The sequence below is a fragment of the Gallinula chloropus genome (genome assembly GCF_964237585.1).
Source record: "Gallinula chloropus genome assembly, chromosome: 1".
Lineage (NCBI taxonomy): Eukaryota > Metazoa > Chordata > Aves > Gruiformes > Rallidae > Gallinula > Gallinula chloropus.
The window spans coordinates 188,640,794-188,694,191 of NC_140085.1; the positions used below are offsets into that span (position 1 = coordinate 188,640,794).

At 56.5% G+C, this 53,398-nt stretch overlaps 2 protein-coding genes across 2 annotated transcripts; both read left to right on the forward strand.

The window, feature by feature from the left end:
• Nucleotides 1-19,941: 19,941 nt before the first annotated feature.
• On the forward strand, nucleotides 19,942-33,176 carry LOC311199181 (proteasomal ATPase-associated factor 1-like; the record flags this gene model as incomplete). Its single annotated transcript, XM_084273240.1, has 12 exons — nucleotides 19,942-19,988; nucleotides 20,079-20,119; nucleotides 21,298-21,401; nucleotides 22,280-22,369; nucleotides 23,402-23,500; nucleotides 24,738-24,888; nucleotides 26,600-26,794; nucleotides 28,380-28,471; nucleotides 29,958-30,073; nucleotides 30,713-30,795; nucleotides 31,629-31,711; nucleotides 32,730-33,176. 12 exons carry the CDS (start codon nucleotides 19,942-19,944, stop codon nucleotides 32,805-32,807), a joined length of 1,179 nt encoding a protein of 392 aa, XP_084129366.1. The 3' UTR covers nucleotides 32,808-33,176.
• A 636-nt stretch (nucleotides 33,177-33,812) lies between these two features.
• Nucleotides 33,813-38,133, forward strand: LOC311192685 (dnaJ homolog subfamily B member 13-like; the record flags this gene model as incomplete). Its single annotated transcript, XM_084265233.1, has 8 exons — nucleotides 33,813-33,880; nucleotides 34,168-34,271; nucleotides 34,555-34,716; nucleotides 35,221-35,378; nucleotides 36,606-36,719; nucleotides 36,903-37,016; nucleotides 37,114-37,190; nucleotides 37,923-38,133. The coding sequence occupies 8 exons, from the start codon at nucleotides 33,813-33,815 to the stop codon at nucleotides 38,074-38,076; spliced, it is 951 nt and encodes a 316-aa protein (XP_084121359.1). The 3' UTR covers nucleotides 38,077-38,133.
• Between the last annotated feature and the right edge of the window lie 15,265 nt (nucleotides 38,134-53,398).

Below are 53,398 nucleotides of genomic sequence, written 5' to 3' on the forward strand. Positions count from 1 at the left end.
TCCCAAGCCTGGGGAGTTTTGATTCCTGCTTCTCAAGGCATCACCATCAGGACGAGCCGACAATCGGGGTAACAAAAGCAAGGGTGGAAATCAAAGCACCTTCATTCCTTCATGGCAAATGTAAGACCGTTGCTCCAGCAGGATTTTCCCACCTAGCGACCTGTCCTCAGAGATCAGTGGAGGATGGGTGAGAAGAAAAATGCAAACACGTACGGCAACGCCTGACAGATACTCTCCCAGCTTTGATAGCCTGCAGGCTCAGGCGCCTGCTGACCAAGAGGCCTTTAACAGCCTCCGGTGTCTTTTCATCTACTAAATGGTCTAACAATCTTTAAAATCCACAAGAGCTTTCTACACCTTCAAGTTCTTGCCATTAGGACTTCCCAAGGCATTTCTTGTGGACATGTCACCTGAAAATGTATTAGATGACACATTCTACCTGAAAGGAACAGCAAATCTTTTCCTCTTCACCTTCTGCAGATCACTCAGGAGTTTAAAAACCTAACACAGGCCCTCACCTCTTCACCAGCTACAAACTCGGTTAAGGGAAACGTTCTCAAGACCTCTCATCGTGTTTTCACACTTCTCTATCTTTTCCAGCTTTCCTAAACCCTGAGACCAGCACTGAAGAGTGCTGAAAAGAGAGATCTACAGAGACTACCATCTACGGTCCCTTCCCTTCCCAGTAAATTCTACAGTGCAGTTTGCACGTTGGTAACTCCTGAGCATCACATTTCTAACTCTAAGGTCTTGCTCCTCAACAACAGACAGTTACAGCTTGGGTCCTCCTCTTTCTCTCCCTTGCACATCTCACCATCAGGCCAAGGGGGATGGAGTGAAGCTGAAGAAGGGAAGGGTTAGGTTGGATATTAGGGGGAAGTTTTTTACAGAGAAAGTGGTGAGGAGCAGGAACAGGCAGCCCAGAGAGGTGGTGGGTGCCCCATCCCTGGAAGTGTTCAAGGCCAGGTTGGGTGGGGCCTTGTAGAGCCAGTCCTGGAGGTTGGTGGGCCTGCCTGTGGCAGGGGGTTGGAACTTCATGATCCGTGGTGAAGTGCTTCCCACTCTTGGTCCCTTCCAACCCAGACCATTCTATCATTTGATGAGTCTATGATTCTACTTTAAGAGGACTTGAACCTTAGGAGGTCAACCTGCTTCCACCAAACAGCTAAGACATCCCTGAAATCAGCTATGTATTCTACTAGCAATAATTGAGAGACTGGCATAACCAGTGTGCATGTCTTGTAAGCAGAACCACCTGAGCTGCTGCCAGCCTCTCTACGTGTGCTTCACAAGGCCTGGGGGTGACACTGCGAAGAACAAGGCGAAGAACACGTTTCCCAGCTCCTGATCTGCCGCTGGCTTTGTGGCTGGGAATCCCCTGGGTCACCCCCCATCTGCAATGTTGGAGCAATAAATATTTTTCTGTTCCTAATGCTGTGGTCCATCCATCCATCCATCCATCCATCCATCCATCCATCCATCCATCCATCCATCCATCCATCCATCCCCCAACCTTTCCCTCTATCCCTTCCTCCCTCCCTCCCCTGGTTGGGGTGCGAGCACCTTAGTGCCCGACCCCTGCGAGCACAAGCTGGCCTCAGGCACCGCTGGCACCCCCAGAAGTGGGGTGGAGGTGGCTGGTATCCCAGTGGGTGTGCTGGTGCCTGGGGATGTGGGTGGGCTCGGACCGGGGCCAGCAGCACCCACAGGGGACCCTCACCCAGGCCGCCGAATGCTGAGCAGCGTCTCAGGGGCTGCAGTGGAGATAGGCCCTGAAGCCCTGAGGCTCGACCCAGAGGCCCTGAAGCAAGGCTGACCTCTAGATGAGTCTCACACCCCAGCACCGTGTTCCCTCCACAGCGGTTGGGATGCCGCTGTCTCTCTCTTCACATCTCTCTCAGATGGGCTTTCACCAAGGCCCGCTACTCCTTCCCCGAGCCCTGGCCCGGTGCCATGGAGGAGCTGGAAGCTCTCAAGCCATCGCCAGCCCTCCAGACCCATCAAGATCCTGAGGGACTGGGGACAGAGCCAGGGCCAGCCCTTCACCAAGACTTCCCACTGGATCTGCCACTGGAGACTGACCAAGAGCAGGGCCATGGACAGGTCTGGGACAGGCCATGAGCAGCACGGACATGGAGCCTTCTCCTAGCAGACACCCAGCCATGGACATGGACAAGGAGTAGCTGGTCCTCGAGGTCATCCACACTCTGTGCAGCGTGGAGCGAGAGTGCTACAAGGAGCTACAGGTGTCTCTGGTCCTGTGGCAAGGGGCTGCAAGGGGAGCCTGCAGTGTGATCCCACTTGGGGATCCCTCCCTCCAACCAATAGGAAGAAGGTGCTTGGCCAGATGAGTCTGCTGAAGCCCAGGCTGTGTCCCCGGTGTCTTGGAGAGGAGCAGCCAAGGCTGGACAAGGCTGCAGGGGAGGACTCAGTGAAGCAGGAAAACACATGTGATCCCCTGTGTGCCCAGCACCGCCATAAAGAATACCTGCTGAACAGCCACCAAGGCTGGGGAGTTTTGATTCCTGCTTTTCAAGGCATCACCCTCAACTTGGAGTCCTGTGCCTGTTGTGATTTTTGGCTGGCAGCCCCTGTACCCAGCTCCCAAGGAGATGCCCTCAAAGTTTCTGCCCCCGGGGAGATGCCGTGGGCAGCCTGTCCTTTCCAGCCCCCCCAAATGCCTTTTTCTTTTCTTTTTCATAGCTTTGTTCCATGGAGGCAGCATCAGAGCAGCCTCTCACTCCTGAAGAGCACCTTCCCCACCCCCACGCGGCTTCTCACGAGAGAAATTCTGCCTTCCCCATTCCCCCCTCCCACCCCAATCCTCTCCTGTGGAACATGAGGTTATCACGCTGGAAGGACGGGATGCCATGCGGAGGGACCTGGAGAAGTGGGCCCAGGGGAACCTCATGAAGTTCCACAAGGACAAGTGCAGGGTCCTGCCTTTGGGTCAGGGAAATCCTCACTGTCAATCCAGGCTGGGAGAGGACGTGGTAGAGAGCTGGTGAGAGGTGTCCCTGCCCATGGCAGGGGGTGGGACTCAATGATCTTTGAGGTCCCTCGCAGCCCTGAGCAGTCTGTGACCATTGCTGGAAAAGCTTTGGGACAGCACAGGGAAGGACACAGAGTAGAAATCCGTGGTAGGGCTGTTGCAGAGCCGAGCCTCAGCTTGGGTACCCCAAGCGCTCCCAGTTTGGGCTATTTTGGACCAGAAACACCCATCTGTGCCCAGAAGCATCCCCTCCCCCTGGTGGCACAGACAGAAACGAGCCCTTTGGCCACCAACAGATTTAATTCCCCAGTGCTGCTGCCAGAAAATCGGGGTCAGGGGGGTGTGGCTGCCCCCCACACCTGGGCCACTGGGGGTGGGCTGGGTGACAGCACCAGCACCAAAGGTCCCCAGTGATTTCAGTTCCCAGGTGGTGAAACAGGGTGGGCTTGGTGTGAGCCAGGTGCTGCTCCACGGGGCTGGGTGTCACGCTGCCGGCGTGCCATGCACTCGCCGAAAGCACGGACCTGGGGCTGGCAATGGCGCCAGTCCTGCCGCGCCGCCATGCAGTCCTGCAGCTCCCGGTGCTGCGCGGCGCAGCCCGTGCGTGAGATCAGGGCGTCCACTGGGTCCTCCTCCTCAGCCTTCTCCAACAATGGAGGGTTCCTGGCCTTCGCTGAGCCAGGCTGGAGCAAGGAAGCAGGGTTTGGGGTGCTACCTTCCCCTTCTTTGTGGGCACCAACCCGCCCTGCCCCTGTGGGTGTCCTCATGCAACCCCAGGAGGAGCTCAGCACCCCTCACACCCCATGCAGCCTACCGCCCACTCATGGGGGCCCAGAACCTTCCCAAACCCACGGGTGCCTATCTCTCCTACTCCCACCCATGGGTGCTCAGTGCCTCCCCCATGAATCCCATCCCTTAGTATTGGCTTTAGAAAACAGAGAAAAACAGAGAGAAAGAGAAACAACGGAAGAGGTGCTGCTCTGCTTGGAAAATCTGGGAGTGTGGTACACGGAAAGGGGCTTCTAGAAGAAAAGGGGGGATGAAATACCAGAATCTTGATGGGTCTGGAGGGCTCATGATGGGTTGAGAGCTTCCAGCTCCGCCATCGCACCAGCCAGGGCTCCAGGAAAGAGTAGAGAGACACAGATCTGGTGTCCAAGAGGGAGCCCAGGGAGCTCACGGAGGTTGATGATTGGCATCTCGATAATGATATCGAGTGTTGTTCTGGTTTGGATTTATCATCCAAAGAACTTGTGCAGGTGGGACTGAGACGTTCAAGTAAGCACCAAGTGAGTGTGGAGTGCTGCTGTGTCTGTCTGTAACCGCATCCTGCTCTGTGGGTCAGCAGGAGAACTCCTGCCTGTCATGCAGGAGTTTGATTCCCAACGGAGTGGCTGCTCTGCTGGCACTGATTGGTTGGTCTTGATTTTGGAGCTGAGTATTGAAAATTGATTTAGATTTGATGAACTGTTGGTGTGAGTGAAATGAGTCAACTCTGGTGGGAGTGGTGAGCAACTGAGTGGCAGCAAATCTGGGAGAGAGAGAAATACTGACCACTAGAAACTCCAGGTTTGTTGTTTTGGGTTTGTATATTTGATGTAAGCAATGGGGAACTGAGAATGGGTTAGAGAGATGGGAGTTGGGTTATAAACAAGAACAGGGATCAAGAGAAACTCTAACAATAGCGGGGCGGGGTGGGGGGGGTGGGGGAACAAAAGGAGTGAAATCTCCAAGAAAAAACCAGAAATGCCATATAAGGGGTGAAGGGATGAACTGGCTCTGTCACCGGTCCTCAAAAGCTTGATGGGTCTGGAAGGCTCACAGTCAGTTGAGAGCTTCCAGCTCCACCAGGGCTGGACTCGGGGAAGGAATCCAGGCAGACGGATCCTCTGTCCAAGCATGAGCCCAGGTTGTTCAGTGAGGCATGCGGGGACAGGCCCTTCATGCTCAATGTCTCCTCGTTCTCCTGGCTGAGGAGGAGAGAGAAGAGACCCAGTTGCAGCCTGGGCCCTCCTCTGGGACCCCCGGGCAGCAGCCCCTGCTCGGGCAGCATGCAGGGCTGCCCACTCTGGGCAAAGACAGGGCACAGGCAGAGAGTCTGGGACAGGAGCTGGGCATCTCCCCAGCACTCACCACATGCCCTGGGGTGACAGAGGCTTCTCTGCACCTCCGGTTGCTTGGGAAGAACCTGTCGAGGGACGAGACAGGAGTAAGAGGCTGGCAGCCCCCAGCACAGCCCGGTGGCAGGGCTGCATTGGGGTGTCAGCCCTGACACAGGTGCTCGGTGCCGGGGCCACTCACTGCTTGGCTGCTCCTGATGCACTCTGGCCTTGCTCTTCCCAAACATCATCTTCCACCACTTCTGCAAAAAACCCCAGAACATGGGTGAGTGTGGAGCAGCTCCCAGCACTATGCTACAGACCTCCATGCTCCCCCCACACCACTCCATATGAAGACATGGTGTGGCCCGGTGTTCTGCAGAGTAACAGTCACCTACCTTGGGTCTTCTGCGGGAAGGCTCCACATCCATGGGGCTCTGCGCCCTGTCTCTGAGCAGTCCAGGTGACTGCTCTTGGTCCGTCTCCAATGGCCGCTCTAGAGGGAGAACTTGGTCAAGGGCTGGCCCTGGCTCTGTCACTGGACCCTCAACAGTTTCAAGGTTCTGGAGGGCTGGGGATCGTCTCGGAGCTTCCAGCTCCGCCATCGTACCAGCACTGGACTCGGGGAAGGAGTTGGGAGATGAGGATGTACTGCTCAAATCCCAGTGCAGAGAGCCCGGGGAGGGCAGCTGAACACATGGGGACGGGCTGTTCAGGGTCATTGTGTCCTTGTTCTCCCTGCAGAGGAGGAGTAAAAAGAGACCCAGTTTCAGCTTAGACCCTCTGGTGGGACCCCTGGGCAGCAGCCCCTCCTTGGCCGGCAGGCAGAGATACCCGCACCGGCCAGGGCACAGGTGGAAAGTATGGGGCAGGATCTGGGCATCTCCCCAGCACTCACCACATGTCCTGGGCTGATGCAGGCTCCTCTGCACCTCCAGTTGCTTGGGAAGAACCTGATGAGGGAGGACACATGAGTAAGAGGCTGGCAGCCCCCAGCACAGCCGCTTGTCAGGGCTGCCGTGGGGTGTCAGCTCTTTGAAGGGCGCTCGGTGCCGGGGCCACTCACTGCTCGGCTGCTCTGGATAGACTCTCGCCTGGCGCTTCCCATACATCATCTTCCACCACTTCTGCAAGACCCCCAGAATGTGGGTGAGTGTGGAGCAGCTCCCAGCACTATGCTACAGACCTCCATGGTCCACAGCACTCCATGTCATGACATGGTGCAGCGCAGTGTGGTGCAGAGTCACGGTCACCTACCTTGAGTCTGCTGGGGGAAGGCTCCACATCCCTGGGCCACCGTGCCCTGCCCCTGACCTGTCCAGGGAACTGCTCTTGGTCGGTGTCCATCAGCAGCTCCAGAGGAGGGCAAAGGTCAAGGACTGGCCCTGGCTCTGTCACCAGCTCCTCAACGGTTTCCGGGATCTGCAGGGCTGGGGATCGTCTCGGAGCTTCCAGCTCCGCCATCGTACCAGCACTGGACTCGGGGAAGGAGTTGGGAGATGAGGATGTACTGCTCATGTCCCAGTGCAGGGAGCCCGGGGAGGGCAGCTGAACATTCGGGGACGGGCTGTTCAGACTCATTGTGTCCTTGTTCTCCCTGCAGAGGAGGAGAGAAAAGAGACCCAGTTTCAGGTTAGACCCTCTGGTGGGACCCCTGGGCAGCAGCCCCTCCTTGGCCGGCAGGCAGAGATACCCGCACCGGCCAGGGCACAGGTGGAAAGTATGGGGCAGGATCTGGGCATCTCCCCAGCACTCACCACATGTCCTGGGCTGATGCAGGCTCCTCTGCACCTCCAGTTGCTTGGGAAGAACCTGATGAGGGAGGACACATGAGTAAGAGGCTGGCACCCCCCAGCACAGCCACTTGTCAGGGCTGCCGTGGGGTGTCAGCTCTTTGAAGGGGGCTCGGTGCCGGGGCCACTCACTGCTCGGCTTCTTTGAATAGACTCTCGCCTGGCGCTTCCCATACATCATCTTCCACCACTTCTGCAAGACCCCCAGAATGTGGGTGAGTGTGGAGCAGCTCCCAGCACTATGCTACAGACCTCCATGGTCCACAGCACTCCATGTCATGACATGGTGCAGGGCGGTGTGGTGCTGAGTAACGGTCACCTACCTTGAGTCTGCTGGGGGAAGGCTCCACATCCCTGGGCCACCGTGCCCTGCCCCTGACCTGTCCAGGGAACTGCTCTTGGTCGGTGTCCATCAGCAGCTCCAGAGGGGGGCAAAGGTCAAGGACTGGCCCTGGCTCTCTCACCGGCTCCTCAACGGTTTCCGGGATCTGGGGGGCTGGGGATCGGCTCAGAGCTTCCAGCTCCGCCATCGCACCAGCGCTGGACACGGGGAAAGACAAGAGATGCGGATGTGCTGCTCGAGACAGAGCCCAGGGAGCCCAGCCGAGCACACAGGGACAGGCTGTACAGGCTCATTGTCTCCTCGTTCTCCCGGGTTAGGAGGAGAGAGAAGAGACCTGGTTTCAGCTCGGCCATTCTGGTGGGACCCCCGGGCGGCAGCCCCTCCTTCGCCGGCAGGCAGGTGGGGATACCCGAAACAGGCAGGGCACAGGGCACCGGCAGAGAGTCTGAGGCAGGAGCTGGGAGTCTCCCCAGCACTCACCACGTGTCCTGGGGTGACAGAGGCTTGTTTGCATCTCCAGTTGATTGGGAAGAACCTGATGAGGAATGAGACATCAGTCAGAGGCTGGCAGCCACCAGCACAGACGTGTGCCTGCGCTGCAGTGGGGTATCACCCCTTTACAGGGTGCTCGGTGCCGGGGCCACTCACTGCTTGGCCGCTCCTCATGGACTCTGGCCTTGCTCTTCCCAAATATCTTCGTCCACCACTTCTGCAAAAACCCCCAGAACGTGGGTGAGTGTGGAGCAGCTCCCAGCCCTATCTACAGACACCCATGCTCCCCCCACACCACTCCATGTCATGAATGGTGCGGCGCAGTATGGTGCAGAGTAACGGTCACCTACCTGGGAACTGCTAGGGGAAGGCTGCACTTCCATGGGGCTCTGCGCCCTGTCTCTGAGCAGTGCAGGTGACTGCCCTTGGTCTGTCTCCAATGGCCGCTCTAGAGGGAGATCTTGGTCAAGGGCTGGCCCTGGCTCTCTCACCAGCCCCTCAACAGTTTCAGGGGTCTGGAGGGCTGGGGATCGGCTCGGAGCTTCCAGCTCCACCATCGTACCAGCACTGGACTCGGGGAAGGAGTTGGGAGATGAGGATGTACTGCTCACGTCCCAGTGCAGGGAGCCCGGGGAGGGCAGCTGAACACTCGGGGACGGGCTGTTCAGACTCATTGTGTCCTCCTCCTCCCTGCAGAGGAGGAGAGAGAATAGACCCAGTTTCAGGTTAGACCCTCTGGTGGGACCCCTGGGCAGCAGCCCCTCCTTGGCCGGCAGGCAGAGATACCCGCACCGGCCAGGGCACAGGTGGAAAGTATGGGGCAGGATCTGGGCATCTCCCCAGCACTCACCACATGTCCTGGGCTGATGCAGGCTCCTCTGCACTTCCAGTTGCTTGGGAAGAACCTGATGAGGGAGGACACATGAGTAAGAGGCTGGCAGCCCCCAGCACAGCCACTTCTCAGGGCTGCCGTGGGGTGTCAGCAATTTGAAGGGCGCTCGGTGCCAGGGCCACTCACTGCTCGGCTGCTCTGGATAGACTCTCGCCTGGCGCTTCCCATACATCATCTTCCACCACTTCTGCAAGACCCCCAGAATGTGGGTGAGTGTGGAGCAGCTCCCAGCACTATGCTACAGACCTCCATGGTCCACAGCACTCCATGTCATGACATGGTGCAGCGCAGTGTGGTGCTGAGTAACGGTCACCTACCTTGAGTCTGCTGGGGGAAGGCTCCACATCCCTGGGCCACCGTGCCCTGCCCCTGACCTGTCCAGGGAACTGCTCTTGGTCGGTGTCCATCAGCAGCTCCAGAGGGGGGCAAAGGTCAAGGACTGGCCCTGGCTCTGTCACCGGCTCCTCAACGGTTTCAGGTGTCTGGAGGGCTGGGGATTGGTTCAGAGCTTCCAGCTCCGCCATCGCACCAGCGCTGGACACGGGGAGAGAGTCAAGAGATGCCGATAGGCGTCCCGAGAGAGAGCCCGGGGAGCCCACAGATCCCAGCCGAGCACGCGGTGACAGGCTGTTCCGGCTCTTTGTGTCCTCGTTCTCCCTGCAGACGAGGAGAGAGAAGAGACTCAGTTTCAGCTTAGACCCTCTGGTGGGACCCATGGGCAGCAGCCCCTCCTTGGCCAGCAGGTAGGCAGGGATATCTGAAATGGGCAGGGCACAGGTGGAGAGTCTGGGGCAGGAGCTGGGAGTCTCCCCAGCACTCACCACATGTCCTGGGGTGAGAGAGGCTTCTCTGCACCTCCGTTTGCTTGGGAAGAACCTGATGAGGGACGAGACATGAGTCAGAGGCTGGCAGCCCCCAGCACAGACGCGTGTCTGCGCTGCCATGGGGTATCGCCCCTTTACGGCTTGCTTGGTGCTGGGGCCACTCACTGCTCGGCTGCTCCTCATGGACCCTGGCCTTGCTCTTCCCAAATATCTTCGTCCACCACTTCTGCAAAAACCCCCAGAACGTGGGTGAGTGTGGAGCAGCTGCCAGCGCTATGCTACAGACCCACATGCTCCCCCCACACCACTCTATGTCATGACATGTTGTGGCACAGTGTGGTGCAGAGCAAGGGTCACCTACCTTGGGTCTGGTGGGGGAAGGCTGCACTTCCTTGGGGCTCTGCGCCCTGTCTCTGAGCAGTCCAGGTGACTGCTCTTGGTACGTCTCCAATGGCCGCTCTAGAGGGAGGTCTTGGTTAAGGACTGGCCCTGGCTCTGTCACCAGCCCCTCAGCAGTTTCAGGGGTCTGGAGGGCTGGGGATCGGTTCAGAGCTTCCAGCTCCACCATCGTACCAGCACTGGACTCGGGGAAGGAGTGGAGAGATGCCGATAGGTGTCTCGAGAGAGATCCCGGGGAGCCCAGGCGAGCACGCGGGGACAGGCTGTTCACGCTCTTTGTGTCCTCGATCTCCCTGCAGAGGAGGAGAGAGAAGGGACCATTTGCAGCCTGGGCCCTCCTCTGGGACCCCCGGGCAGCAGCCCCTCCTTGGCCGGCAGGCAGGCGGGGATGCCCGAAACGCGCAGGGCACAGGTGGAGAGTCTGGGGCAGGAGCTGAGCACTCACATGGCCTGGGGTGACGCAGGCTTCTTTGGATTTCCAGTTGCTTGGGAAGAACCTGATGAGGGACGAGACCAAGTGAGCGGCTGGCAGCCCCCAGCACAGCCCCGTGTCAGGGCTGCTGTGGGGTGTCAGCCCTTTCCAGGGCGCTCGATGCTGGGGCCACTCACAGCTTGGCTTCTCTGAAGACACTCTCGACCTGGTCTTCCCAAACCTCCTCCTCCACCTCTTCTGCAAAAACCCCCAGAACGTGGGTGAGTGTGGAGCAGCCCCCAGCCCTATGCTACAGGACTCCCCCATGCTCCACACTACTCCATGTCATGACATGGTGTGGCACAGTGTTCTGCGGAGCAAGAACCTTTGCCCTAAGAAATGCATAGAATACGTGTGATGTCACCCAATAAATGGCTTCACCTAAAATTCATATCGAATTGCTTGTTGCTCATCGCCGGTCTCCACAGCAAGACCCCCAGAACGTTGGTGAAATGGGAGCAGCTCCCAGCCACCCACACCCCCCGACACCACCCCATGTCAGGACTCGGCACGGCTCAGTGCGCTGCAACGTTCTCCTACCCGGCGCTTCCTGTCCCGTTGAAAGGTGGAGATGAACCGGAGATACATCGCCAGCATAATGAATGGCATCAGATCACCCACAGCCAGGGCGCCGAAGCAACCCATGGCTTGGGCTGAGCTACAGCTGTGTCCCTCCGGTCACCAATGAGTTCCAAGATCTCCAGTTATCTGCCAACCAAGACACTGACAAGCAATGGCTGAGGCTGCAGTCTGCAGTGACGCTGACAGACGACAGTGTCCAGTGCCAACTGCCCTGCGCCCCCTGACACCTGCCCGGCAGCCACACCCCCCTTTTGTGGCATCAGGGGCATGCTGAGCCCTCATTGGTGCTGAGCCCTCATTGGTGCCCTCAGAGGCAAGCAGAACTCTGATTGGATAAATCTGGTGGCACTCCAAGGCTCTTCCTCATGCCACTCCTGTCAGCCATACTTGGAAATGTGTCCCACCTGCGTAAGGAGAAGAGCAAGCACATCACGCCTTGCAAGAAACGTTTCAGGAGAGGGAAACTTCAGATTGCTCCTGACACCCCACAACCAGAACAAAATCGTTACCTTGAACACCCAAGATCCCACCTCTGGGTGCTTATTCCTTGGACCAAGCACCCTGCTTCCGAGATACAGAGTCACAGAACTGTAGGGGTTGGAAGGGACCTCCAGAGCTCATGGGGTCCAAGCCCCCTGCCAAAGCAGCTCCCTAGGACAGGTCGCACAGGTCGGCGTCCAGACGGGGCTGGAATATCTCCAGAGAAGGAGACTCCACACCCCCCTGGGCAGCCTGTCCCAGGGCTCCCTCACCCTCACCAGGAAGAAGCTCTTCCCCAGATTGGTGCAGAACTTCCTGTGCTCCTACAGTCTCCAGTCTGCCTTCATAATTCATCTCTGCCAGTCGCTCAGGGCTTTTTATCAGGCAACGAGATGTCTCATCTGTAGGCCAGGCTCCATCTAAGGTAACTTCAGCTCACCTGCTAACGACAGACAAAAGCATACGAGATGACAGGGCTTTGAGGCAAAGCTGCTCCATGCAGGAGCTGGGAGCTGAACACGTGGCTCAAACCAGCGTCTAAACCCAGTTCCAGGCTCAGAAACCTGCAAGGTTAACTGTGTAACCCTCAGGTTTGGGTTTGGGTAGCTGTCCCCTCTCCCACCGCAGACAGCCAGGACTGTAAAGCCCATCCTCACTCGCCGCCGTCCCCACACAGCGCAGATTTAACCATGACCTATTGAAACCTTCACCAACAGGTGGTTTTCTTTCACCATCGGGGTAAACAATCACTTCTTTCCTACAGATATCTCCAATGTCCTCCAGATTTGAGTTAGATCTACTTCTTCTTCAAAGTAAATCGACCTGTAGCCTGCAAAACAAGCCAATGCATCACAACTTGTCCATGAAAAGGCCTGCGTTCCCGCTATAGTCCTCCTCCTCCTTTCCCCACCTTGCCACCTAGCTCTGTCACATCTCCAGAACAGCACACTAGTGATGACCTTACTGGTGCCAGAGTGCAGAAGGCGTGTTACCAGCTTTGTTATACCCAGTTCTTTGGCACAGACCGATGGTTTTTGTTCTTGCTTCACACTGCCAACACAAACGCCAAGTGTGCCCTCAGCTATATAGCAGGTTTAGAAAAGGCTCTTTAAACCCAGTGTGCACCAGATGATTTTTCTTTCCTAAATAAAAGCAGGGAATAAGTCAGTTTGTGCTGAAGGTCCTTTGCTAGAGCTCAGCCAGCTCCAGCAGAGGCAGCAGCCGAATCAGAAGCAGCGATGATGGGTCCTGTGCCCATGCCCCACCAAGTCTGCACATCCCAATTTTCACATTTAAGGACAGAAAGTGTCTTAAAAAGCTACAGGCACCGGTGTTCTTCTCAAGCTTCTCAAGTCATCCCATACCACAGGCTGTGCGAGCTACCAATCCCAAAGATGATGAGCCTCAGATGCAAGCTGTTGGTGATGCCAGGGCACTGTTTGCAATCCTACTGAGTTCTGCGTGCTCAGACTTGGGTTGCAAAGCTCTGAAATCCCTGCTTCAACTTGAAGGAAGTAAGAAGCTGCAGGTCCCCCTGTGTCCCACACTTCAGGACCTATTGTGAAGTCCATCACAACACATTAGTTTCTGCCATTGGTAAATGTCTCCTGCTCCTCCATGGATGGGATGGTGTAATAGGACAGTTCTCAGGACAATTCCTGCCACAGAATCACAGACTCACAGAACCGTAGGGGTTGGAAGAGACCTCCAGAGCCCATCGGGTCCAACCCCCCTGCCAAAGCAGCTCCCTAGGACAGGTCGCACAGGTCGGCGTCCAGACAGGGCTGGAATATCTCCAGAGAAGGAGACTCCACACCCCCCTGGGCAGCCTGTCCCGGGGCTCCCTCACCCTCACCGGGAAGAAGCTCTATCCCAGATTGGTGTAGAACTTCCTGTGCTCCAACTTGAGGCCATCGCCCCTTGTCCTGTCCCCACAGACACTGAGAAGAGGCTGGCCATGTCCCCCTGCATCCCACCCTTCAGATACTGATAACCATTGATCAGATCCCCTCTCAGGCTTCTTTTCTCCAGGCTGAACAGCCCCAGTTCATTCAGCACTGAGAACTGGGGTGGCTCCCAGTGGCCAGCTTCAGTGTTCCAGAAGATTCACTCCATTTCTTTTGCAAGCCCCACGGACCCAAACGAGCCGAGAATCGGGGTAACAAAAGCAAGGGTGGAAATCAAAACACCTTAATTCCTTCATGGCAAATGTAAGACCGTTGCTCCAGCAGGATTTTCCCACCTAGCGACCTGTCCTCAGAGATCAGTGGAGGATGGGTGAGAAGAAAAATGCAAACACGTACGGCAACGCCTGACAGATACTCTCCCAGCTTTGATAGCCTGCAGGCTCAGGCGCCTGCTGACCAAGAGGCCTTTAATAGCCTCCGGTGTCTTTTCATCTACTAAATGGTCTAACAATCTTTAAAATCCACAAGAGCTTTCTACACCTTCAAGTTCTTGCCATTCGGACTTCCCAAGGCATTTCTTGTGGACATGTCATAGAATCATAGAATCATAGAATGGTCTGGGTTGGAAGGGACCCCAAGGATCAGAGAGCTCCAACCCCCCTGCCACAGGCAGGGACACCAACCTCCAGGCCTGGAGCTACACAAGGCTGCCCAGGGCCCCATCCAACCTGGCCTTGAACACCTCCAGGGACCGGGAATCCACCCCCTCTCTGGGCAGCCTGTTCCAGCACCTCACCACTCTTTCTGTAAAAAACTTCCCCCTAATATCTAATCTAAACCTTCCCTCCTTAAGCTTTAGTCCATTCCCCCTTGTCCTGCCATTATCTGCTCTTTTAAAAAGTCGAATCCCCTCCTGCCTATAAGCTCCCTTCACGTACTGGAAGGCTGCAATGAGGTCCCCCCGCAGCCTTCTCTTCTCCAGGCTGAACAAGCCCAGTTCCCTCAGCCTCTCTTTGTAGGGCAGGTGCTCCAGCCCTCTAATCATCCTTGTGGCCCTCCTCTGAACCCTCTCCAACAGTTCCACATCCTTCTTGTATTGAGGGCCCCAGATCTGGACACAGGACTCCACGTGGGGCCTCACGAGGGCAGAGTAGAGAGGGACAATCACCTCCCTGTCCCTGCTGGCCACTCCTCTTCTGATGGAGCCCAGGATACCATTGGCCCTACGAGCTGCAAGAGCACACAGCTGGCTCATGTCAAGCTTCTCATCCACCACAATCCCCAAGTCCTTCTCAGCAGGGCTACTCTCAAGAAGCTCTTCTCCCAGTCTGTATCTGTGTCTGGGATTCTTCCGGCCCAAGTGCAACACCTGACACTTGGCAGTGTTGAACCTCATTAGGTTCCCTCGGGCCCATCTTTCCAGCCTGTCAAGATCCCTCTGCATGGCTTCCTTTCCTTCTGGGGTGTCGACCACACCACTCAGCTTGGTGTCATCCGCAAACTTGCTGAGGGTGCACTCAATTCCATCATCCATGTCATTGATAAAGATGTTAAAGATCACCGGTCCCAAGACAGACCCTTAGGGGACCCCGCTTGTCACCAGCCTCCACCTGGACATAGACCCATTGACCACCACCCTTTGGCTACGGTCTGTTAACCAGTTTCTTATCCAGTGGACGGTCCACCCATCAAATCCACTTCTCTCCAATTCAGAGACAAGGATGTGGTGGGGGACTGTGTCAAAGGCCTTGCACAAGTCCAAGTAGATGACATCGGTCGCCTTCCCTCTATCTACCGATGCTGTCACTCCATCATAGAAAGTCACCAGATTGGTGAGGCACGACCTTCCCTTGGTGAAGCCGTGCTGGCTGTCCCGGATCACATGCTCTTCCCTCATGTGCTCCAACATGTCGTCCAGGAGGATCTGTTCCATGATCTTCCCAGGCACAGAGGTGAGGCTCACCGGCCTGTAATTCCCTGGGTCTTCCTTGTTCCCTTTTTTATAAATGGGAGTGACATGACCTTTTTTCCAATCCCCAGGGACCTCTCCTGACAGCCACGACTTTTCAAATATGATGGAGAGCGGCTCGGCAACCACATCAGCCAGCTCCTTCAGGACCCTGGGATGCATGTCATCCGGCCCCAGAGACTTGTAGACATTCAGTCTCATGAGGCGGTCTCGGACTTGCTCTGCTCTTACAGTGGGGGGGGATTTACTCCCCCATTTCCCACCTTGAGTTTTAGGGATGCAAGGTTCTGGGATTTGAGAATTATGAGAATCCTGGCTGCCAGAGAAGACCGAGGCAAAGAACTCATTCAGTACTTCAGCCTTCTCCTCATCAGTCGCAGCCAATTCTCCTTTCTCATTTACCAAGGGGGGTACGTTCTCTTTGGCCTGTCTCTTCTGGCCAATGTACCTGTAAAATCCCTTCTTGTGATTTTTAACATCCCTTGCCAAGTTCAGTTCCATCTGCGCCTTGGCTTTCCTGATCCCATCTCTGCAAGTCCGAACAGCATCCCTGTATTCTTTCCAGGCTACACACCCTTGCTTCCAGAGCTTGTATTTGCCTTTCTTTTCCCTCAGTTTGACCAGCAGGTCCTTGCTTAGCCATGCTGGCCTCCTGCCCCTCTTGCCCGCTTTCTTATTCAGGGGGATAGAGAGTCTTTTAGCTCTCAGAAAGGCATCCTTAAAGAGTAGCCAGCTGTCCTCAACATTTCTGTCTCTAAGGACCACCTCCCAGGAGATCTTGGCCAACAAGTCCTTAAACAGCCTAAAGTTTGCTCTCTTAAAGTTCAGTGTCCTGGTCCCACTTTTCGCCAGGCCCACATTCCTTGAGATTACAAACTCAACTAGGGCATGGTCACTGCAGCCCAGGCTGTCTCCAACCTTAAGACCTTTAATGATCTCCCCCACATTGGTGAGCACCAGGTCCAGCAGTGCATCGCCTCTGGTCAGTCTATCCACTATTTGAACCAGAAAGTTATCATCTACACACTCCAGGAGTCTCCTGGACCTCTTGCAGCTCGCCATGTGGTTTTCCCAGCAGATATCCGGGTGGTTAAAGTCCCCCATCAGGATGAGTGCCTGTGACCGTGATGCCTCCTGCAGATGAAGGAAGAAAGCCTCATCGGTAGTCTCTCCTTGATCAGGTGGCCTGTAGTAGACCCCTATCACCAGCTGCTCTTTATTAGCCCCATCCCTAATCCTGACCCACAGGCTTTCAACCTGCTCCTGGCCACCTTCCAGAGAGAGCTCCTCACAGTCTATCCACTTTTTAACATAGAGGGCAACCCTACCACCCTTCCTTCCTAGCCTATCCCTTCTAAAAAGGCGATACCCTTCTACGGGGGTATTCCAACTGTGGGAATCATCCCACCATGTTTCCGTGATTGCAACTAGATCATAATTCTCCAGTGACACCTGTAAATGTATTAGATGACACATTCTACCTGAAAGGAACAGCAAATCTTTTCCTCTTCACCTTCTGCAGATCACTCAGGAGTTTAAAAACCTAACACAGGCCCTCACCTCTTCACCAGCTACAAACTCGGTTAAGGGAAAGGTTCTCAAGACCTCTCCTCATGCTTTCACACTTCTTTATCTCTTCCAGCTTTTCTAAACCCTGAGACCAGCACTGAAGAGTGCTGAAAAGAGAGATCTACAGAGACTACCATCTACGGTCCCTTCCCAGTAAATTCTACAGTGCAGTTTGCACGTTGGTAACTCCTGAGCATCACATTTCTAACTCTAAGGTCTTGCTCCTCAACAACAGACAGTTACAGCTTGGGTCCTCCTCTTTCTCTCCCTTGCACATCTCACCATCAGGCCAAGGGGGATGGAGTGAAGCTGAAGAAGGGAAGGGTTGGGTTGGATATTAGGGGGAAGTTTTTTACAGAGAAAGTGGTGAGGGGCTGGAACAGGCAGCCCAGAGAGGTGGTGGGTGCCCCATCCCTGGAAGTGTTCAAGGCCAGGTTGGGTGGGTCCTTGTAGATCCATGCCTGGAGGTTGGTGGGCCTGCCTGTGGCTTGCCTGTGGCCCCCAACCTTTCCCTCCCCTGGTTGGGTTGCGAGCCCCTTAGTGCCCGACTCCTGCGAGCACAAGCTGGCCCCAGGCACCGCTGGCACCCCCAAAAGTGGGGTGGAGGTGGCTGGTATCCCAGTGGGTTTGCTGGTGCCTGGGGGTGTGGGTGGGCTCGGAACGGGGCCAGCAGCACCCACAGGGGACCCTCACCCAGGCCCCCTCATGCTGAGCAGCGTCTCAGGGGCTGCAGTGGAGATAGGCCCTGAAGCCCTGAGGCTCGACCCAGAGGCCCTGAAGCAAGGCTGACCTCTAGATGAGTCTCACACCCCAGCACCGTGTTCCCTCCACAGCGGTCGGGATGCCGCTGTCTCTCTCTTCACATCTCTCTCAGATGGGCTTTCACCAAGGCCCGCTACTCCTTCCCCGAGCCCTGGCCCGGTGCCATGGAGGAGCTGGAAGCTCTCAAGCCATTGCCAGCCCTCCAGACCCATCAAGATCCTGAGGGACTGGGGACAGAGCCAGGGCCAGCCCTTCACCAAGACTTCCCACTGGATCTGCCACTGGAGACTGACCAAGAGCAGGGCCATGGACAGGTCTGGGACAGGCCATGAGCAGCACGGACATGGAGCCTTCTCCTAGCAGACACCCAGCCATGGACATGGACAAGGAGTAGCTGGTCCTCGAGGTCATCCACACTCTGTGCAGCGTGGAGCGAGAGTGCTACAAGGAGCTACAGGCGTCTCTGGTCCTGTGGCAAGGGGCTATAAGGGGAGCCTGCAGTGTGATCCCACTTGGGGATCCCTCCCTCCAACCAATAGGAAGAAGGTGCTTGGCCAGATGAGTCTGCTGAAGCCCAGGCTGTGTCCCCGGTGTCTTGGAGAGGAGCAGCCAAGGCTGGACAAGGCTGCAGGGGAGGACTCAGTGAAGCATGAAAACACATGTGATCCCCTGTGTGCCCAGCACCGCAATAAACAATACCTGCTGAACAGCCACCAAGGCTGGGGAGTTTAGATTCCTGCTTTTCAAGGTATCACCCTCAACTCGGAGTCCTGTGCCTGTTGTGATTTTTGGCTGGCAGCCCCTGTACCCAGCTCCCAAGGAGATGCCCTCAAAGTTTCCGCCCCCCGGGAGATGCCGTGGGCAGCCTGTCCTTTCCAGCTCCCCCAAATGCCTTTCTCTTTTCTTTTTCATAGCTTTGTTCCATGGAGGCAGCATCAGAGCAGCCTCTCACTCCTGAAGAGCACCTTCCCCACCCCCACGCGGCTTCCCACGAGAGAAATTCTGCCTTCCCCATTCCCCCCTCCCACCCCAATCCTCTCCTGTGGAACATGAGGTTATCACGCTGGAAGGACGGGATGCCATGCGGAGGGACCTGGAGAAGTGGGCCCAGGGGAACCTCATGAAGTTCCACAAGGACAAGTGCAGGGTCCTGGCCTTGGGTCGGGGAAATCCTCACTGTCAATCCAGGCTGGGAGAGGACGTGGTAGAGAGCTGGTGAGAGGTGTCCCTGCCCATGGCAGGGGGTGGGACTCAATGATCTTTGAGGTCCCTCGCAGCCCTGAGCAGTCTGTGACCGTTGCTGGAAAAGCTTTGGGACAGCACAGGGAAGGACACAGAATAGAAATCCGTGGTAGGGCTGTTGCAGAGCCGAGCCTCAGCTTGGGTACCCCAAGCGCTCCCAGTTTGGGCTATTTTGGACCGGAAACACCCATCTGTCCCCAGAAGCATCCCCTCCCCCTGGTGGCACAGACAGAAAGGAGCCCTTTGGCCACCAACAGATTTAATTCCCCAGTGCTGCTGCCAGAAAATCGGGGTCAGGGGGGTGTGGCTGTCCCCCACACCTGGGCCACTGGGGGTGGGCTGGGTGACAGCACCAGCACCAAAGGTCCCCAGTGATTTCAGTTCCCAGGTGGTGAAGCAGGGTGGGCTTGGTGTGAGCCAGGTGCTGCTCCACGGGGCTGGGTGTCACGCTGCCGGCGTGCCATGCACTCGCCGAAAGCACGGACCTGGGGCTGGCAATGGCGCCAGTCCTGCCGCGCCGCCATGCAGTCCTGCAGCTCCCGGTGCTGCGCGGTGCAGCCCGTGCGTGAGATCATGGCGTCCACTGGGTCCTCCTCCTCCTCAGTCTTCTCCAACGACGGAGAGTTCCTGGCGTGCCCGGGTCTCGCCATCGCTGAGCCAGGCTGGAGCAAGGAAGCAGGGTTTGGGGTGCTACCTTCCCCTTCTTTGGGGGCACAAATTTCCGGGTGCCCAACACCCCACCCGTGGGTGCTCAGCACCCTCCTCACCCCCCACCTGCCCTTTCGCCCCAGCACGAGCCGTGCACTTTCTATGCCACTCCCGCGGGGGTCCAGCACCGGCCCCCACGGCCCCCCTTTCCCTTTCCCTTCCCCTTTCATTGCCTGCCCCCTCCCCCTCCATTGCCTTGCCCGCGCCCGCGCCCGCCCCCGCCCCCGCCCCCGCCCCGCCCCCCCCATACCCCTCCCCGTGCCTACCCAGCGGCGCAGCGCGGCCCCTTTAAGCCCGGTGACGGGGCGGGGCGCGGCTGTGGAAGCGCCCGCTCACTGGCGGCGTCTTTCCCTTTGCGCTTGGCGGGGGGCGGCGGGCAGGCCGGAGGCGGCAGAGGCGGCGTTGGCCGCGCTGGGATGGCGGCGGCGCTGCGGGTGCAGAGCGACTGGAGCCGGGCGCTGAGGTGGGCGCGGCCCTCGCCGTCCCCTTCCCCCGCTCCCTTCTCTGCTCTCTTTCCTCCGGCTCCGCTCACAGCCGCTCTTCCTCTCCGCAGGAGGGACGAGGGTGAGGCCTGGCTGAGCTGCCGCAGCCCTGGTGAGTGCTGAGGCGGTGTGGGGGGGCTCAGGGGGTGGCGGGCTGGGGCGAGAGGAGGCACACGGGGACACAGCACGGGCAGTGCTGTCAGGGACCGCAGAGATGGTTGAGTCCCGCCCCCTGCCATGGGCAGGGACACCTCTCACCAGCCCCAGCTGCTCAAGGCCCCATCCAACCCAGCCTTGGACACCTCCAGGGAGGGGGCAGCCACCACTTCCCTGGGCACCCTGTGCCAGGGCCTCACCACCCTCAGAGGGAAGAATTTCTTCCCATTATCCAATCTAAATTTCCCCCCTTCCAGTTTAAACCCGTCCCCCCTCGTCCTGTGTCTCCCTGCCCTTCTGAAAAGTCCCTCCCCAGCTTTCCTGTAGCCCCTTCAGGGACTGGAAGGTGCTGTAAGATCTCCCCAGAGCCTTCTCTTCCCCAGGCTGACCCAGACCACCTCTCCCAGCCTGGCTTCACAGCAGAGGTGCTCCAGCCCTCTGATCATTTCCGTGGCCTCCTCTGGGCTTGTTCCACCAGTCCCATGTGCTGCTTACGTTGGGGACTCCAGAGCTGGATGCAGTATTCAAGAAATTAATTAGGTTTTTATCTAGTATAAACAGGGCAAGTGAATAGTTTTCAACTCTGTGCTCATGTTTTGTTCTAAAATCTGTCTCTAAGGGCTAAATTATATGAAATGCTCCAGGCTGGGTTGGTGTAAAGAATTGCAGCAAAATTCCTTTCAGGTCCAGCTGAATCCATAACTTTTCCTTGTGTTTGTCAGGTTAATCAAGATCTTACTCACTTTTACAGTGCTAAACCCGAGGTTGAAACTAATAGCATTTACAGGATCCTAGAATCCCCTGGGTTAGAAGAGACCCTTGAGTTCACCGAGTCCAATCAGGGCCTGGTCCACCTCTAGATCATGTCCTTAAGCTCTTCATCTACACCCCTTTTAAATACCTCAAGTCTGGGGCTTAAGGGGGTGGAGGGGTGCTGTGGGTTAGGAGAGATGAGGGCAGTTGGGGGGCTGTGTAAGAAGGAGTGAGGGCGGTTGGGAGTGTTTCCTGTGTCTCAGGGAGGGCTGAGGGTGGTTGGGAGGGGTGCCCTGTGGTTTGGGGCGGGCTGAGGGGAAGATAAGCTGGGGAGGGGGTGGGGTTGAGAGGTGGCTGAGCTGATGGCTGTTCTCCCCACAGGGAAGCCCACCCTGTACGGCAGCTTGACCCGCCGTGGGCTCAGCACTGAGGGCGTCCCTGACATCGCTGCTTCCGAGGGCTTCGTGGTTGGGGAAGTCACCGAGGTGCTGGGGTGGGCTGGGGGATCGGTAACTGCCTTCTGTGTGTGAAGGGGTGGTACTGTTATACCAGCCAAAATAAGAGCCTAAAACTGTTTCCCAGTTCCCTGCATGGATTATCCAGCTGTCCTTGGCACCTCGCCTGTGCTGGGTCCTGGAGCTGGTCCGTAGCATCCGCTCATGAGTCTCCCTCTCTGGAGGTATTCAAGACCCATCTTGAGTTCCCAAGGTGAACTCAACTACAAGCCCCAAGCTGCTGTTCCCAGACTGCCACTGGTCACACACAGCCAAACTGGTGAGGTGGAACAGGTCTGGAACGAGGTGTACAGGGAAGGCAACAGCTCCCAGCAAAACAAAGTATATGGAGCAGGAGATCACCAGTATCTTCTCATGGAAGAACTTTTCCTGGTGAGGGTGAGGGAGCCCTGGGACAGGCTGCCCAGGGGGGTGTGGAGTCTCCTTCTCTGGAGATATTCCAGCCCTGTCTGGATGCCGACCTGTGCGCCCTGTCCTAGGGAGCTGCTTTGGCAGGGGGTTGGACCTGATGATCTCCTGAGGTTCCTTCCAACCCCTGGGATTTTGTGATCATGCTGGGGTCGTGTGTCCCATAATCTTAGCATCTCCTGACTTAGAAGGGACCCACATGGATCATAGAGTTCAACTCCTGGCTCTACACAGGCCCAGCCAACTCCTGTGGCCATAATGGCCATCACTTCCCACCCCAGGCTTTGTGTCTTGCAGCAGTAGAACGAAGCAAGCCCAACACTCTGCTTCATCCCTCCTCAGGCTCTTGAGAGACCACAGCCAGGTCCAAACCACAGTTCCACCTCGACAGCCTGACGGCCCTTCTAACTCTTCTTCTTCCCTTTTCTTCCCTCCTCTAGAAAAGCATTCTCATTTCTTGTCCACATGAAAATGCATCCACAAAGTTTCTGGCTCCTTACACAACTTTTTCCAGGATTCATCAGAAAAGTGTAAGTAACCTTGTGAAATGAGGTGGGGGGGAAACACATGGGACTGACCCCGAGCTTTCGCAGCGTGTCTCAGGCGTGTTGCATGCTTGGTCTGAGGGTTGACCAGCAGTGTGACTTCATATTTGAACTGGGTCATTAAATGTTATAGGATCAGAGAAACTTGGGGAAGTTGCTTGTGATTGGGAAAGCTGGAGAGCTGGGCAGGGAGAAACCAGGTGAGGTTTGATAAAAGCAAGTGGAGAGTCTTGCACTTGGGAAAGAATTGTACAGGCTGGGGGTGAGCTGCTGGAGAGGAGCTCTTCAGAGAAGGACTTGGAGGTCCTGGTGGGTGACAGGGTGGCCATGAGCCAGCAGTGTGCCCAAGGAGGCCAATGGGATCCTGGGGTGCATGAAGAGGAGCGTGGCCAGCAGGTCAAAGGAGGGGATCATCCCCCTCTGCTCTGCCCCGGTCAGGTCACACTTGGAGTGTTGTGTTCAGTTCTGGGCTCCCTGGTATAAAAGGGACAGGGATCTCCTGGAGAGAGTCCAGAGGAGGGACACGGAGATGATGAAAGGCCTGGAGCATCTCCCCTGTGAAGAAAGGCTGAGTGAGCTGGGGCTGTTCAGCCTGGAGAGAAGCAGCCTGAGAGGGGATCTGATCAATGGTTATCAATATCTGAAGGGTGGGACACAGGGGGACATGGCCAGCCTCTTCTCAGTGTCTGTGGGGACAGGACAGGGGGCGATGGCTTCAAGTTGGAAGTTTCTTGGGGTCCCTTCCAACCCAGACCAGTCTGTGATTCGATGATTCTTGTCCTTGTGTAAGGGTGTTAAGTGTTAGAAGAGCGTTACCAGGCTGGAACTGTGAAGCCGTGGTGATGGAAACTCTGCGAGGTGCTTTAAATCCCCCCAGCAGTGTATGTCTGGGGGTGACAGTAGCACCCGGGGATGTACTTAGCAGGTCTCCCCCAGCAAGGAATTAGGCTCTGGAGCAGAAAACCCTATGTAGGAGGTGACACAAAGCTAATGTTTGGTGTTTCCACCCTCCTGCAGGTTACCTGTCTCGACATTTCCAGCGGCGGTGGGCTCGGCGTGTCAACCAGCACAGATGGGACCATGAAAATCTGGCAGGCTGCAAATGGAGAAATAAGAGTAAGAGCATCTAGCTTTGATGTTGTGTGTTGGCTGTGACCTTAACAAAGTCCTTTGACCATGAATTCAGTCAGGCTACCCATACACTGTGGCCTAGGGAAGGTGGGAACCTGACTTTTGATTGCAGAGCTAATTGAAATTATCCACCTGGGAGGTTTGAAGTTCAATCTCTTGGAAAGCCTGACTGCTCCCAAGGGAAATGATGGCTGGCAATCCAGAGGGAAATCCCAGGTTGAAAACGAGAAAGGGTGGTTAGGAATGACAGCTCCTAACCTGTGTGCTGCAAGCCCTGAATTGGCTTCTGCAGTAGAGAAGAGGTGAGGAAAAAGACTCCTGCCTGTGATGAATTAACTGGGTCGTGGCTAGAAACACCGGTTACTGTGGTTCTTGTGCAGCTTGACCTGTCAGCTGCTTGTTTAGCAATGGATAAAGACATTTCACCCGTTCTTAGAACCAAATGTAGCATCCTTTGCTGTGTAATTAGCGACTCCAGCAGTGGAGGGAGGCACAAAGTGGACCTGCCAGCTCTGTGCCTGCCTCAAATTGAGATGAGTTCCCTTGCAAGAACCCAGACCCAGAGGATTTGAGCTTAATCCACTGCCCACGTGTGAACACCAAGTTTTAGAATCCCAGACTGATCTGGGTTGGAAGGGACCCCAAGGATCACAGAGTTCCAACCGCCCTGCCACAGGCAGGGCCACCAACCTCCAGGCCTGGAGCTACACAAGGGTGCCCAGGGCCCCATCCAACCTGGCCTTGAACACCCCCAGGTACAGGGCACCCACCCCCTCTCTGGGCAGCCCGTTCCAGCCCCTCACCACTCTTTCTGGAAAGAACTTCCCCCTAATATCTAATTTAAACCTCCCCTCTGTTAGCTTTAATCCACCCCCCTTGTCCTGCCATTAATTACCCTTTTAATAAGCCATTTCCCCTCCTGTTTATCTGCTTCCTTTAGGGAAGGGAAGGCTGCAGTGAGGTGCCCCCAGCTCCTTAAGTCTCTCTCCGTAGGGGAGGTGCTCCAGCCCTCTGATCATCTCCATGGCTCCTCTGACCCCTCTCCAACAGTCCCACATCTTTCTTGTGTTGGGGCCCCAGCTCTGGACACAGGACTCCAGCTGGGGCCTCCCGAGGGCAGAGCAGAGAGGGACAATCCCCTCTTCTCCAGTGTCACAGCTCAAGAGTCGCTCTGTGTAAGGGTGATAACAATGGAACTAGCACGTAGTTCTTTGTTTTCCAGAGACTGTTGGAAGGCCATGTGTATGATGTGAATTGTTGCAGGTTTTTTCCATCGGGCCTGGTGGTTCTGAGTGGAGGAATGGATGCCCAGCTAAAGATCTGGTCAGCAGAAGATGCCAGCTGCGTAGTAACATTTAAAGGTCACAAAGGAGGTACAGAGTGCTCAGGCTTTAAATACTGCTTCATCTGCCATGTGTATAACTGTTTTGTGCCTGAGGGGTAACGGTCAGTCACCAGCCTACTGGAACAGGCTGCCCAGGAGGGGAGAAGCCTCCCTTGTAAGGCAAGACAAGACAACCCCTTTTTCCTTTTTCTCCTTTGGGTTTTGGGGAAATATTTTGACTCCTCCAAGTCTCAGGATGTCACCATGTGAAGATGCCCTGGCTGCAGGGCTAACCAAGGGTCAATAAAAGCTGGGACTTGGCTACAGAAGCCCAGCCAGAGGTAGATTTTGAGTGGCATGTGGTCAGGGCTGTGGGCTTTGGCTTCTGCCCCCTCAGAAATCTGAAATGCGTTTAAAAGATGTGCCGGTTCTGAGGATAAACCTGGCTGGACCTGTGTGGAGCCAGGAGTTGGACTCGGTGATCCATATGGGTCCCTTCCAAGTCAGGAGATTCTGGGATAAACAGCTCTAGGGTGAGGCTGAAGGCCACTCTCTACAGGGCGATGACAGGAAGAGTTTCATCTAGTGCAGTCACTACAGATATTTCTATTTGAGTTCTGGGAGCTTGATAGAATCACAAGGCTGGAAAAGACCTTAAGATCATCAAGTCCAACCATTCCCATCCTAAGCACAACCATAACCCTAAGTACCTCATCTACCCTTTTTTTAAAACACCCCCAGGGGTGGAGACTCAGCCCCCTCCCTGGGCAGCCTGTTCCACAGCCCCACAACTCTTCCAGGGAAGAACTTTTCCCTCCCATCTGAGCTGACCCTGCCCTGGTGCAGCTTGAGCCCATTTCTCTTTGTCCCATCTCCTGTCCCCTGGCTGAAGAGACCATCACCCACCTCTCTGCACCCTCCTGGCAGGTCAGTGGAGACACTGAGAAGGTCTCCCCTCAGCCTCCTGTTCCCCAGGCTCAACACCCCCAGCTCCCTCAGCTGCTCCTCAGATGATTTGCAAAGCATCAATTAAATCCTCTAACCATCATTTTTCAGATCCAGACTCAACATCCCCATGGTTAACTCTTTTGGGGATGTTAGCAACTGGAATGAACTGTGCTTCTGATGTTGCTGTAGCTGGATGATGTGGATGCTTCTTGCCCCACACAAGCCTTAGCATGATCCAGAGTTGGGCTGGGCTTGGACTTCTGTCCAAGTTAGAGGCTGATTTTGGAGCTGGAAACTCAGCTGTGATATCAGCTCAGTCTGAGGCAAGGTGTTGCCAATTATTTTACTGGTGATTCATGAAGTCACAGAAGCATAGGGGTTGGAAGGCACCTCCAGAGCCCATTGGGTCCAACCCCCCTGCCAAAGCAGCTCCCTAGGACAGATCACACAGGTCGGTGTCCAGCCGGGGCTGGAATATCTCCAGAGAAGGAGACTCCACACCCCCCGAGCAGCCTGTCCCAGGGCTCCCTCACCCTGACCATGAAAAGTTCTTCCATGATACTGGTGATAATCTGCCTTTGTGCCAGGTGATGGCTCCTGCTCCATATGCTTTGCTTTGCTGGGGGCTGTTGCCTTCCCCGTACACCTCGTTCCAGACTTGTTCCAGCTCAGCCAGTTTGGCTGTGTGTGACCGGTGGCAGTCTGGGATCAGCACTTTGGGGCTTGTAGCGCAGTTCACCTTGGGCAATGAGCTGCTGCGTCTGTCCGTCTTCCATGCTGTCTGTCTGACTGTGGCCTTTGCCTTGACACAGGTATTTTGGACACTGCCATTGTGGATCGGGGAAGAAATGTCCTCTCCTGCTCTAGGGATGGCACCGTGCTTCTCTGGGACTGCGGGAAATCCTCCTGCCTGGGTGTCATCGCTGACTGTGGCTCTCCTGTCAACGGCATCGCTGTGGGTGCTGCTGACAGCTCCCTCAACCTGGGCTCGCCTGAAAAAGCTCCTAGTAAGGATCTTGCTCTTAAAAATTCATATTTCTTCTCCTAGCCCAAACTGCTTAGGTTTGTCACCAATAATGCTGAGTGTGGAGCTTGCTTCTGTGCCCCTCCTATCTGGGGAAGGGACCCTGGGTGACCAGACCAGAGCACTCTGGTCCTGTGGAGGAGTTGAGCGTTATCAAGCAGGTTAAGACCGATTGAGTCTCTCTAATTGCTCCTGGGGTGTCTCAGTTACTGTTACACAGCCAGGGAATTTGAGTATTATAAAGGAAAAGCTTTATGTGGAGTGAACTGGAGACACATGGCTCTTTCCTTGTGGTGGTGTGGCTCTGGCTGGAGGCCAGACATCCACCAAAGCTGCTCTGTCAGTGCCCTTCTCAGCTGGACAGGGGGAAAATAGATATTGAGGGGCTCAGGAGTGGAGATAAGGGCAGGGAGAGATCATTCCACAATCAGCGTCAGGGGCAGAACAGACTCAACAGGGAATAAAGGAGAGAGACTCTAATTGATGGCACTGCCCTGCACCCCCAGTGACACCAGAGTTGGGTGATGAGAAGTGTGGCCAGATCTTAAAGCACCTCCCCCCACCCCTCCCTTGTCAGCAGACTGAGCTTTAGCCAGGATTTCACTCCCTTCTTCCCCCCATTGTGGAACGGGGAGGGTCAGGGACTGGGGGAATGGGGATTTGGGTCAGTTTCTCACGAGCTGTTTTCCTTCCTTCTTAGCTGGGGAGGGAGGGATGGGGGCATTCCTCACCCCCTCTCCCTGCTGCACTGTGGGGTCCCACCCACAGCAGACAGTCCTCCAGGAACTTCTCCCGACATGAATCCTTTCCTGTGGGGCTTGAGCTCCTCACCAAGTGCCTCAGCGTGGGTCCTTCCATGGGGAGCCGACCTTCAGGCCCACCCAGACTGCTCCAGCCTGGTCCCCTACAGGGTCACAAGCTTCCCTCCCTCCCACCCAGCAGACCTGCTTCGGTGTGGGTCTGTCTGTCCACAGGCTCCAGGTTTCACTGCCAGGAGCTTGCTCACACCTGGGATTCCTACGGGGTCACAGCGCCCTTCAGGTGTTCCCACCTGCTCCAGCACGGGATCGTCCATGGGCTGTAGATGGGATCTCTGCTCCCTGTCATCATCCATGGGCTGTGGGGGGACACCCACTCCACCATGGGTTTCTCCAGGGGCTGCAGGGGCATCTTTCTCTCCGGCACCTGGGGTGCCTCCTCCACCCTTCCCTGCCCTTGGTAGCTGCACAGCTCCTCACATCTCCACTCCCTTCTCTGGGGGCACAAAGCAGCTGCTTGAGGGTTTGTTTCTCCTCACTGTGGTTCCCAGAGGTGCTGTGACCATCGCTGATGGGCTCGGCCTTGGTCAGCAACGAGTCCGGCCTTGAGCCATCTGGTGTTTGCTCTGTGGGGCCTGCAGAGAGCTTCTGGCTGCTTTTTGGCAGCCCCCCTTCTCCATGAGAACCCAGCCACCCAAAACTGTGAGACTCAGGGTACAGAGTTAACACCATTACGGGTTCAGCTGTCAGGTTTGGGTATCACCAAGGCTCATTCCGTCCCCCGCTGGAGTGAACTGATGTCTTTGTCAGGTGACCGTGAGGTTGGGACAGAAGGGAAAGTCCTGCTGCTGGCTCGAGAAGATAAGAAGCTTCAAGGAGTGGGACTGCAGAGCAGGCAGCCGGTAAGGGGACTCTCAGAGGTGTTTCCCTGGGGAAGGTGCTAGAAAATCTGCTCAGAGGCATCAGGCCTTTGGCTTCTGTTTCCTTGGGTTGGAAGCTGTGGGTTGTGTGGCTGCCCAGAGCACTGGGCTGAGGAATGAAACCAGGTTCAAAACAACCCAGATCAGTGAGGTGGTTAGTGTTAATCCTGTTCCTTTCCCCTGGTGAGGTCCCCCCCAGGCCACACAACGGGACAGAGCCAGGCCAGGTGGTGGTGGGGAGCTGATCCACCTGCCTTTGGGCTTGTGTGCTCCCCAGATATGCTCTAAACGAAACACCAGTACCACAAAGTGGTGCTGTCTGTGCTTCCCACTGGCCAGATTTATTTGAGAGGGGGGAGGTTAAGGATTAGGAATTGGCTCTGGAATTTAACCCAGGTACTGGGTTAAATGAAAGGCTCTTTAAACACTGGCCAGTAGATGTCACCGTGAGTGCAGGAACCGCAGGCTGCCTCCTGCATCCAGAGTGGAAAGCTGCTCTTGGTTCTGCCTGGTGTTTTAACCACGGTGTGAAGGGAACCTCAGGTGGTCAGCAGTCCATTGCTCTCCTTTTGGAGAGGGAAGATGGTGGTGAATGGAGTCACAAGTGGTGTTCCTCAGGGGTTGGTCCTCCAACCCACCCTCTTTAATATCTTCATTGATGATTTGGAGGAGGGAATTGTGTGCTCCTTCAGTAAGTTTGCAGATGACACCAAGTTAGGGGGAAGTGTGGATCTGGCAGAGGGTGGGAATGCCCTCCAGAGGGACCTGGGCAGCTTGGATCGATGGGGAGAGGCCAGTGGGATGGAGTTCAACACGGTGACACGACGGATCATGACGTGAGGAGGTCTCCCCTCAGCCTCCTCCAGGCTGAACACCCACAGCTCCCTCAGCCACTCCACGTAGGATCAAATCTCAGCCTTTTGGCTAAGAGTGTAGTGTCTCTTCTTATCAGTTTAATATCTGATACGTCCTTGATGAGAGGGTTTTATATTAAATGAATTTTTCGTCTTGGGAGTTGAACCCTGAATTTGCCTGTGGCAGGGGGGTGGGAACTTGGGGTCCCTTCCAACCCAGACCATTCTGTGATCCTGTGATTTGCCCTCCAGCCCCTTCCCCAGCCTGGTTGCCCTTCTCTGGACACATTCCAGGACCTCGGCGTCCTTCTTACGGTGAGGAGCCCAGAACTGGACCCAACAGTCGAGGTGCAGCCTCACCAGTGCCCAGTCCAGGGACACAGGATCATCGAGTCCAACCCCAGGATCCAGGAGCATTTCCTGACTGCGCCGTGTCTGCTGACTTGGCGAGACTGATCCTGGAGACCTGTTCTCCTGCCCATCTTGGAGCAGGGCTGAGGGGTTACTAACCTGGCTCTGGGTTTGCCAGTTTGTGCTGTGGCTCCTGGAACTTCTGGGTGTCCCGTGGCCTCATCTGTCAGTGTCTGACCCTTGCATTTGTTCTGTGTCCTCAGGTGTTCCTCTTCATCGGATCCGATGCGTTCAACTGCTGCACGTTCCTCTCTAGTACCTACATCCTAGCAGGGACTCAGGATGGGAACATCTATCAGCTGGATGTGAGAAATATTAGGTGAGTGTGTGCCAGGAGCTGGGAGTTATTGAACAACCAACATGATCTCCTACTGGAAGGCGACCTGCTCAGTAAAAGGATCATATAATCATAGACTGGTCTGGGTTGGAAGGGACCCCAAGGATCATAGAGTTCCCACCCCCTGCCACAGGCAGGGCCAACAACCTCCAGGCCTGGATCTACACAAGGTTGCCCAAGGCCCCAGACCAACCTGGCCTTGAACACACCCACGGATGGGCCACCCACCACCTCTCTGGGCAGCCTGTTCAAGAGGGCAAGGTGTGGATGTTGTCTACCTGGACTTAGTAAAGCCATTGATGCTGTTTGTTAGGGCACTCTCCTGGAGAACCTGGCTACTCAGGGCTTGGGTGGGCTTACGCTTCACTGGGTAAGAAAAAGAGCTGGATCCCCGGGCCCAAAGAGTTGTGGTGAATGGAGTTAAATCCAGTTGGTGGCCGGTCACAAGTGGTGTTCCCTGGGCTCAGTTCCCAGACACTCCTGGGTGATCACTGATCACACCCCCACGTCCTGCAGATGTTCCTCCTGTTATCTTCTAACCCTGAGCTCGTATTCACGCATTGGGGTGGGCTCCTGACTACAGCCTGTAACCACCTTCCTTGTTTCTTCTCCTCCTTCTAGTGCTCCAATCCAGGTGATCCATAGATCAGGAGCACCAGTGCTGTCGCTGCTCCCATACCGAGACGGATTTATCGCCAGCCAAGGTACCTCAAGTGTTCCCCTCTTCCAGTAGAAATTGTAGAAGCAAATTGAGGAGCTTTGTGCTCTTCGTTACCCTTTTACATATAAGCACAGTCTGTGTGGGCAGTGTGTCCCTGGCAATGAGTGAGGGGATGTAGCTGTGTTACATGGCTGCTGTTGGCATCATGAGTTCCGTTCCTCACCTTCCCTGTGTTCCTCCAGAATAGGGTCTGAGGGCGCCTCTCGGCTGCTAGAGCCTTTTCTCATCTCTCTGACATCTTCACAGCATGTTTCCCTCTGTACCCTGTGATCAGTGACCCTGTACTGGGCATTGGTGAGGCTGCTCCTCCAGTGCTGAGTCCAGTTCTGGGCTCCTCACCATCAGAAGGACATGGAGGTCCTGGAGCAAGTCCAGAGAAGGGCAGCCAGGCTGGGGAAGGGGCTGGAGGGCAAATCCTCTGAGGAGTGGGTGAGGGAGCTGGGGGTGTTGAGCCTGGAGAAGAGGAGGCTGAGGGGAGACCTTCTCAGCGCCTCCACTGACCTGCCAGGAGGGTGCAGAGAGGTGGGTGATGGTCTCTTCAGCCAGGGGACAGGAGATGGGACAAGGGGAAATGGGCTCAAGCTGCACCAGGGCAGGGTCAGCTCAGATGGGAGGGAAAAGTTCTTCCCTGGCAGAGTTGTGGGGCTGTGGAACAGGCTGCCCAGGAAGGGGGCTGCGTTGGACTTGATGAGCTTAAAGGTCTTTTCCAACCTCAGGATTCTGTGCCCAGGCCTTTTCACTGGGCCCACTGGAGCTGTCTGTAATTAAGAGCGTGGCTCACTTCACTAATCGCCCTGTTTTCCTTCCTCTGGCCAGGCGATGGAACCTGCTTCATCATTCAGCAAGACCTCGATTACATCCTGGATCTCACAGAAGCGGACTGTGACCCTGTGTACAAGGTGAGGGATGCTGTCTTATCACCCCAGGTAAGGGGTGTAGGGAAGCTTGATGCCAGGTAGCAGGCAGCTGCCCTTATCTCAGGACTTGGCAGCCTGCACCTCAGGTTCCTTCACACAGTTGCCTTTTAAGCTGGTTTCCCCCCCTCCCCCAAATAATCTAAATATTTGGCATAAACAAACCCTCTGGCCTCTTATCTGCATCATGCAGGAGCGATACCAAAGCAGCAGAGTAGCTTGGTTGTTGGAGCAGCTCTGGCAGAATTAACTGAGCTGTGAATTAATTGTGCTTGGAGGATCCTTGGGGGTAGAAGCAACAGCTGGCTGGGCACTGCTGCCTCTTCTCTTGCCCCCTGGTGACTCGGGACCCAAAAGCAGGCCTCTGGCTCCTGTGTTTCCGGACACCCCGCTGCCCTTGGGAGTGTGACACGGGTTCCCTCAGCTCTCAGCTTGGTGGTGCCAGTGGAAATGTGCTTTTGGTTTTAACCCACAGAATCACCAGGTTGGAAAAGTCCCTTAAGCTCAGGGAGTCCTGTCCTGTGCTGACCCAGATCTCTCAGTACCTCATCTCCCCATCTGTTAAACACCCCCTTGGGATGGGGACTCAGCCCCTTCCCTGGGCAGCCTGTTCCACAGCCCCACAACTCTGCCAGGGAAGAACTTTTCCCTCCCATCTGAGCTGACCCTGCCCTGGTGCAGCTTGAGCCCATTTCCCCTTGTCCCATCTCCTGTCCCCTGGCTGAAGAGACCATTGCCCACCTCTCTGCAGCCTCCTGTCAGGTAGCTGTAGGTGCTGAGAAGGTCTCCCCAACCCACTCCAGCTCTGCCAGCCAGTTTTCCCCCTTCTAAGTACCACTCCTGTGGAGGCTGAGATCTGACCCACACAACTCCTTGGTGTCTCACCCCCTTTTTGCATTTAACAGAAGAACCTCTGGAATCAATGCCAGAAACAGGCTGTTAGCTGTCACTTGAGCAGCAACTCTCCTTAAATCCCACTCACTTTCCCCTCCCTCTTTTTCAGGTAGCTGCTTGGGAGAAGCAAATTTACACGTGCTGCAGAGATGGCATAGTGAGGAGATACCAACTTTCTGACCTTTAGTTGCCTGGATCAGTGTGGAGTTGCACCAAAGTAACTCTTCCAAGCTTATTTTCTGGGGTGGTGTGTTTGAGGTGCGTGTGTAGAAGCTTCTGAGGCCTGTGGAATCTTCTGAGGCCGTTGGGATGAGCGGGCTCTGTACAGCTGTTTTTGGGGATGTTTCTTACTGTGGGACAACTTTGGATTTTTTTTTTTTTTTATTGAGTGGGAGAGAGGGGCTCTGAGGTGTCAGGGAGGGTCTTGTGCTGCCACACATCTTCTCACTGCTGGCATGGGGCGTGGGGGGTGTGTGTGTAAAATAATAAAATATATTGGATGTGGGGGTGACCTTATGGCAGAATGGCCTGAAATAAAGCAACTGCTTTAGTAACACCATGTGGGAAATACATTTTCACAGACTCACAGAACTGCAGGGGTTGGAAGGGACCTCCAGAGCCCATCGGGTCCAACCCCCCTGCCAAAGCAGCTCCCTAGGACAGGTCGCACAGGTCGGCGTCCAGACGGGGCTGGAATATCTCCAGAGAAGGAGACTGCACACCCCCCTGGGCAGCCTGTCCCAGGGCTCCCTCACCCTCACCGGGAAGAAGCTCTTCCCCAGATTGGTGTGGAACTCCCTGTGCTCCAACTTGAGGCCATCGCCCCTTGTCCTGTCCCCACAGACAATGAGAAGAGGCTGGCCATGTCCCCCTGTGTCCCACCCTTCAGATATTGATACCCATTGATCAGATCCCCTCTCAGGCTGCTTCTCTCCAGGCTGAACAGCCCCAGCTCACTCAGCCTTTCCTCGAGGGGAGATGCTCCAGGCCTTTCATCCTCTCCGTGTGCCTCCCTCCTCTGGACTCTCTCCAGGAGCTCCAGGAAAACTCATTTTAAAAAGCCAAAGTGTTTTTAAAAGGAAATAGAAAGAACCCGCGGGCGAGGCGGGGCCCGGGGCGGGAGGGCAGAACTGCCCCTGCCGTGCTGCCCTGCGCGGCCCGGAAGCGCCGGGCTCCATGGCAACGGGACGCCATGGGGCAGAACTACTACGCCGTGCTGGGCCTGGAGCGGGGGGCCGCGGACGCCGACATCAAGAAGGCGTGAGGGGCTGCGGCCTGGCGGAGAGGGGAGCCCCAAGGCCGGCCGGCGCTGGGGGGGTGCGGGACGGGGGTGTTGGGGATGGGGGAAGCCCCGTGTGTCTCCGCAGCAGGGCCCTGAAGTGGGAGGTGGGGAGGAGGGAGGGGCCTGGGAGAAGCGGCAGGGCCACAAATCCTGGGAGAAGGAGGGAGGGAGCAGCCGGGGCTGGGGGTGTCCTGTCCCCGCGTCCCCGCCCCCCCAGGGCTGGCTGGCTGCAAGGCTGGCTTTTCCCTTCTTTTCCCCTCCATAGCTATCGGAAACTGGCCTTAGAGAATCATCCATTCAAATGCAAGGAGCCCTGGGCACCGGAGAGGTTCAGGCAGCTGGCAGAGGCCTATGATGTGCTCAGCGACCGTAAGTGTGGGGACAGTCCCTGCCCCTGGGTCTGGGGGGGGGGGTGGGCCTGGCAGTGAGACGCCTCTGCTCCGGCCAGAGGTCTAAGCCCCCTGTCATTAGCACCCTATGGAGGTGGCATCAGCCCTTGAGCCCCAGCAGCTGGCAGCTCTTCCTGCTGCCATCCCACTTGGAGAGGGATGGAAGCCCTTCTCCAGCCTCTTCCCGATCACAGCCTGGATCTCAGGCTCTTCCCCTGCTGTGGGAGACCATGGCCGGTGCTGACTCCTCCTTGTTCCCTAAGCCATGAAGAAAGGGATCTACGACAAGTATGGAGAAGAGGGTCTCAAAGGTGGCATCCCCTTGGAGTTTGGGGACGAGAACCCCTGGAGCGTGGGCTACGTGTTTCACAACAACCCTGACAAAGTCTTCAGGGAGTTCTTTGGTGGAGACAACCCCTTTGCAGGTAGGTGGGGGTGACACTCTCCTAACACATGAGCATGTGGCTGTGAAGTTTAACAGGGGCAAGTGCTGCATTCTGCCCCTGGGAAGGGGTGACTCTGGCTGCACACCCAGGCTGGGGGATGAGACACTGGAGGCCAGTCGTGCTGAGAGGGGTTTGGGGGAGTCTTGGTTGATAGCAAGTTACCCTTGAACCAGCAGCATGTGCAAGCAGCCAGGAGGGGCAACCACATCCTGGGGTGCTCTGACTTGACCTGTGTGGAGCCAGGGGTTGGACTCGATGGGCCTTATGGGTCCCTTCCAGCTCAGGAGGTCCTGGGATTCAAAATAAACACACTCCTAGGGAAAGACCACTTCAGCTGGAGCGGGAATGTGGTCACAAGCAGAAGGAGATGAGAGGTTCCTGTTTGCCTGGCATCCTTGGGGTGCTCCGTGATAAGGAGACCCCAGGGGACTCCCCGACCTCTGGTCAGAGTGAGGTGACCCCCTGCTCTGCTCACTCACCCAGAGTTCTTTGACAAGGATGGCTCGGAGCTGATCCTGCCCTTCGGAGGGCTGCGAGGAAGAGGAGCGATGAAGCAAGACCCCCCGATCGTGCGGGATCTCTACCTCTCCCTTGAAGACCTTTTCCATGGCTGCACCAAGAAGATTAAGATCTCCCGTAGGGTGGGTGGAGGTGGGGAGCTCAGCAGGGGGAGGAATTTGGGTCTGGACTCTGGCTGTAGGATGTTTTGGTGGCAGAACCTGAGGTTTTAGAGCTGGTCCTGCTCAGGGGGCTTGGCAGACCCCGGCACTCCGCATCTGTGCTGTGCCACAGAGAGGAATCTGAACCAGACTGAGCACAGATGCTGGAAGGATCTGAGCTGGTACCCTCCTCCTCTGGCTGGAGATGGGGAAATCAGCAGGAGGGGATGATGTAAAAGCTGATGGGAACAAGGGGCTTATTTTGGAGAGGGGACACAGCATTACCTGGGCAACCACAGACTCATTTTCCCTTGGGGCTGCATCTCCTTCGTGCTGTCAGCAATCTGTATCCCTCTTCCTGCTGTCACCATCTCCTGGTTCCAGCCCTGAGTGTCTCCTGCTCAGTCTGACTCCATTTGTCCCTGCCATGCTGTGGAGTTGGAGCCACCCTCACTCTCCTCTGCACCGGCTTGAACGCAGCTGGATGAGCAGAGCAGCTGTGACCCCCTCTACGTGCTGTCCCTCAGGGTGTCACAACCCTGAGGAGCAGGACTTGGGGGTACCAGTGGGTGAGAAACTGGCCATGACCTGTCACTGTGCGCTGGCAGCCCAGAAAGCCCCCCCTGTCCTGTGCTGCATCCCCAGCAGCAGGACCAGCAGGGCTGGGAAAGGGGGATTCTGCCCCTGTGTTTGGGGGTCCGCAGGACAAGGAGGACATGGAGCTGTGGGAGCCAGTCCCCAGGAGCCCCAGAGATGATGGGAGAGCTTGAGCCCCTCTGCTCTGGAGCCAGGCTGGGAGAGCTGGGCTGGCTGAGCCTGGAGGAGAGAAGGCTGCTTCTGGGGAGAGCTCCCAGCCCCTTCCCATCCCTCAAGGAGAGCTGGAGAGGGGCTGGTGCCCAGGGCAGGGAGGGCCGGGCCCAGGGAAATGGCCTTGAGCTGCAAGAGGGCAGCTGGAGAGGGGATGGGGGGCAGAAATCCTTCCCAGGGAGGGGGGAGGCCCTGGCACAGGGTACCTGGAGAAGCTGGGGCTGCCCCTGGCTGCGTCTCAGGGTTCAAGGCCAGGTTGGATGGGGCCTGGGGCACGCTGTGCTGGTGGGGGTGTCCCTGCCCGTGGCAGGGAGGCACTGGGGGGGAATTGGAGGTCCCTTCCAAGCCAACCCAGTCTGTGATTCTCTGAGCCAGCTCTTCTGATCCCCTCATCTCCCCCAGGTGATGAATGAAGATGGTCAGACAAGCACCATGAGAGAGAAAATCCTGACGATCGAGGTGCAGCCGGGGTGGAAGCGGGGCACTCGCATCACCTTTGAGAAGGAAGGAGACCAGGTAATGGTCATGGTGGGAAGTTCTGGGCCGGGTTTCCTCAGGACCAACCATCTCTCCAGGCCATGGGCACTTTGTCACATGGCTCCCAGCACAATTCCCTGGTCCTGATAGAAAACCATTTGGTTTCTAGCAAACCATCCCCAGGTGTCTTTTCAGTTTGGGTTTTTCTCCCCTTAATTTTAGGGCCCAAACATCATCCCATCTGACATCACCTTTGTTGTCCAAGAGAAACTCCACCCGAGGTTTCAAAGAGTCAACGACAACCTCACCTATGTCAGCACCATCACCTTGGGAAAGGTAAAGAGCCAAGGGAGGCAACGGGGCCAAGCCCAAACCTCTGCTTTCCCTCTGGGGCTGCAGATGCAGCTCTGAGTCCCACTCCCGTGCCTTGCAGGCCCTCATCGGCTGCACGGTGGACGTGAAGACGCTGGACGGGCGGCTCCTCAACATCCCCATCAACGACATTGTGGAGTAAGTGCTGCTGGGCAGATGGATGGCTGGGCTGGGTGGCCAGATGGGGCCTTTCTGCAGAGCTCGGTGGCCAAGGAGATGAACAGGCGCTCGGGAAGAATCACAGAGTCACAGAGTCACAGGGTTGGAAAAGCCCTTAAAGCCTCAGCCTCCTCTTCTCCAGGCTGAACACCCCCAGCTCTCTCAGCCGCTCCCCAGAGGATTTGCCCTCCAGCCCCTTCCCCAGCCTGGTTGCCTATTTCTGACACAAGCCAGGATGCCATTGGCCTTCCTGGTCACCCGGGCACACTGCTGGCTCATGGTCAGTCACCCACCACCCCCAGGCCCTTCTCTGCCTGACAGCTCTCCAGCCAGTCTCCCCCAGCCTGTAGCACTGCTCGGGGTTGTTCTGTCCCATGTGCAGCACTCCAGCCTGTTCAGATCCCTCTGAAGAGCCTCCCTACCCTAAGGCTGATCAACACTTCCTCCCAGCTTAGTGTCATGACCTCAGGATTGACCTGGAAAAAGGTGGGAAAGGCAGTGAGGTGAAGGCTGGGTGGTAGAGCCCACAGGGCACGGGACGTGGGGATGTGAGGCTGGAGGAGGACGGGCTGTCAGTTGAAGCTGGAGGAGCAAAGTGACCTCCAGAAACCCCCTGAGAAGCGTGCATGGGGCTCTGTGCCGTGACACGTGGCTGTGGGCTCCAGGCCAGGATTGTCCTGTGGCTCCTCAGCCCCTTCCTTTGCTTTGCAGCCCCAAGTACTGCAAGGTGGTGCCAGGGGAGGGGATGCCGCTGCTCCACGACCCCAGGCGCAAGGGCGACCTCCTCATCTACTTCAACATCTGCTTTCCCAAGAACCTTACAGCTGAGCAGAAACTGCTCTTGCAAAGGGCTCTCCTCTCCTAGGGGACAATGTCCTTCCCCTTCCCCTCTCACCAATAAAGTGCTGGAGCCAGCACTGTCACAGGCCAGAGCTGGGTGCAGCCCTGGGATCCTTGAGGCTGTTTCTCCTGTCTCTCAGCTCCACCTTGTTTTCCCAACATGGTGCCAGCCTGCAGCAACCCAGAGGGTGATGGAGGATTCTTGTGGGGAGGGGGGGAGCAGGGGGGCTTGCAGTACTCCCAGCACAGCTCATGCATGAGGACAGGGAGGGTTTGGGCGTGCGGGGATGGCAAGGGGAGTACTGGGAGGTAGGGGAAAAGATTTACTCCAAGCCTCGCTGTAGCCATGACAACGGTTGGGCTCTGGCAGATGTGATCCCTGAGGTGCCTCCAGGATGGTGGCGATGGCCTCAGGCGTTGGGCTCAGGAGGGGACCCCCTGCCCATGGCCATTGGGCCCCATTTCAGCTGCTCATAGGTGAGGAATGTCACAAGGCTCCAGGACCTGAGCAGCAGGAACCTTCCAGAGTGTCTGGGCTCAGGATGTCCTGTCCCATCTTCCTCCACTCCAGCAGCAGCTGCGTTTTGGAAGAGGATGGACAAGGGTGGCAAACCCCTTGTAGAAAGCCTCAGGGTCCGCCCCCTCCCCCCTCCCCCATGTTGGAGCAGGGCCAAGGCGCTGCAGCTGCCACCGTCCCCATCCTGCCCTGAGCTCAACTTAACCACCTCCATGGGGGGAGGAGGCAGCAATGGTTTTTGGGGTGCCTGCTCCCTGGTTCTCCCTGTCCATGGACACGGCGGGGGGTGACAACTCAGTCTTGGGGTGGAGAGAGGGGTGGGGGCTGTCTGCTGCAGGTGCCACGGCCCCCACAGGAGGCAGGGATGGAGGTTGGGGTGCCCACCTGAAGGGATGAGGGGTGTGGGTGAGGCCTGGAAACCCCTAGAACCCCACTTGGGGCTGGCGGGGCAGGGCAGTTAGGAGAGAATTGGGGGACTCCCCAAGGCAGCTGGAGGGGACAGGGTGCTCCACAGGGAGAGTGGAGGGCTGGGGCGGGGGGTCTGACACAGGATTGGGGTGTCCCAGGAGCAGACACAGAGCAGACCCTGTGCAAGGACACAGAGAGGCAGGGGGCTGGGGGGTGGGCTGGGTGTGGCCATCGCTGTGGCATCAAGGCTGCACAGCCCACTTCAGGTGACTGGTCTCTTCTAAGGGCAGTGGGGGTGCCTCCCACCTGGAGTGGGGGGCAGTCGCTCTTTGCGCCCACATGTGGCAAGTCTGGCCAGGGACTTGCACCTCTGGCTGCAATGTTTTTCCTTTTTCCCTTCCCCTTCCCTCTTCCCCTTCCCTCTTCCCTTCCCCTTCCCCTTCCCCTTCCCCTTCCCCTTCCCTCCCCTTCCCTCACCTCCCTGCCTCTCCCCTCCCCGCCTCTCCCCAGTCATCCCCTTTCCCTTGGCCATTCCCAGGGGCACACCCAGGGTTGGGAGAACACCTCTAAACCCCCATGAGAGGCACAGGAGCCCCAAGCTCTGCTGTGACCAGGCCCCATAGGGGCAGTTTATTGGAAGCAGCAGGCAGGAATAACAGGAATCACTGTGGAAAACGCTGGGAAATGTTGCTTTTGCAAATTGAAAAGGGTTATTGTATTTTCTGCAGAAGAATTTAGGATATATAGAAACTCTTGGTAACTGAACAAAACTGAACTTTATTGGTGTACACAGCTGTAACAACAATAGAAACCAGCCACAACCAAAACCAAAACCAAAACAACAAGAGCTCCTCACAGTGCATAGAATTCTATCATGCGGCATCGTTCACACATCGCCACGGCATCTGCAACCCTGCGACAAGAAGCATGGGGCCTCTGCCTAGAAGGAAAGCGATAACAGAACAGGAAAACCTTGATTCTTTCTAAACCAACTATCTGAGTTTGAAGAGACCTCTCAGTCTCAGCAACACCCACCTCTCTGGTTGCTGCGGGAGGTGAAACCGCACATGTTGGGTAGGCTGTGATGACCTGAAAGTCTAATAGCAGGGGAACAACACACCACTATAGCCATAGCAAGGACATTGTCCCTGCTGCCTGGCTAGAGTGCTGTAGAAAGGAAGCTCACGCATACGTGAATCCAGTGAACCCAGTATTTCCACCATGATGATGGTGCATGACAAAAAAAAGAAGACTCCAGCCGGTTTTGACCAGGCCTGGAGACCCACCTAAAGCTTAATTTGCTAAGTAATGGGTGATGGGGTGGGAAAGCTGTGGACTTATATCTCCACATTGCTGAAATGTTGCATTAAGACACTTGTAAAGGGTTAAGGAAGACTTGCTAACAGGATAGCTTGAAGTGCCACAGTGGTGACCTCCTATAAACAATGCCTCCCTTGAACGACTCTGCCTCACTGATAAAGAAGAAACACCAAGTGGGACATAAGTTTGAGCCTAACACCATATTTTAAGTAACTTACACACTCAAGGACTATGTGCTCTGTGGAAATAAAATGACTTGTTTGACAAGTTCCAGTACCCCCCTCCTCCTTATCTGTTCATGAATTCCGTGCTTGTCTCTAATGGGTCACAAATGCAGGCAAAGCATTTCATTGTAACTAGTTCAAGCTCCCCCTTGTCCTTGAAGGTACACAAAACCTGCTGAAACCCAACTTGGAGTTGGGATCAGAGTCAAGGGGTAACTGAGTCTGCTCAAGACCGAAGGTTACTTGCGGTGAGGAAGAGGAGCCATCTGACTTCATCTCCACGACCCTCAACAACCACCATCAAACAGCAGTGCGCAGGCGCAGTGGGGAGGAGTTGATGGAAATCACTTCTTGGAACTCATTTTAATACAAAGCAGGACAGGTTATGAATATGTATACGTGTATCAGGTAACCTAATGATATTTGAATAAGGATGTGGTATAAAAGTGCTACAAACTGACCACAGCTGTGCCTACTTCGTTAGGTCACCTGCTCTTGCAAGAATGTATAATAAATTACTGTTTCACTAATGTGTCTACCTCAAGTCCTTTCTTTAGGACCATTGGCATTTCCCCACTCTCCCAAGCCTGGGGAGTTTTGATTCCTGCTTCTCAAGGCATCACCATCAGGACGAGCCGACAATCGGGGTAACAAAAGCAAGGGTGGAAATCAAAGCACCTTCATTCCTTCATGGCAAATGTAAGACCGTTGCTCCAGCAGGATTTTCCCACCTAGCGACCTGTCCTCAGAGATCAGTGGAGGATGGGTGAGAAGAAAAATGCAAACACGTACGGCAACGCCTGACAGATACTCTCCCAGCTTTGATAGCCTGCAGGCTCAGGCGCCTGCTGACCAAGAGGCCTTTAACAGCCTCCGGTGTCTTTTCATCTACTAAATGGTCTAACAATCTTTAAAATCCACAAGAGCTTTCTACACCTTCAAGTTCTTGCCATTAGGACTTCCCAAGGCATTTCTTGTGGACATGTCACCTGAAAATGTATTAGATGACACATTCTACCTGAAAGGAACAGCAAATCTTTTCCTCTTCACCTTCTGCAGATCACTCAGGAGTTTAAAAACCTAACACAGGCCCTCACCTCTTCACCAGCTACAAACTCGGTTAAGGGAAACGTTCTCAAGACCTCTCATCGTGTTTTCACACTTCTCTATCTTTTCCAGCTTTCCTAAACCCTGAGACCAGCACTGAAGAGTGCTGAAAAGAGAGATCTACAGAGACTACCATCTACGGTCCCTTCCCTTCCCAGTAAATTCTACAGTGCAGTTTGCACGTTGGTAACTCCTGAGCATCACATTTCTAACTCTAAGGTCTTGCTCCTCAACAACAGACAGTTACAGCTTGGGTCCTCCTCTTTCTCTCCCTTGCACATCTCACCATCAGGCCAAGGGGGATGGAGTGAAGCTGAAGAAGGGAAGGGTTAGGTTGGATATTAGGGGGAAGTTTTTTACAGAGAAAGTGGTGAGGAGCAGGAACAGGCAGCCCAGAGAGGTGGTGGGTGCCCCATCCCTGGAAGTGTTCAAGGCCAGGTTGGGTGGGGCCTTGTAGAGCCAGTCCTGGAGGTTGGTGGGCCTGCCTGTGGCAGGGGGTTGGAACTTCATGATCCGTGGTGAAGTGCTTCCCACTCTTGGTCCCTTCCAACCCAGACCATTCTATCATTTGATGAGTCTATGATTCTACTTTAAGAGGACTTGAACCTTAGGAGGTCAACCTGCTTCCACCAAACAGCTAAGACATCCCTGAAATCAGCTATGTATTCTACTAGCAATAATTGAGAGACTGGCATAACCAGTGTGCATGTCTTGTAAGCATAACCACCTGAGCTGCTGCCAGCCTCTCTACGTGTGCTTCACAAGGCCTGGGGGTGACACTGCGAAGAACAAGGCGAAGAACACGTTTCCCAGCTCCTGATCTGCCGCTGGCTTTGTGGCTGGGAATCCCCTGGGTCACCCCCCATCTGCAATGTTGGAGCAATAAATATTTTTCTGTTCCTAATGCTGTGGTCCATCCATCCATCCATCCATCCATCCATCCATCCATCCATCCATCCATCCATCCCCCAACCTTTCCCTCTATCCCTTCCTCCCTCCCTCCCCTGGTTGGGGTGCGAGCACCTTAGTGCCCGACCCCTGCGAGCACAAGCTGGCCTCAGGCACCGCTGGCACCCCCAGAAGTGGGGTGGAGGTGGCTGGTATCCCAGTGGGTGTGCTGGTGCCTGGGGATGTGGGTGGGCTCGGACCGGGGCCAGCAGCACCCACAGGGGACCCTCACCCAGGCCCCCTCATGCTGAGCAGCGTCTCAGGGGCTGCAGTGGAGATAGGCCCTGAAGCCCTGAGGCTCGACCCAGAGGCCCTGAAGCAAGGCTGACCTCTAGATGAGTCTCACACCCCAGCACCGTGTTCCCTCCACAGCGGTCGGGATGCCGCTGTCTCTCTCTTCACATCTCTCTCAGATGGGCTTTCACCAAGGCCCGCTACTCCTTCCCCGAGCCCTGGCCCGGTGCCATGGAGGAGCTGGAAGCTCTCAAGCCATCGCCAGCCCTCCAGACCCATCAAGATCCTGAGGGACTGGGGACAGAGCCAGGGCCAGCCCTTCACCAAGACTTCCCACTGGATCTGCCACTGGAGACTGACCAAGAGCAGGGCCATGGACAGGTCTGGGACAGGCCATGAGCAGCACGGACATGGAGCCTTCTCCTAGCAGACACCCAGCCATGGACATGGACAAGGAGTAGCTGGTCCTCGAGGTCATCCACACTCTGTGCAGCGTGGAGCGAGAGTGCTACAAGGAGCTACAGGCGTCTCTGGTCCTGTGGCAAGGGGCTACAAGGGGAGCCTGCAGTGTGATCCCACTTGGGGATCCCTCCCTCCAACCAATAGGAAGAAGGTGCTTGGCCAGATGAGTCTGCTGAAGCCCAGGCTGTGTCCCCGGTGTCTTGGAGAGGAGCAGCCAAGGCTGGACAAGGCTGCAGGGGAGGACTCAGTGAAGCAGGAAAACACATGTGATCCCCTGTGTGCCCAGCACCGCCATAAAGAATACCTGCTGAACAGCCACCAAGGCTGGGGAGTTTTGATTCCTGCTTTTCAAGGCATCACCCTCAACTTGGAGTCCTGTGCCTGTTGTGATTTTTGGCTGGCAGCCCCTGTACCCAGCTCCCAAGGAGATGCCCTCAAAGTTTCTGCCCCCGGGGAGATGCCGTGGGCAGCCTGTCCTTTCCAGCCCCCCCAAATGCCTTTTTCTTTTCTTTTTCATAGCTTTGTTCCATGGAGGCAGCATCAGAGCAGCCTCTCACTCCTGAAGAGCACCTTCCCCACCCCCACGCGGCTTCTCACGAGAGAAATTCTGCCTTCCCCGTTCCCCCCTCCCACCCCAATCCTCTCCTGTGGAACATGAGGTTATCACGCTGGAAGGACGGGATGCCATGCGGAGGGACCTGGAGAAGTGGGCCCAGGGGAACCTCATGAAGTTCCACAAGGACAAGTGCAGGGTCCTGCCTTTGGGTCAGGGAAATCCTCACTGTCAATCCAGGCTGGGAGAGGACGTGGTAGAGAGCTGGTGAGAGGTGTCCCTGCCCATGGCAGGGGGTGGGACTCAATGATCTTTGAGGTCCCTCCCAGCCCTGAGCAGTCTGTGACCATTGCTGGAAAAGCTTTGGGACAGCACAGGGAAGGACACAGAGTAGAAATCCGTGGTAGGGCTGTTGCAGAGCCGAGCCTCAGCTTGGGTACCCCAAGCGCTCCCAGTTTGGGCTATTTTGGACCAGAAACACCCATCTGTGCCCAGAAGCATCCCCTCCCCCTGGTGGCACAGACAGAAACGAGCCCTTTGGCCACCAACAGATTTAATTCCCCAGTGCTGCTGCCAGAAAATCGGGGTCAGGGGGGTGTGGCTGCCCCCCACACCTGGGCCACTGGGGGTGGGCTGGGTGACAGCACCAGCACCAAAGGTCCCCAGTGATTTCAGTTCCCAGGTGGTGAAACAGGGTGGGCTTGGTGTGAGCCAGGTGCTGCTCCACGGGGCTGGGTGTCACGCTGCCGGCGTGCCATGCACTCGCCGAAAGCACGGACCTGGGGCTGGCAATGGCGCCAGTCCTGCCGCGCCGCCATGCAGTCCTGCAGCTCCCGGTGCTGCGCGGCGCAGCCCGTGCGTGAGATCATGGCGTCCACTGGGTCCTCCTCCTCAGCCTTCTCCAACAATGGAGGGTTCCTGGCCTTCGCTGAGCCAGGCTGGAGCAAGGAAGCAGGGTTTGGGGTGCTACCTTCCCCTTCTTTGTGGGCACCAACCCGCCCTGCCCCTGTGGGTGTCCTCATGCAACCCCAGGAGGAGCTCAGCACCCCTCACACCCCATGCAGCCTACCGCCCACTCATGGGGGCCCAGAACCTTCCCAAACCCACGGGTGCCTATCTCTCCTACTCCCACCCATGGGTGCTCAGTGCCTCCCCCATGAATCCCATCCCTTAGTATTGGCTTTAGAAAACAGAGAAAAACAGAGAGAAAGAGAAACAACGGAAGAGGTGCTGCTCTGCTTGGAAAATCTGGGAGTGTGGTACACGGAAAGGGGCTTCTAGAAGAAAAGGGGGGATGAAATACCAGAATCTTGATGGGTCTGGAGGGCTCACGATGGGTTGAGAGCTTCCAGCTCCGCCATCGCACCAGCCAGGGCTCCAGGAAAGAGTAGAGAGACACAGATCTGGTGTCCAAGAGGGAGCCCAGGGAGCTCACGGAGGTTGATGATTGGCATCTCGATAATGATATCGAGTGTTGTTCTGGTTTGGATTTATCATCCAAAGAACTTGTGCAGGTGGGACTGAGACGTTCAAGTAAGCACCAAGTGAGTGTGGAGTGCTGCTGTGTCTGTCTGTAACCGCATCCTGCTCTGTGGGTCAGCAGGAGAACTCCTGCCTGTCATGCAGGAGTTTGATTCCCAACGGAGTGGCTGCTCTGCTGGCACTGATTGGTTGGTCTTGATTTTGGAGCTGAGTATTGAAAATTGATTTAGATTTGATGAACTGTTGGTGTGAGTGAAATGAGTCAACTCTGGTGGGAGTGGTGAGCAACTGAGTGGCAGCAAATCTGGGAGAGAGAGAAATACTGACCACTAGAAACTCCAGGTTTGTTGTTTTGGGTTTGTATATTTGATGTAAGCAATGGGGAACTGAGAATGGGTTAGAGAGATGGGAGTTGGGTTATAAACAAGAACAGGGATCAAGAGAAACTCTAACAATAGCGGGGCGGGGTGGGGGGGGTGGGGGAACAAAAGGAGTGAAATCTCCAAGAAAAAACCAGAAATGCCATATAAGGGGTGAAGGGATGAACTGGCTCTGTCACCGGTCCTCAAAAGCTTGATGGGTCTGGAAGGCTCACAGTCAGTTGAGAGCTTCCAGCTCCACCAGGGCTGGACTCGGGGAAGGAATCCAGGCAGACGGATCCTCTGTCCAAGCATGAGCCCAGGTTGTTCAGTGAGGCATGCGGGGACAGGCCCTTCATGCTCAATGTCTCCTCGTTCTCCTGGCTGAGGAGGAGAGAGAAGAGACCCAGTTGCAGCCTGGGCCCTCCTCTGGGACCCCCGGGCAGCAGCCCCTGCTCGGGCAGCAAGCAGGGCTGCCCACTCTGGGCAAAGACAGGGCACAGGCAGAGAGTCTGGGACAGGAGCTGGGCATCTCCCCAGCACTCACCACATGCCCTGGGGTGACAGAGGCTTCTCTGCACCTCCGGTTGCTTGGGAAGAACCTGTCGAGGGACGAGACAGGAGTAAGAGGCTGGCAGCCCCCAGCACAGCCCGGTGGCAGGGCTGCATTGGGGTGTCAGCCCTGACACAGGTGCTCGGTGCCGGGGCCACTCACTGCTTGGCTGCTCCTGATGCACTCTGGCCTTGCTCTTCCCAAACATCATCTTCCACCACTTCTGCAAAAAACCCCAGAACATGGGTGAGTGTGGAGCAGCTCCCAGCACTATGCTACAGACCTCCATGCTCCCCCCACACCACTCCATATGAAGACATGGTGTGGCCCGGTGTTCTGCAGAGTAACAGTCACCTACCTTGGGTCTGCTGCGGGAAGGCTCCACATCCATGGGGCTCTGCGCCCTGTCTCTGAGCAGTCCAGGTGACTGCTCTTGGTCCGTCTCCAATGGCCGCTCTAGAGGGAGAACTTGGTCAAGGGCTGGCCCTGGCTCTGTCACTGGACCCTCAACAGTTTCAAGGTTCTGGAGGGCTGGGGATCGTCTCGGAGCTTCCAGCTCCGCCATCGTACCAGCACTGGACTCGGGGAAGGAGTTGGGAGATGAGGATGTACTGCTCATGTCCCAGTGCAGGGAGCCCGGGGAGGGCAGCTGAACATTCGGGGACGGGCTGTTCAGACTCATTGTGTCCTTGTTCTCCCTGCAGAGGAGGAGAGAAAAGAGACCCAGTTTCAGGTTAGACCCTCTGGTGGGACCCCTGGGCAGCAGCCCCTCCTTGGCCGGCAGGCAGAGATACCCGCACCGGCCAGGGCACAGGTGGAAAGTATGGGGCAGGATCTGGGCATCTCCCCAGCACTCACCACATGTCCTGGGCTGATGCAGGCTCCTCTGCACCTCCAGTTGCTTGGGAAGAACCTGATGAGGGAGGACACATGAGTAAGAGGCTGGCACCCCCCAGCACAGCCGCTTGTCAGGGCTGCCGTGGGGTGTCAGCTCTTTGAAGGGCGCTCGGTGCCGGGGCCACTCACTGCTCGGCTTCTTTGAATAGACTCTCGCCTGGCGCTTCCCATACATCATCTTCCACCACTTCTGCAAGACCCCCAGAATGTGGGTGAGTGTGGAGCAGCTCCCAGCACTATGCTACAGACCTCCATGGTCCACAGCACTCCATGTCATGACATGGTGCAGCGCAGTGTGGTGCAGAGTCACGGTCACCTACCTTGAGTCTGCTGGGGGAAGGCTCCACATCCCTGGGCCACCGTGCCCTGCCCCTGACCTGTCCAGGGAACTGCTCTTGGTCGGTGTCCATCAGCAGCTCCAGAGGAGGGCAAAGGTCAAGGACTGGCCCTGGCTCTGTCACCAGCTCCTCAACGGTTTCCGGGATCTGCAGGGCTGGGGATCGTCTCGGAGCTTCCAGCTCCGCCATCGTACCAGCACTGGACTCGGGGAAGGAGTTGGGAGATGAGGATGTACTGCTCATGTCCCAGTGCAGGGAGCCCGGGGAGGGCAGCTGAACATTCGGGGACGGGCTGTTCAGACTCATTGTGTCCTTGTTCTCCCTGCAGAGGAGGAGAGAAAAGAGACCCAGTTTCAGGTTAGACCCTCTGGTGGGACCCCTGGGCAGCAGCCCCTCCTTGGCCGGCAGGCAGAGATACCCGCACCGGCCAGGGCACAGGTGGAAAGTATGGGGCAGGATCTGGGCATCTCCCCAGCACTCACCACATGTCCTGGGCTGATGCAGGCTCCTCTGCACCTCCAGTTGCTTGGGAAGAACCTGATGAGGGAGGACACATGAGTAAGAGGCTGGCACCCCCCAGCACAGCCACTTGTCAGGGCTGCCGTGGGGTGTCAGCTCTTTGAAGGGGGCTCGGTGCCGGGGCCACTCACTGCTCGGCTTCTTTGAATAGACTCTCGCCTGGCGCTTCCCATACATCATCTTCCACCACTTCTGCAAGACCCCCAGAATGTGGGTGAGTGTGGAGCAGCTCCCAGCACTATGCTACAGACCTCCATGGTCCACAGCACTCCATGTCATGACATGGTGCAGGGCGGTGTGGTGCTGAGTAACGGTCACCTACCTTGAGTCTGCTGGGGGAAGGCTCCACATCCCTGGGCCACCGTGCCCTGCCCCTGACCTGTCCAGGGAACTGCTCTTGGTCGGTGTCCATCAGCAGCTCCAGAGGGGGGCAAAGGTCAAGGACTGGCCCTGGCTCTCTCACCGGCTCCTCAACGGTTTCCGGGATCTGGGGGGCTGGGGATCGGCTCAGAGCTTCCAGCTCCGCCATCGCACCAGCGCTGGACACGGGGAAAGACAAGAGATGCGGATGTGCTGCTCGAGACAGAGCCCAGGGAGCCCAGCCGAGCACACAGGGACAGGCTGTACAGGCTCATTGTCTCCTCGTTCTCCCGGGTTAGGAGGAGAGAGAAGAGACCTGGTTTCAGCTCGGCCATTCTGGTGGGACCCCCGGGCGGCAGCCCCTCCTTCGCCGGCAGGCAGGTGGGGATACCCGAAACAGGCAGGGCACAGGGCACCGGCAGAGAGTCTGAGGCAGGAGCTGGGAGTCTCCCCAGCACTCACCACGTGTCCTGGGGTGACAGAGGCTTGTTTGCATCTCCAGTTGATTGGGAAGAACCTGATGAGGAATGAGACATCAGTCAGAGGCTGGCAGCCACCAGCACAGACGTGTGCCTGCGCTGCAGTGGGGTATCACCCCTTTACAGGGTGCTCGGTGCCGGGGCCACTCACTGCTTGGCCGCTCCTCATGGACTCTGGCCTTGCTCTTCCCAAATATCTTCGTCCACCACTTCTGCAAAAACCCCCAGAACGTGGGTGAGTGTGGAGCAGCTCCCAGCCCTATCTACAGACACCCATGCTCCCCCCACACCACTCCATGTCATGAATGGTGCGGCGCAGTATGGTGCAGAGTAACGGTCACCTACCTGGGAACTGCTAGGGGAAGGCTGCACTTCCATGGGGCTCTGCGCCCTGTCTCTGAGCAGTGCAGGTGACTGCCCTTGGTCTGTCTCCAATGGCCGCTCTAGAGGGAGATCTTGGTCAAGGGCTGGCCCTGGCTCTCTCACCAGCCCCTCAACAGTTTCAGGGGTCTGGAGGGCTGGGGATCGGCTCGGAGCTTCCAGCTCCACCATCGTACCAGCACTGGACTCGGGGAAGGAGTTGGGAGATGAGGATGTACTGCTCACGTCCCAGTGCAGGGAGCCCGGGGAGGGCAGCTGAACACTCGGGGACGGGCTGTTCAGACTCATTGTGTCCTCCTCCTCCCTGCAGAGGAGGAGAGAGAATAGACCCAGTTTCAGGTTAGACCCTCTGGTGGGACCCCTGGGCAGCAGCCCCTCCTTGGCCGGCAGGCAGAGATACCCGCACCGGCCAGGGCACAGGTGGAAAGTATGGGGCAGGATCTGGGCATCTCCCCAGCACTCACCACATGTCCTGGGCTGATGCAGGCTCCTCTGCACTTCCAGTTGCTTGGGAAGAACCTGATGAGGGAGGACACATGAGTAAGAGGCTGGCACCCCCCAGCACAGCCACTTGTCAGGGCTGCCGTGGGGTGTCAGCAATTTGAAGGGCGCTCAGTGCCAGGGCCACTCACTGCTCGGCTGCTCTGGATAGACTCTCGCCTGGCGCTTCCCATACATCATCTTCCACCACTTCTGCAAGACCCCCAGAATGTGGGTGAGTGTGGAGCAGCTCCCAGCACTATGCTACAGACCTCCATGGTCCACAGCACTCCATGTCATGACATGGTGCAGCGCAGTGTGGTGCTGAGTAACGGTCACCTACCTTGAGTCTGCTGGGGGAAGGCTCCACATCCCTGGGCCACCGTGCCCTGCCCCTGACCTGTCCAGGGAACTGCTCTTGGTCGGTGTCCATCAGCAGCTCCAGAGGGGGGCAAAGGTCAAGGACTGGCCCTGGCTCTGTCACCGGCTCCTCAACGGTTTCAGGTGTCTGGAGGGCTGGGGATTGGTTCAGAGCTTCCAGCTCCGCCATCGCACCAGCGCTGGACACGGGGAGAGAGTCAAGAGATGCCGATAGGCGTCCCGAGAGAGAGCCCGGGGAGCCCACAGATCCCAGCCGAGCACGCGGTGACAGGCTGTTCCGGCTCTTTGTGTCCTCGTTCTCCCTGCAGACGAGGAGAGAGAAGAGACTCAGTTTCAGCTTAGACCCTCTGGTGGGACCCCTGGGCAGCAGCCCCTCCTTGGCCAGCAGGTAGGCAGGGATATCTGAAATGGGTAGGGCACAGGTGGAGAGTCTGGGGCAGGAGCTGGGAGTCTCCCCAGCACTCACCACATGTCCTGGGGTGAGAGAGGCTTCTCTGCACCTCCGTTTGCTTGGGAAGAACCTGATGAGGGACGAGACATGAGTCAGAGGCTGGCAGCCCCCAGCACAGACGCATGTCTGCGCTGCCATGGGGTATCGCCCCTTTACGGCTTGCTTGGTGCTGGGGCCACTCACTGCTCGGCTGCTCCTCATGGACCCTGGCCTTGCTCTTCCCAAATATCTTCGTCCACCACTTCTGCAAAAACCCCCAGAACGTGGGTGAGTGTGGAGCAGCTGCCAGCGCTATGCTACAGACCCACATGCTCCCCCCACACCACTCTATGTCATGACATGTTGTGGCACAGTGTGGTGCAGAGCAAGGGTCACCTACCTTGGGTCTGGTGGGGGAAGGCTGCACTTCCTTGGGGCTCTGCGCCGTGTCTCTGAGCAGTCCAGGTGACTGCTCTTGGTACGTCTCCAATGGCCGCTCTAGAGGGAGGTCTTGGTTAAGGACTGGCCCTGGCTCTGTCACCAGCCCCTCAGCAGTTTCAGGGGTCTGGAGGGCTGGGGATCGGTTCAGAGCTTCCAGCTCCACCATCGTACCAGCACTGGACTCGGGGAAGGAGTGGAGAGATGCCGATAGGTGTCTCGAGAGAGATCCCGGGGAGCCCAGGCGAGCACGCGGGGACAGGCTGTTCACGCTCTTTGTGTCCTCGATCTCCCTGCAGAGGAGGAGAGAGAAGGGACCATTTGCAGCCTGGGCCCTCCTCTGGGACCCCCGGGCAGCAGCCCCTCCTTGGCCGGCAGGCAGGCGGGGATGCCCGAAACGCGCAGGGCACAGGTGGAGAGTCTGGGGCAGGAGCTGAGCACTCACATGGCCTGGGGTGACGCAGGCTTCTTTGGATTTCCAGTTGCTTGGGAAGAACCTGATGAGGGACGAGACCAAGTGAGCGGCTGGCAGCCCCCAGCACAGCCCCGTGTCAGGGCTGCTGTGGGGTGTCAGTCCTTTCCAGGGCGCTCGATGCTGGGGCCACTCACAGCTTGGCTTCTCTGAAGACACTCTCGACCTGGTCTTCCCAAACCTCCTCCTCCACCTCTTCTGCAAAAACCCCCAGAACGTGGGTGAGTGTGGAGCAGCCCCCAGCCCTATGCTACAGGACTCCCCCATGCTCCACACTACTCCATGTCATGACATGGTGTGGCACAGTGTTCTGCGGAGCAAGAACCTTTGCCCTAAGAAATGCATAGAATACGTGTGATGTCACCCAATAAATGGCTTCACCTAAAATTCATATCGAATTGCTTGTTGCTCATCGCCGGTCTCCACAGCAAGACCCCCAGAACGTTGGTGAAATGGGAGCAGCTCCCAGCCACCCACACCCCCCGACACCACCCCATGTCAGGACTCGGCACGGCTCAGTGCGCTGCAACGTTCTCCTACCCGGCGCTTCCTGTCCCGTTGAAAGGTGGAGATGAACCGGAGATACATCGCCAGCATAATGAATGGCATCAGATCACCCACAGCCAGGGCGCCGAAGCAACCCATGGCTTGGGCTGAGCTACAGCTGTGTCCCTCCGGTCACCAATGAGTTCCAAGATCTCCAGTTATCTGCCAACCAAGACACTGACAAGCAATGGCTGAGGCTGCAGTCTGCAGTGACGCTGACAGACGACAGTGTCCAGTGCCAACTGCCCTGCGCCCCCTGACACCTGCCCGGCAGCCACACCCCCCTTTTGTGGCATCAGGGGCATGCTGAGCCCTCATTGGTGCTGAGCCCTCATTGGTGCCCTCAGAGGCAAGCAGAACTCTGATTGGATAAATCTGGTGGCACTCCAAGGCTCTTCCTCATGCCACTCCTGTCAGCCATACTTGGAAATGTGTCCCACCTGCGTAAGGAGAAGAGCAAGCACATCACGCCTTGCAAGAAACGTTTCAGGAGAGGGAAACTTCAGATTGCTCCTGACACCCTACAACCAGAACAAAATCGTTACCTTGAACACCCAAGATCCCACCTCTGGGTGCTTATTCCTTGGACCAAGCACCCTGCTTCCGAGATACAGAGTCACAGAACTGTAGGGGTTGGAAGGGACCTCCAGAGCTCATGGGGTCCAAGCCCCCTGCCAAAGCAGCTCCCTAGGACAGGTCGCACAGGTCGGCGTCCAGACGGGGCTGGAATATCTCCAGAGAAGGAGACTCCACACCCCCCTGGGCAGCCTGTCCCAGGGCTCCCTCACCCTCACCAGGAAGAAGCTCTTCCCCAGATTGGTGCAGAACTTCCTGTGCTCCTACAGTCTCCAGTCTGCCTTCATAATTCATCTCTGCCAGTCGCTCAGGGCTTTTTATCAGGCAACGAGATGTCTCATCTGTAGGCCAGGCTCCATCTAAGGTAACTTCAGCTCACCTGCTAACGACAGACAAAAGCATACGAGATGACAGGGCTTTGAGGCAAAGCTGCTCCATGCAGGAGCTGGGAGCTGAACACGTGGCTCAAACCAGCGTCTAAACCCAGTTCCAGGCTCAGAAACCTGCAAGGTTAACTGTGTAACCCTCAGGTTTGGGTTTGGGTAGCTGTCCCCTCTCCCACCGCAGACAGCCAGGACTGTAAAGCCCATCCTCACTCGCCGCCGTCCCCACACAGCGCAGATTTAACCATGACCTATTGAAACCTTCACCAACAGGTGGTTTTCTTTCACCATCGGGGTAAACAATCACTTCTTTCCTACAGACATCTCCAATGTCCTCCAGATTTGAGTTAGATCTACTTCTTCTTCAAAGTAAATCGACCTGTAGCCTGCAAAACAAGCCAATGCATCACAACTTGTCCATGAAAAGGCCTGCGTTCCCGCTATAGTCCTCCTCCTCCTTTCCCCACCTTGCCACCTAGCTCTGTCACATCTCCAGAACA